At 52.2% G+C, this 70,388-nt stretch overlaps 1 protein-coding gene and 1 long non-coding RNA gene across 3 annotated transcripts; one reads left to right on the plus strand and one right to left on the minus strand.

Annotated features, from left to right (window-relative positions):
• The first annotated feature begins 19,195 nt into the window (after positions 1–19,195).
• Positions 19,196–23,412, plus strand: LOC142818942 (uncharacterized). Its single transcript, XR_012896631.1, has 2 exons — positions 19,196–20,085; positions 22,959–23,412. It is a non-coding gene; the product is annotated as an uncharacterized LOC142818942 (long non-coding RNA).
• Positions 23,413–26,565: 3,153 nt separating this feature from the next.
• On the minus strand, positions 26,566–54,576 carry LOC102449869 (gametocyte-specific factor 1-like). 2 transcript variants are annotated; one of them, XM_014577602.3, is made up of 9 exons: positions 54,444–54,576; positions 48,650–48,690; positions 47,913–48,027; positions 45,224–45,324; positions 43,577–43,703; positions 42,576–42,662; positions 42,049–42,109; positions 36,713–36,807; positions 26,566–31,638 (listed from the first exon to the last, which is right to left on the minus strand). In XM_014577602.3, exons 2-9 carry the CDS (start codon positions 48,659–48,661, stop codon positions 31,625–31,627), a joined length of 612 nt encoding a protein of 203 aa, XP_014433088.1. In that variant the 5' UTR covers positions 48,662–48,690; positions 54,444–54,576; the 3' UTR covers positions 26,566–31,624. The 2 variants fall into 2 exon arrangements, with proteins under 2 accessions (XP_014433088.1, XP_075758193.1); XM_075902078.1 differs by lacking the exon at positions 54,444–54,576 and adding an exon at positions 54,307–54,337.
• Positions 54,577–70,388: the final 15,812 nt, after the last annotated feature.

The following is a 70,388-nucleotide window of genomic DNA, read 5'->3' on the forward strand; positions in this document are numbered from 1 at the left end:
CCTGTCCCCCCAGGAACCCAGCCACTCTTCCCAGCCTGTCCCCCCCAGGAACCCAGCCACTCTTCCCAGCCTGTGCCTCCAGGAACCCAGCCACTCTTCCCAGCCTGTGCCCCCAGGAACCCAGCCACTCTTCCCAGCCTGTCCCCCCCAGGAACCCAGCCACACTTCCCAGCCTGTCCCCCCCGGGAACCCAGCCACTCTTCCCAGCCTGTGCCCCCAGGAACCCAGCCACTCTTCCCAGCTTGTGCCCCCAGGAACCCAGCCACACTTCCCAGCCTGTGCCCCCAGGAACCCAGCCACTCTTCCCAGCCTGTGCCCCCAGGAACCCAGCCACTCTTCCCAGCTTGTGCCCCCAGGAACCCAGCCACACTTCCCAGCCTGTCCCCCCAGGAACCCAGCCACTCTTCCCAGCCTGTGCCCCCAGGAACCCAGCCACTCTTCCCAGCTTGTGCCCCCAGGAACCCAGCCACTCTTCCCAGCCTGTCCCCCCAGGAACCCAGCTACTCTTCCCAGCCTGTCCCCCCAGGAACCCAGCCACTCTTCCCAGCCTGTGCCCCCAGGAACCCAGCTACTCTTCCCAGCCTGTCCCCCCAGGAACCCAGCTACTCTTCCCAGCCTGTCCCCCCAGGAACCCACCCACTCTTCCCAGCTTGTGCCCCCAGGAACCCAGCCACACTTCCCAGCCTGTGCCCCCAGGAACCCAGCCACTCTTCCCAGCCTGTGCCCCCAGGAACCCAGCCACTCTTCCCAGCTTGTGCCCCCAGGAACCCAGCCACACTTCCCAGCCTGTCCCCCCAGGAACCCAGCCACTCTTCCCAGCCTGTGCCCCCAGGAACCCAGCCACTCTTCCCAGCTTGTGCCCCCAGGAACCCAGCCACTCTTCCCAGCCTGTCCCCCCAGGAACCCAGCTACTCTTCCCAGCCTGTCCCCCCAGGAACCCAGCCACTCTTCCCAGCCTGTGCCCCCAGGAACCCAGCTACTCTTCCCAGCCTGTCCCCCCAGGAACCCAGCTACTCTTCCCAGCCTGTCCCCCCAGGAACCCACCCACTCTTCCCAGCTTGTGCCCCCAGGAACCCAGCCACACTTCCCAGCCTGTGCCCCCAGGAACCCAGCCACTCTTCCCAGCCTGTGCCCCCAGGAACCCAGCCACTCTTCCCAGCCTGTGCCTCCAGGAACCCAGCCACTCTTCCCAGCCTGTCCCCCCCAGGAACCCAGCCACACTTCCCAGCCTGTCCCCCCCGGGAACCCAGCCACACTTCCCAGCCTGTGCCCCCAGGAACCCAGCCACTCTTCCCAGCCTGTCCCCCCCAGGAACCCAGCCACACTTCCCAGCCTGTCCCCCCCGGGAACCCAGCCACTCTTCCCAGCCTGTGCCCCCAGGAACCCAGCCACTCTTCCCAGCCTGTGCCTCCAGGAACCCAGCCACACTTCCCAGCCTGTCCCCCCAGGAACCCAGCCACACTTCCCAGCCTGTCCCCCCAGGAACCCAGCCACTCTTCCCAGCCTGTCCCCCCCAGGAACCCAGCCACACTTCCCAGCCTGTCCCCCCCGGGAACCCAGCCACTCTTCCCAGCCTGTGCCCCCAGGAACCCAGCCACACTTCCCAGCCTGTGCCCCCAGGAACCCAGCCACTCTTCCCAGCCTGTGCCCCCAGGAACCCAGCCACTCTTCCCAGCTTGTGCCCCCAGGAACCCAGCCACACTTCCCAGCCTGTCCCCCCAGGAACCCAGCCACTCTTCCCAGCCTGTGCCCCCAGGAACCCAGCCACTCTTCCCAGCTTGTGCCCCCAGGAACCCAGCCACTCTTCCCAGCCTGTCCCCCCAGGAACCCAGCTACTCTTCCCAGCCTGTCCCCCCAGGAACCCAGCCACTCTTCCCAGCCTGTGCCCCCAGGAACCCAGCTACTCTTCCCAGCCTGTCCCCCCAGGAACCCAGCTACTCTTCCCAGCCTGTCCCCCCAGGAACCCACCCACTCTTCCCAGCTTGTGCCCCCAGGAACCCAGCCACACTTCCCAGCCTGTGCCCCCAGGAACCCAGCCACTCTTCCCAGCCTGTGCCCCCAGGAACCCAGCCACTCTTCCCAGCCTGTGCCCCCAGGAACCCAGCCACTCTTCCCAGCTTGTGCCCCCAGGAACCCAGCCACACTTCCCAGCCTGTCCCCCCAGGAACCCAGCCACTCTTCCCAGCCTGTGCCCCCAGGAACCCAGCCACTCTTCCCAGCTTGTGCCCCCAGGAACCCAGCCACTCTTCCCAGCCTGTCCCCCCAGGAACCCAGCTACTCTTCCCAGCCTGTCCCCCCAGGAACCCAGCCACTCTTCCCAGCCTGTGCCCCCAGGAACCCAGCTACTCTTCCCAGCCTGTCCCCCCAGGAACCCAGCTACTCTTCCCAGCCTGTCCCCCCAGGAACCCACCCACTCTTCCCAGCTTGTGCCCCCAGGAACCCAGCCACACTTCCCAGCCTGTGCCCCCAGGAACCCAGCCACTCTTCCCAGCCTGTGCCCCCAGGAACCCAGCCACTCTTCCCAGCCTGTGCCTCCAGGAACCCAGCCACTCTTCCCAGCCTGTCCCCCCCAGGAACCCAGCCACACTTCCCAGCCTGTCCCCCCCGGGAACCCAGCCACACTTCCCAGCCTGTGCCCCCAGGAACCCAGCCACTCTTCCCAGCCTGTCCCCCCCAGGAACCCAGCCACACTTCCCAGCCTGTCCCCCCCGGGAACCCAGCCACTCTTCCCAGCCTGTGCCCCCAGGAACCCAGCCACTCTTCCCAGCTTGTGCCCCCAGGAACCCAGCCACACTTCCCAGCCTGTGCCTCCAGGAACCCAGCCACACTTCCCAGCCTGTCCCCCCAGGAACCCAGCTACTCTTCCCAGCCTGTCCCCCCCCGGGAACCCAGCCACACTTCCCAGCCTGTCCCCCCCGGGAACCCAGCCACTCTTCCCAGCCTGTGCCCCCAGGAACCCAGCCACTCTTCCCAGCCTGTGCCTCCAGGAACCCAGCCACACTTCCCAGCCTGTCCCCCCAGGAACCCAGCCACACTTCCCAGCCTGTCCCCCCAGGAACCCAGCCACTCTTCCCAGCCTGTGCCCCCAGGAACCCAGCCACTCTTCCCAGCCTGTGCCTCCAGGAACCCAGCCACTCTTCCCAGCCTGTGCCCCCAGGAACCCAGCCACTCTTCCCAGCCTGTGCCCCCAGGAACCCAGCCACTCTTCCCAGCCTGTGCCTCCAGGAACCCAGCCACTCTTCCCAGCCTGTCCCCCCCGGGAACCCAGCCACACTTCCCAGCCTGTCCCCCCCGGGAACCCAGCCACTCTTCTCAGCCTGTGCCCCCAGGAACCCAGCCACACTTCCCAGCCTGTCCCCCCCGGGAACCCAGCCACTCTTCCCAGCCTGTCCCCCCAGGAACCCAGCTACTCTTCCCAGCCCCCCCCCCTCCGCCCACAGGATCCCAGCCACTCTTCCCAGCCCCCCTCAGGAATCTGATCACTCTTCTCCGAGCCTCCCAAATCATGCTGTGCCAGGGGGAGGAGCAGTGGCAGGTACCGGACTACACATGGGTCCCATGGCCAGGGACCCAGAGAGGGGACACAGAGCTGGGCCTGTCTTGGGGCCTCAGCAGAGAGAGGTGTGCGTAGGGCTGAAGGGAGTGAACGGGGGCAGGGCTGTGGGGGAAGAGGCAGAGAGGTGCAGCATGGGGGCAGGCTGAGGGGAGGAGTGGGTTGGGACCTGGGATGAGAATGCAGGAGGAAGGGTCAGGGCTGGGCAGGGGCTCCAGGCTCAGAGCTCTACCGTGGTCTTGGCTGGGGCCAAGTTCTCAGACACCCTCTCCCCTTGCAGCCCCGACCAAGCTCTCAGCTGCCCTGTCCTGGCTGGGCCCACCGTGGGGCTGAGAGCAGTGAGTGGGGCTGAGGGGTCAGCAGGAGGAGGTGTGGCCAGGGCCTTGACCTGTTGCCCATGTGCCCTCCCTACCCTGCCTTGCACTAGGGACCTGTCCACCACTTCACACGTTCACCCTCAGTGCCCCATCCACCCCCAGCCAAGCCTCCCTCTCCTCATCTACCCCGGGAATGGACGGGTCATGGGGAAGGGACAGGCCCTTGGGGCAGGCTGTGGGGAAGGGAGGGATGCTCAGACCTGGGCCGTGGGGAAGGGACAGGCCCTCAGGACGGGCCGTGGGGAAGGGAAAGGCCCTCGGGGCAGGCTGTGGGGAAGGGACAGGCCCTTGGGGCAGGCTGTGGGGAAGGGAGGGATGCTCAGACCTGGGCCATGGGGAAGGGACAGGCCCTCAGGACGGGCTGTGGGGAAGGGACAGGCCCTCGGGGCAGGCTGTGGGGAAGGAAGAGGCGCTCACACTCAGGAGGAGCTGGAGGAGGAGCTGGGTTCTGCAGCATTGGCCGTAGCCTGTAAGAGATGCTGCTCTCACCTGCGCCAACTCTGCTCATTGTGTGGTTTCCTGTTGCTCTCCCAGCACAGGAAGGCAGCACCCAGACAGTGACTGTTGAGGCCCAGCTGTTGCCAGGGTAGTTGCCGGCTGTTTGCTGCCATTGCATCCTCTGTTTCCTGGACAATGCGGGAGCTTTCACTGCAGCCTAGAGGAGACTTCTAGCATGAGATATCCCCCTTGTCAGTCACCCTGTCTTGGCACAAGCGCCCCTGTGGAAGACTTTACCCCAGTCTTCCTTCCTGGCGTCCTGGGAGGGATCATCTGATAACTTATCCCTTGCTGGTCACCATTGTAGTGGTACACTATGGGTGGCAACCTATGTTCCCTCTATTATTTCCTTTCAAGTGCGGAATACATTTTATTGTGTGCACTGACACGTGAATGTGCACCATCAGTAGAAACACAGGCTGCCAGCTCCTGCCAGCTGTGGGTGCTCTGCTAATCAGCAGGGTGGTATTTGAATCTCTCCTGGGCAGCTGCTCAAGCGTACAGCTTAGAGAGAACACTGGCAACATTGTTGTGATGTTGTGACACTCAATGCCTTGCGGGACCGTCCCTTAGCCCCATCTTCCTAATGTACATATCGTGATATAGCATCTCAAGTGGGCGGTGTGCGGTATCAGGGGAAAGTTGTGAGCCGTCACTGTTCTAGACAAGTTTGTCTCTCATGAACACATAGGAAGTGGTGAGAACACGTTGTCGGGTTTCACCAAAATATGCTGTGGAGCCAAGGCTCAGCTGGGTGCTCCATCGCCATCATGGGCATGGACCAGCAGAGGAACTGCATTTCAGTGACTCACTCACAGGAGTCACACTGGGATATTGCTTCCTCAGGGACCCAGCAATTCCTCCCCACCTTCCCGGACATACCTGGGCTTGGGGTCTAGCTGTGTATGAGGCTCCTCATGCGGTTGGGCTGAGTGATGATAGCACCTGAAGGGCTGTTCTGTTTGTCTCTAGCAAAGTATTTCTCTCCAGGCCGGAGAGAAAAGGGGGCAGAGCGTGATGGTTTCTCATTGAAATGTGGCCATTGTTATATATTTGCAGCGCATGTGTACAAAAGGCAGTTGAGTGAGGGATCTATGGAAGGTTATGATTTGCTGGCTATGAATATGCTCTTCAAATGCACATATTTTTGTGTGTGAAGTTATGAGCTTTAGCTCTGTGCTTGTATGTCAAGGTATCGTACTTCAATGTGCTTGAGTCTGAGAGCATTGGTGAAGCAGCTGGCCAGCATATTAGGGAAGGAACTATTCAAGTTGAAAGGCTCATTAAGAAACAGCTGAGAAAGGTCCATGGGAGATACTCATCTACGCTGAATGGACTTTCCTGTGAACGTTTGAACTGAAATATGGGTAATGGCTTCTGGTGTGACTAGGCAAAACTATGCCTGGACTTGGGACCTGCCCGTGTGACTCCAAACTCCCTCTTGTTGCCGTACTTGTACTTTTCCACAGTATGAACAATGGGATTCCCTCCACATGCAAAAGACACTGGAAACATCTCCATATCCCTCTTTCCCGCTTCGACTTCTCCTCTCCTCAAGGCTCTGGGCGGGAGTTCTAACATAGGGACAGAGGTCCTGCCAATGATTTGGAAGAAACCAGCGACGTGACTTAAGCCAGCAGTTTACTTCATCCCCGCTTGAAGCCGGAACCAAGACCTTTGCAATTATTGTAGGTATTTGATTCCTTTGACCAATTCCAACTCTCCCCTTCTTTCTTTTGATGAATAAACCTTTTGATTTTAGATAGTAAAGGATCAGCAACAGCGTGATTTTGGGTGAGAGCTAAGTTACATACTGACCTGGGTGTTTGGCTGGTCCTTTGGGATGGGAAGAGCTTTTTATTTGATGAGTCTGGTTTTAATAACCCGCTAGTCCCTCAATGTGGTGTTTCTGGTGGTGATGCAGAGCAACTGGAGTATCTGAGGGAAAGGATTTTCTGGCTTCTTGTTCGCCAGTGTGGCGAGACAGTTCTCTTTTTGGCTGGTTTGGCTGGTGGGCCAGTCTTGGGCGGAGACTGCCCTTTTCCTCGGCGCCCTGTCCTGACTTGGATACCCTCCTTAGTGTCCCACAGATGCACACTGCTTGCACAGAGGTACCCCCTGCTCCAGGCTGTGCTCCGGAGATCCTGTCCCAAAAGGAATAGTGCTCCGCCCAATGTGCTTTTAAGCAGGAAACAGTCATCTAGCTAGAGGGGCAGACAAAGAAACCTCAGACAGGTGAGGGAAAACAGCAGGAACCATCTTCTCCTGTGGACTCTCTGGCTGATCATGCTCTCACAGACAACATGCGCTTCAACAGACACACACACACTCACACACGCTTTCTCAAAGGAATTCCAGCAGACTTCAGCTGTCATTCCTCTTGGGACGCTACACAGCTTTGGGGGAGAAGCACTCTATTGCGCTTCTAACCTGCCCACCCCCCCAAACCTGACCGCTTCCCCAAACCTGCCCACTTCCCCCCACCTGCCCACTTCTCCTCAACCTGCCCACTTCCCCCCACCTGCCCACTTCCTCTATTGCCCCATCTTCTCACCCTCCCCTGACCTGTCACTCTGGCTCCATGTGGCCGAGTGCTGTGGTGTCCCAAGTGTGGGCACTCAGGGCACTCCAAGACAGGACTGCTTTGCAGTCCCTCATTGAGGTAGACAAGCAAGTGGGGAACCCTGAGAACTGTCTGTCCGGGGTGGGGGTCGGGTCCCTTTAAGCACGAAGCTCAGCTAGCCTCAGGCAGCAGCCCCACACACTAAGTCCTAACCTGATGCCCTGCCGGCACTGCTTCCGGCCAGCCTTAACTTTGGTTCAGGGTCCACTCAGTGTGGATGCACTATTTCAAAATAGCAAAATGCTATTTCGAAATAGTTTTTGTGTGTAGATGCGTTATTTCGAATTAGCTTAATTCGAATGAACTATTTTGAATTAAGTTAATTCAAAATAGCACTGTAGTGTAGACATACCCTTAGACTTTAGCTCAGAAGGGAGCATCATGACTATCTAATCTGTCCTCCTGCCCACTGCAGGCCACAGAGCCGCCCTCCCACTCCTGGGAAAGACCGCCAGCCTCCGGCTGAGTCACTGACGTCCTCAGATCAGGGTGTAACGTCTTCTAGTCACAGAGAGTCCACCTGCCCACCCCCAGCACCCCAGAAAGAATTGAGGAGGCTCACCCCCCTCCCCTCCGCCATTGTCAACCCCTCCTGCTACGGATAACCCCGCCTGCCTCCAGTGGCCCACCTGCCCCAACGGGGGTTGCCAATTTTGGCTGGATGCATTCCTGGAGGTCTCCTCATATGACATTATCATTAACTGATGATTAATCTGTAATTCCCAGAGACTGGGGGCTGTTTATGGCAGTCTGGTGTGTGCAGGGGGCTCCAGGGCAGCCCTGTTTATCCCTGGGCCTTGGCACTGCAACGAGGTTGGATGGAAACCCAGCCAGCTCGCTTCACGCCAGGGCCAGGACAATGTCAGAGGGAGCAAAAGGGCCCAAGTGAAAGCAGAGCCCCTGCCTGAGCCCTTGGGGCGGGGGTGTCGTTCCCAGCTCTCCCCCAGATACCGCAGGGCAGGAACAAGCCTGTTGCGGGAACAGAGCCACCTGTGGAGTGGAATAAAAGCCCCATTCCCTGCCGGGAACTTGTGGACGTCACAGAGGACCCAGAGTTCTCATCCTAGCTCTGCAGCTCCAGTGATTATTTAGCTCCAGCCTCCTTTTCTGCAGCCCTGAGCGCCCCCAGCTGCCCGGAGGCAGATCACAGCCCGTGTCAGTGGCCGTGGTGCCGCGACCGGGACAAACAGCCGGATGGGAGCGGCGGGGTGCCCGGGGCCCCCAGGTCTGTGATGGAGATTGTGGGGTGACGGGGGTGCACTCAGCACAACAGCTCCTCTCGATTTCTGCCCTGCCACCCCCGTGTGCCTGGACACTCCTCTCCCGCGCCAGCAAACCCCCGCGGGGGCTCTGAATCGCGACACAATGAACCGGCCACCGGCTGGCCTGGCTGGCAAGAGTCCCAAAGGGGGCGCAGGGAAAGGAGCTTGCTAGCCGTGGCAGGGGGCAGGGCCCTCTGGTTTGCACGCCGGGAAAGGAACAGAGCAGAGCTCCAGCCTGGCTACATCCCCAGCTCTTGCCTTGGCCTTGTAAAAAGCTAACAGATGTAGCACGAGGTTTTAAAGCGAATGCGCCGTGTCCTGGGCCTGGAGCGGAGGCTGGGAAGCCTTCCCAATAAAAACCAGCGCCAGGTTCCCTGTAATCAGTTCCAGAGTGTGGGGAGCGGCATGCGGGGCGGGGTAGCGCTGGGAGACCTTTAAAAGCACAGACAGCTCGATGCCAGCCTGCCCTCGCTACGTGAAGCTGCACCGCCAGAAAGGGCCCAGTCCTGCAGTGGGACAGCAGAGGGTTGGTATCGCTACCCTCCTGTTCTACAGAGAGGGAAACTGAGGCACGGGGCTGGGCAGCAGCATCAGGGCCTAGCTGGAGCCCATTGGATCCTCGCTCGCTGCAGCGGCGTTAGGGCTCCCGGTATAAGCACAGGCAGGCCTGCTCAGGCAGAGCATCCACCTCTAGAGGGCAGCACGCCTGACACCACTGCCCAGCCCCGTGCCTCAGTTTCCCTCTCTGTAGAACAGGAGGGTAACAATACCAAGCCCCCAGGTCCTAGCCCCAGCCCCACGCCAGGGTTCAGCTCCCCTCCCCTGCCCTGTGGTCTGGCTGCCTCTGGGACCCTTCACAAGCTGGCAGGAGAGCGCCGAGCTTGGAGCCTGGCCAGGCTGGAACTGGCCCAAAGGAAACACCTCCATGTTCTTTCCATGTGCCACCCAGGCCCCTGGCGCCAGCAGGAAGGGCTGGGATAGTCACACGCCCGCTAGGTCTCCCAGTCACCAGCACGTTGCCCAGAGCCTGGCTCGGAGGGAAGAACAGACCCAGTCCAGCCCTGACCTCCCTGCCTGCGGGTCTGGGAGCAAGCCTGGAACTGCCAGCCCCATCCCGGCGAGCTGCTTGCTGCTGCTTTTTCCAGGAACCCTCCACCCTCCCCAGCCCTAGAGTCAGACACTCACCCAGGCCCGCTGTGCCCATGGTAGGTGCTCCCACTCCATCCTGCCGGACAGCAGCTGAGCGGTGGCAGCAACCGTGCCCAGAAACCAGACCTGCCCAGGGGGGTTAAAAGGGGGCCTTGCGGGCTTGTCTGGCCAAGGAGGGCATGAGCCCTGCCCAGCTAGGACTGGGCATGGTCCCCAGGCTGCTGCATGAAAGCACTGGCTGGTAGGTGCCACGAGCTGTGTAGTTCTCAGCCATTCCTGGCACAGGGCACTGCTCTGGCAAGCTCCCAGGCCAGGGGGAGGGGAATAGGCTCAGGGAAGGGGAGCAACCGCCCAAAGTCATGAGGTGGGTCAGAGCCAGGCATGGAGCCCAGATGTCCCGATTCCCCGGCTTCTGCCCGCTAGGCCGCGGTAGCAGCACTGCCCAGATGATGCTTAGCACTGGGCTCTGCCCGGGAGGGGGGTCTTCACCCCCATTTCACCCAGGGGGAAACTGAGGCACAGAGCAGGTGAGGGGCTGACTCAGTGGATGCTTCAGCTGGTGTTTGGCTCCCAGACCTGAGCTGAGACAAACATCCACTCGCTGAGCAGGCTGGCAAAGGGGACATGGCAGGATAGCTACAGCTAGGGCTGCCAGGTGTCCGGTTTAGAACTGGACAGTCCGGTATTTGAGGGTTCTGTCCGGGAAACAAATTGAGAAAACACTGGACCTATAAACTGTCCGGTATTTTCAAATTAGGAAAGTTTTTTCCTATTATGAGTATCAGCACGTAGCTGCGAACTGCCTGGCTGGTGGACACGCTCATGCTGATACCAGCAACTACGCAAGGGGGGGGCGGAGCCAGGGCTGGGGCGGGATGGAACCCCGGGGCCGGACTCGCTCGTGCTCTGCCGGGACCGTGCGTGGGACAGGCAGCGCCCCAGGATCTGTGTGCGCCCTGGTCAGTCCCGCTCCCCGCCAGTCGATTCTCTCCCTCCTCCCCCGGCCAGCCCCGCTCTCCCCGACCCCCTCCCGGCCAGCCCTGCTTCCTACCAGCCGGTCCCCCGCCTCATCTCCCCCGGACAGCCCTGCTGTCCCCGACCTCCCTCCCCGCCCAGCCCTGCTTCCTACCAGCCGGTCCCCCGCCTCATCTCCCCCAGACAGCCCTGCTGTCCCCGACCTCCCTCCCCGCCCAGCCCTGCTTCCCACCTGCCGGTTCTCCCCCCCCCCCCCGATCTCCCTGGCCAGCTCCACGCCCCCGGACCTCTCCCCCACCACGGCCAGCCCTGCTTCTCGCCGGTCGGTTTCCCCCATCTCCCCTGGCAAGCCTCGCTGCCCCTGACCGCCCCCCCCCCCCGCGGCCAGCCCTGCTTCCCACCAGCCAGTGTCCCCCCTCTTCCTGGCCAGACCCCCCCCTCCCGGCTGGCCCCCCCATCTGAGATCAAGTGTGTCCAGTATTTTTTTGAAGCCATCTGGTAACCTCAGCTCCAGCCCCGAGTATGAACAGGGCTGCAGCCCCAGCCCCTTTCACCTCCCCGCCCCCCCACCAAAAGGCCCTTCCCAGCACCAGCATTTCCTGGAGGGCCCAGCCTGGAGAGGCCCCAGAGACTCCTGGAAACAGCTGGACAAGTCGTCCCAGGTTTGTCTTCTCCAGCTCAGTCTCCTCTTGCATCAGCCCCACCCCTGCCCTGGGCCTGTGCCCCCCGCCCACGGAGTGACACACCCAGCACTTCACCTGTTCCATCCCTAGCCTGGCCTGGACAGCTGGGGAGGGGGCAAATGGGGGGGAGGGGTATGGCTGGGGGAGGGGTGGGAGAAGGAGGGGGAGGGGATAAGGTGGGGATGGGACTGTGGCTGTGGGGGGGGAGGGGTAGGAAGTGAAAATGAATCATGTTAAAAGGAAGCAGTGACTGAGCTTTAATTAGCAGAAAAGTTCCCTGTGAGCAGGGGCCTCTCCCGCTGCTGCCCACAGAGTTCAGTTCCCAGGCACAGTGAAGGGGTGGGATTGAGGCGGGGGGGGGGGGGGGAGAGGCTTGTGGGTCAGTGGGGGGACAGAGGCATGTCCATCAGTGGCAGAGGCATTTGGGTCAATGGGGGGTAGATGCAATTGGGTTAGTGGGGGGCAGAGGCATGTGGGTTAGTGGGGGGCAGAGGCATGTGGGTCAATGGCTCCATGTCACTTAGTGAATCGTACCCTGCAAGCCCCATGAGCTGTATCTCTTTCAAGCCCCCCCAGGTGATCAGGCCACGAACAAGCTGCCAAAGGTGGCCGGGGATGCCGGGCGTCAGGAGCTATGTGTGTGGGGGTGCCCCTAGGCTGCTCTGGCTACACTGCTGTGCCCTCTGGCTCTGCTGGGCGGGGGTTGCTGTGCTGGCAGCCCTGTGCTGCTGGAACCCGGCTGCGACCAAGTCACCTCAGCGCCTTTGGGGCCCCCTCAGGCAGAGGCTGAGCCAGTGGGCTGGGAGAGAACCAGGAGTCCTGACGCCCAGCCCTGGCTCTACCCACTAGAACTAGATTCTAGCCCAGAATAACGGTGAGCCCAGGTCAGGCCTTCCGGCAGACACCCCGACCTCATGTAGGGCGAGGGGGAGTATTGTCACTCCCATTTTACAGCAGGGGAAACTGAGGCTGGTGAGTGTGCTTAGAGCCAGCTGAATGCACCGGACCTTAGCTCAGCCTTTCCATGGGTTAGCGCTGGCCTCAGGCCCCTGGACTCTGTCTGTTCAGTGCTGGAGGATGGGGAGTGTGAGGCAAGGGTATTAGGACAGACTTGGAGTGTGGGGTTGACCCGTTGGAGCCAACATGGGCAGCCCAGACATGGGGCACGTGGCAGCCTGGACGTGGGGCACGTGGAAGCCCTGACCTGGGTCACACGGCCTAGGGGAGTGAGGCACTGACAGGCCGGAAGCTGGTGGCTGTGGTTCTGTTTCCTCAAAGTCACTTCCACCCACTGCAGGCTCAGGGGTGTGATTCACCCTGTATCAGCCACCCAATGGCCGGCGGGCCAGGCTGGAGACCCTGAGACCACATCACCTCCCAGGAGAGACCTCCTCCTTGCCCCCCACATGGGCACTGAGCCCTGCACCAACCGTCCCCTTCTGTGGGAGAGAGAGGGTGAGGGAACAGCTACCCGGGGCTCAGGTTCGCTTGGGGAACTCCCACGTTCATCTCCTTAGTGAGGCATTGTCTGGCCCAAACATCACTCCAGAGCCTCCTCCCCCACCGCCCCGTTACCTGCCCCTCCATGGGCTGCCCCCTTCCCCTGGGATACCCGCCCCTCCACACCATTCCTGAGCCCCCACCCAAACACACAGGCGCTGCCCTGACCCTTTGACTCCCCAGAGCCATGCACACAGTACCCCTGCCATCCCGCTGCCCCCCGACATGCAGCCAGCTCTGGGGCATGGCGAGCCACACAGTAGCTCCAGGCAGATCATGAGGCTTCCCCCTCTGGGGGCTAACACGGGCCGTAGTCACTGGCTGCTGGTGGAGATGTCAGCCCCAGGCTGGCCTGGGCCATGTGTTGGGGTCTTTTGGGGGGTACAGAACCCCACCCTGGCGAGCTTGTTCCCCGCCCTGTCCACAGAGCCAGAACTGCCCTGGCCTGGCATGGTGCTGTGCTGCCCCCTGCTGGCGGCACAGGGGCCTTGCCCCTGCAGGGAGCCCGGCCCTACTGATCCCTGACTCGAAGCTTTGCTGGGGTGTCCACGGTCATCAAGGCCAAGCGGGAGAGAGGCCTAATGGAGCGGTGATGGCACGGGCCAGAAGCCTGCCCTCGCTGATCTCTGCTGAGGCCCAGGGGAGCCGTGCCTCAGGCCAGGTTCCCAGGGGTATGTAGGTGCCTAACTGAGTTAGAGCGTCCCTGCTAAATGAAGCTGGTATGAGCACTTAGTGCCCACTCTGAGGACCCTTTGTTTCGTTTTTTATGCCATTAGGACGGGGAACGTAGTGGGCCGTCCCACCAACGGCTTTGCTTTGACTTGTTGTAGGAATCACACGTGTAAATGGAATTAAGTTCTGTAGTGTCCCCGTGGAGCTGGCTTTTGAAATTGATTGGCAATAATGCCCTGATTTTGAGAGCCATGAATGAGTGCTGAGAAGTGCGCTGTGCCCACAAAATCCCATGACAACACCTTCATGTTTTGTGAGTCTCTAAGGGGCTGCAGGATTATTGGTTGTTTTTTAAGTTTTTCCTGAGACTCACTCTGCTCCCACTCTGAGACTTTTGATTCCAGTGATTCAGTGGGACTTTGGTGCTGAAAGCCGGCCCTTAGTCTGCCATGCCTCAGTTTCCCTCCTGCACTGGGGACAGTGGCTCTGCAGAGAGGTATGAGGGTAAAGGCACTGAGGCCCGTGAGGAGCCCAGGCACTGCTGGGTGAAACCCACCTTACCTCGAGCAGGCGGGCAGGGGAAGACGCAGGGTTTGGGTGTGTCCCACAGGAGAGCACAGAGTCAGCTCTTCCTTCCTCCCCAGAGCCCACAAGCCGACTGTTGCCGCTGTGGCTTTTATCCTGTTCAACGCTGCGCTCTGCTCTCACCGTGCCGTGACACAGGCGCGTGACCAGCTGCCGCACAGCTGTGCTAGGTGTGCCACAGAGGGGGCCTGCCCTCCACAGCCAGCCAGGCACCTGTCCACTGCAGCTTGGGGCAGCTCTCCCTGTCTGTGCCGAGGAAGCAGCGCCACCGGGCCCCGGGCTACTGAAACTGCCAGCCCAGAGAGGCCCGTGTGCCCCTGTCCTAGGAGGGGCAGGGCTGGATGGGTACCACAGTGCCCTGTGCTAGCAGGGAGCCCCTGGGTCATAGTGACGAGGCACTACGTCGACACTATCCCATCCCTGCTCCCCCCATGTGCTGCCTGCTTATGCTGAACAATCCCGGCTCGGCGGGCCAGACTCAGCCCAGAAGGGGTCGGCGTCACGCCCACCTTGTCTCTATGGGTATCGGGAATGGCTGCAGCGCTGGGGCAGGAGAGCTCACTTCCCACTCCCCTCTGGAGACAGCAGCGTCCCCGGGGGCAGGTACTCTCAGACCCATGTTAGTGACTCCTCTGGCCTGCCCTGCCCTCCTCCAGAGCCCAGCTGCTGCGAGTGGTGCCCCAGGGCTGCCCACCTTACAGTGGCTCGGACCTGAGGGCTGGGAGAGACCATGGGAACGTCCTCTCCCTTCCCATGGCCTGCAGCCCGCAGAGAACACCACAGAGCCCAGGACACGGGCTGCTCCCAGAATCACTGCTACGCTGCAGCCCATCCCCTGCACTGCCCTGCTGTCCCCTACTCACTGCCCACTGCCACCCCTAGTACTGACAGACCCATCCCCTGCACTGCCCTGCTCTCCCCTACTCCCTGCCCACTGCCACCCCTAGTACTGACAGACCCATCCCCTGCACTGCCTGCTCTCCCCTACTCACTGCCCACTGCCACCCCTAGTACTGACAGACCCATCCCCTGCACTGCCCTGCTCTCCCCTACTCCCTGCCCACTGCCACCCCTAGTACTGACAGACCCATCCCCTGCACTGCCCTGCTCTCCCCTACTCACTGCCCACTGCCACCCCTAGTACTGACAGACCCATCCCCTGCACTGCCTGCTCTCCCCTACTCACTGCCCACTGCCACCCCTAGTACTGACAGACCCATCCCCTGCACTGCCCTGCTCTCCCCTACTCCCTGCCCACTGCCACCCCTAGTACTGACAGACCCATCCCCTGCACTGCCTGCTCTCCCCTACTCCCTGTCCACTGCCACCCCTAGTACTGACAGACCCATCCCCTGCACTGCCCTGCTCTCCCCTACTCCCTGCCCACTGCCACCCCTAGTACTGACAGACCCATCCCCTGCACTGCCTGCTCTCCCCTACTCCCTGCCCACTGCCACCCCTAGTACTGACAGACCCATCCCCTGCACTGCCTGCTCTCCCCTACTCCCTGCCCACTGCCACCCCTAGTACTGACAGACCCATTCCCTGCACTGCTCTGCTCTCCCCTACTCCCTGCCCACTGCCACCCCTAGTACTGACAGACCCATCCCCTGCACTGCCTGCTCTCCCCTACTCACTGCCCACTGCCACCCCTAGTACTGACAGACCCATCCCCTGCACTGCCCTGCTCTCCCCTACTCACTGCCCACTGCCACCCCTAGTACTGACAGACCCATCCCCTGCACTGCCCTGCTCTCCCCTACTCCCTACCCACTGCCACCCCTAGTACTGACAGACCCATCCCCTGCACTGCCTGCTCTCCCATACTCACTGCCCACTGCCACCCCTAGTACTGACAGACCCATCCCCTGCACTGCCCTGCTCTCCCATACTCACTGCCCACTGCCACACCTAGTACTGACAGACCCATCCCCTGCACTGCCCTGCTCTCCCATACTCACTGCCCACTGCCACACCTAGTACTGACAGACCCATCCCCTGCACTGCCTGCTCTCCCCTACTCCCTGCCCACTGCCACCCCTAGTACTGACAGACCCATCCCCTGCACTGCCTGCTCTCCCCTACTCCCTGCCACCCCTAGTACTGACAGACCCATCCCCTGCACTGCCCTGCTCTCCCCTACTCCCTACCCACTGCCACCCCTAGTACTGACAGACCCATCCCCTGCACTGCCTGCTCTCCCCTACTCCCTGCCCACTGCCACCCCTAGTACTGACAGACCCATCCCCTGCACTGCCTGCTCTCCCCTACTCCCTGCCCACTGCCACCCCTAGTACTGACAGACCCTTCCCCTGCACTGCCTGCTCTCCCCTATTCACTGCCCACTGCCATCCCTAGTACTGACAGACCCATCCCCAGCACTGCCCTGCTCTCCCCTACTCACTGCCCACTGCCACACCTAGTACTGACAGACCCATCCCCTGCACTGCCTGCTCTCCCCTACTCCCTGCCCACTGCCACCCCTAGTACTGACAGACCCATCCCCTGCACTGCCTGCTCTCCCCTACTCCCTGCCCACTGCCACCCCTAGTACTGACAGACCCTTCCCCTGCACTGCCTGCTCTCCCCTACTCCCTGCCCACTGCCACCCCTAGTACTGACAGACCCTTCCCCTGCACTGCCTGCTCTCCCCTACTCCCTGCCCACTGCCACCCCTAGTACTGACAGACCCATCCCCTGCCCTGCCTGCTCTCCCCTACTCCCTGCCCACTGCCACCCCTAGTACTGACAGACCCTTCCCCTGCACTGCCTGCTCTCCCCTACTCACTGCCCACTGCCATCCCTAGTACTGACAGACCCATCCCCAGCACTGCCCTGCTCTCCCCTACTCCCTGCCCACTGCCACCCCTAGTACTGACAGACCCTTCCCCTGCACTGCCTGCTCTCCCCTACCCACTGCCACCCCCAGCAGTGCCAGCTAAGGCAGGATGGGGAGCAGTGTTGGGTGAATGTGATGGGGGCAGGGCTGTTGGCCAGTTTTTCCAGCCAGCCTGGGCGCCGTCGCTTGCAGGCAGTCAGAGGCCCGGGGCCCAGGGAGAGGTGGATGTCCAGCCTGGGCGCCGTCGCTTGCAGGCAGTCAGAGGCCCGGGGCCCAGGGAGAGGTGGATGTCCAGCCTGGCCTGGTGCCTGGCAATGCCGATTCAGGTGGGGGTGCTGGGGAATGGAAGCCCCCTGAGCCAGGCAGACTTTGCCTTGGGCACCCATCCTAGGGGGTGAGTGGGGAGCGCTCAGTGTACTCTGCAGACCCATGTCAGTGCCATGGGAAGCCGTGTTCACCTCCCCTGGCAACAGGGTGGGGACTAGGACCCAGGAGTCCTGGATCTCAGTCCCTCCTGCCCCTGCTCTAATGCCCCAGCCCCAGAGCGGACAGTAGGACCCCGGAGTCTGGCTCTAATCACTAGAGCAGCGGGTCTCAGAGAGCGGGGCAGGATCCCAAAGTGGGTCGAGAGGCGAGCCTGTTTGAACAGGGTCGCCAAGGCTGCCTTTGATTTGCTGGGGCCCGACAGCTTCAAGCCCTGGCAGGGGGGCTCCGGCTGTGGCCCCTCCCCCCAGGGTGCTGGGCTCGTGTGGGCTCAGGCATCGCCCCTCCCCCCCGGGGCTGTCAGAAGGGGATGGGGGTGCAGAGAGTTTGTTTGAGAGGCCCCCACTAGACTAGCCACCCTCCCAGCCCTGCAGCAGCCAGGACTTTGCAGAGGTTCCCTAGTCCGGCCCTCCAGCGCCATCTGCTGCCCCAAGGGGCCACTTGTTTTACAGAAATAAACAACTGGTCCTATAGCACTTGATAGGCTAACAGGACAGGCAGACGGTATCACGAGCTTTCGTGGGCACGGCCCACTTCTTCAGATGACCAGAGGTATGAGTTGGGGATGTGCAGACCCAAAATAAATAGGGAGGGAGAAGGGGTTCAGAGACAGGGAGCAGAGGGGATAGAAAATCAGGAGGGTAGAGGGAATCAGTATCTTACAGTAAGTATTTTACAGAGGCCGGTCCCTGGGTTAAGCATTTATTCGCAAATGGAACATGTTTTGGTGAAACACAAGAACGAACAAAATCCAAGCCAGTGATCATGTCAAAACAGAGGGACGCTGCAAAGCAAACGGAGTTCAAATTCTGGATGCAAAATCTTTGAGTCTCAGGAAAGGGGGAATTTCTCCCATAGTCCTGCTGTGCGCTAGATAGTCGCTGCTCCTGGTTTGAAGCCAGACAGACCCGCAGTGGGGGGAGGACAGAAATGTGGGGTAAATGCAGCATCTGTGGCTGTGCTTGGGCCACCGGACAGAAGGCTGTATTAGGCTGGCAGATCGGCCACAACACCGATACTCACAGTAACACAAAGAGAAGGGAACACAAGGTTCTTACGTGTCCCTGCTGTGTTGCCCACTGGCTGTACCCACTGATGAGCTGGGGTTGGGTGCCAAGGCCAGGAGGGTTTTCACGGCTCACAAATGAAAAACAAGTGTAAGCAGGATCTGAAGGAACGTGTCCATTACCGCTAAGAGGGAAGAGACCCTGCCTGTGTCTATGTAAATATAGCTTGCTCCTGCTTTGCTTAGATTTGTTAGCTATTCAGCAAGCAGAGTGGTATTTTGCTCATTGTAATCAACTTAATTTGTGGCCCAACACCAGCTCGGTCTGTATCATATACAGGGACAGCTGAAATACGGCCACCAATGTTTGTAATGTTGTGGGAATACAGAAAAGTAAGTGTGTGCTACATTATTCCCAATGAAAGGGCTCACAGTTTGGCACAGAGAAACTTGCTAAGCAGGGGTTCCACTTCCAGAGCTCTGTGGGGGAAGATTGTTTGGTCAGCAGGCTATAATATGGCCTTCCCTGCCTGGACTGGTTTGACCTGACCCCCCTTCCCAAAGAACAGAGCTAAATAGGCCATTAGGTGCCTCTTATGTTAACAGTGCTGGGGTGGTGTTTCTTCTACCCTGCGTGCTCAGAACTGAATCCACTGGAAGCTGAATTCCCTTGAGACCAATGGGCAGAAGTCCCAGCCAAGGAGTGGGAGGCAGTGGACGGTGACTGGGATGGAGGCGGAGAGATGCGAGGAGCAGCGGAGGCAGGACGAGCCACTAGCAGGGTGGAGAGGCATGATGAGTGGCCAGCAGGGCGGTAGCAGACAGCAGTGAGCAGGCAGCTAGCGAGTGACCAGCCGAGGGGATAAGATGCCTCTTTACCTCCCTCTGCCCAGAATGGGAAGTGGACTCTGTGGATGCTCCTCTAAGCTCTGGTCTGCCCTGACCGAGGGCAGCCACGGGGGGGGGGGGGGGGGGGGGGGGGTGCAGAGAAGGGTAGAGCATGTGAAGGGAACATTTACATTGCTGGACATAAGAACCCAAGAGGAAAAGGATACTGCCCATCTGACTTGGGGTGGGACTGTTAGCCCAGGTTCTGTTTGTGGTAAACCTTCAAAAACAGCCAATAGACCTGCAGCACCTTAAAGCAAAATATGTAGATGGGATCATGAGCTCTCATGGGCACAAAAGTGGGTTTTGCCTATGAAAGCTCATGACACCATCTACATGTTTTGTTAGTCTTTAAGGTGCCACTAGACAATTCGGTTTTTGTTGTTGTTTTTCCAGTTACAGACTAACTCAGTTCCCCCTCTGAAACTTCTGCTTGTGGTGTTTCTCCAAATTAATAAGTTACTTCTCTTTCTGTTAATAAGTTTCTTTTTCACATTGATTCTGTGCTTGCGAGTGGGGAAGCAGTGACCCACAGAGGCACCCAGGGCTGGTGTGTGAATTTCCCAGGTTACTAGGTGGGGGCTTGGGCCAGTTCTGTGTTGGATGGATAGAGGGGAACCCCTAGATCAGTGGTTCTCAAAGTGTGCTCTGTGGACCCCTAGTCTGCAGGCTTGAGGCTTTCCCTCCTGCCGCAGAGCAGCGAGCTTGCACTGACACTCCAGTCCCACACCCACCCATGAGGTTGGAGCACCAGCTCTGGCTTTCTGCTGCGGGTGGGGAAGGAGGGGGAATGAGTTTCGCAGGCCAGATCCAGCTTGTGGAGGGAGGAAGCGGCTCCACATGCTGCAGCTCTCCCTCCCCCCAACTGGGAAAATGGCAGCACAGGAAATAGCTTGCCTGGAAGCTTTCCCTGCAGCTCCCATTGACTGGAATCACCACCAGTGGAAGCAGCAGAGGGCAATGCCTAGGGGCAGTGGGAGGCACGGAGCCAGGTAAGCACCCCCCATCTTCATCCCTCCTTTCAACCTGCTCCTGCACCCAACCGCCCACCCAGACCTGGCACCCTCCCCCACCCATTTTGTCATCATGGGTGGTTGGCTGGTGGTCTGTGTAAAAGTTGTGTTGAGTGGGGTGGGGCTGCTGGCCGAAAAGTCTGAGAACCACTGATCTAGATATTGAACCCGGCCCTGGCTGCTGCTGGCGCTACCCGGCAGAAGGGTTACACACAGTTCCTTGGACAAGAGCAAGGGAGAGCCGGGACACGGTGAGGAGTCCAGGGGAGAGGCGGGACAGCCTGGGATTTTTTTTTTTTTGCTGTCTCTTTAAGAACCCCACAGAGGGAGCAGCTGGGGGGCAGTTTCTCTGCTCACTATTTTCACAGCCAGTAAGGCCTAATACTTGCCCTGTTGGTTTTGGTCCGTTGCTTTCTGGCCCCCTAGCTTGTTTATTAAGTTCGACCTCAGCACAGCCCTTGGGTTGTACCAGCAGGCTGTGCTTTGCTTGCACTGACTTGGCCTTGTTCGCTCAAACAGGCACCAAGCTCAATTAGCGTCAGAGCAGCAGCAGAGAGAGACAGGACAGGGGCTTGAAACCTTCCCCTCCTCCCACCAGGCAGGTCTTTTCCCCCTGAGCATTGTGGGAAGGGCAGGTAGCTCATGACTCTCTGGCTAAGACCCCTGGCTTGAGGCACATGTCTGTGGAGCTGGCGACGAGGCTGGGCAGAGCCCAGTAGCTCAGCAGGGAATCAGAGCTGGGGCCTAGGAATCCAACAGGAATAGAGTCTGAAGATGGCCGTGGAGGAAGCCAAGCTGTGTCGCGTGGCAGAGGGGCTGGCTGATCTGGCCTATGGGCTAGTGCCAGGCTGAGCACCCTCTAGAGCAGGAATCACTCCCTTACCCCACCCAACATAGGGCAGGGGCTGCATTGAAATTCACAGGCATAACGGCCAGGGAAGGAACTAGTACGTGGAGCCAGATGCTGGGAGTCCAGCTCCTGCTGCAGCACTGAACTGCAGCCGCTAGATTTCCCAGAGTTCCCTTCGGCTTGCTCAGGGAAGAGCAGGGGAGCTCCCTGCCCAGCTGCCCTTTCCTGCACGCTGAGGAGAGCGGGAGCTGCTGGACCCTGAGCCCTGCAGAACTTGGATCTGCGCTGGGCTTGTTTAGTCCCAAGCGGCTCAGTGAACTCCGAGCAACTGAACATGGTTTAGAATGGAAACTGCCCCCTCCCTGCATGCTCCTGAGCCCCACTGTGCCGCCCTCACCCCCATGCTCCCTGAGCCCCACTGTGCCGCCCTCACCCCCATGCTCCCTGAGCCCCACTGTGCCGCCCTCACCCCCATGCTCCCTGAGCCCCACCCCATCCTTTCCTGTCTGTTCCCACTCCCCTTTCCCCCGTGCCACATCCCACCCTTCCTAACCCCTACCCCACCTCAACCCTGCTGCACCATCCTGTCCATCCTTCCCTCCCCTCACGCCCTGTGCTCATACCCTTCACTGCTCCCTTCCCCACCCTACTGGGCGTGGATGGATAGGCCATCACTGACCCTTTTGCAGGCCAGAGGGGATCCTTTTCTAACCCTCTGCTGTAGGGATCCTTGGCGGGCAGGGCTCTGGCCAGTGTGACCCAGGAAATCAGAATGGGTCACAATGGGCACCGCTCACTAGTGAGCCAGGACAGGCGCTGTGTGCCCAGTTGGGGTTCTGCCAACGGTGCCTTACAGCCTCCCCCCAAATCCGTTCCCCTCTGCTGGTGCCTCTGACTAGCTGCCTATCACTGTGCAGTGGGGCGGGGAGCACCCCGAGGCTGTCTGGATGGGCCAAACATCTTAACAGAACCCTGTGTTGCAGGCTGCTCCCATCAGGGACCACTCAGCCTCAGGGTAGTGACCCCAGGTGACAGCAACAGCAGTAGATGGGGCTGCTGGGAACTGGACATGGTGCCTCATCCAGCTCTCCCCGCTGGACTCCCATGCCCACCGATGGTGCCGCATGGCTTGGGGGCAAGCTCCAAGGCAAACCAACCCCTTCTGCCTAAGCACCTATGGTTGCTGGTACTTGGAGCTGGCTGAAGGGGAGCTGGTGTTCTGGCTGCGTGGGGGCTGCAGGGAGAGATCCTCGCCCCACTGTTGGTGCTACAGCAGCTAGGTTTCATTGCCAAGTGCTGCCTCAGCTGGTGGGGTAGGGGCATGCGTCCCTTGAGGAGTGCCCATGCTCAGACTCCGCTCTAGGCTCAGTCTCACAGCTCCAGACAGTTTGAACAACCCTGGGCTGTTTTCCTGACATCTCCGTTAGCCCCAGAACCAATGGGACTTCCCAGCTGTCCCTCCTCCCCTGTCCCTGTACTCCACCCCCACAGAGCGAGGAGGGTGGGACTTCGGAGAAGGGGCTGGGAAGGAGGAGAGGCAAAGGTATTTGGGTCTGAAGTAGAACCTGGATTGAATTCAATTCAAAAAGTGATCTTGGGCTTAAAAGGGTTGGAGATCCCTGCTCTAAGGCTCCTCCTCCCATGCCCCAACCACCATGACTCCAACCAGCCACCCAGCCTTGGGAATCCCACCTGGGCTCAGCCAAATGGGCAACATCCACGCCAGGGCTCACCTCTGTCCCTCTCCATACCCCTGGCTGATTGTCTCTGTGGTAATGGGGTAAGCCCCTAGCTTGCCTTCTGGCCACCAGCTGCAGCAGGAACCGGCCTGCTCTAGTGCTCACTGATTAAGGATAAAAGCCAAATTAACAGTTGGGTTGATATTTTGCAATTAAAAAGTGTACCTGCCAGCCTCCTGCCCCCGCACCTGCCGGCCGAGCAGCTGTGGGGATTATTCACTCCGTAGCCGAGTGGGGAGTAGTTAACGCTTTTATCCTTTCAGGCTGAAACACAAACACAGGCTGAGAAAAGCTTGTCTGCAAAGAACCCAATTTAAACAAGTCTGGAAGCAAAGCCCAGAAGGGGATTGCACAGCCAAAGCCTCAATTGCAGCCTTCCAGCCACAAAGCGCATTGGAAAGCCTGGAAAGAAAGAAAAGCAACTCGCGCCACAGGGTGCCTGCTGCGTGTGAGGCGCGAACGCAAGCGCTGTCTGCCCTTCAAAGCTCTCAAGCCTGACATTCTGGAATAAGGTTTCCATCAGGTGGTCTGTATTTCACAGCCAACGTGAAATAGACAACACACAATTTGCTGAAGCTATTGACAGAAATGTGCTGCTCCTTAAGATGCCATGAAGGGTCAACAGCGTCAGACGCTTCTCCAGCCTGGTGGGAAGGATGTTCGGCTTCAAGGCTGCTCAAAGTGCTCTGTGCATAAATAAAGGGGCTTTCAAACTCTGTCTGACAAGCACAGCTGCAGTCCTTGGAACCCTTTGTGCTTTAAAAAATTTAGTCACAGGCAGCAAAGATAAACAATGTATCGTATGAGTTATGAGAACCCCACCAATGCAGGGATCTGGGAAGGGTTATTTGAGTTTATTCTCCTCCCTCCCCCAAAATCAGACACTTTTACCTGGATGAATTCTGGCAGGGGCTTGATGTATTTCTTTCCCTTTACAGTCCCCAAAACACAATTCTGGGACTATTTTAAACTGGCAGCTAGCCAATACAATCAAAACAAAGATAGCAACCCTAACACTTTCTGCACCGAGGCACTCATGCTTCTTTAAAGCCCTTCCCAAACTGGCACTGTCCTAGGGCCCATTCAAACCACAAGCTCTCACTTCAGCTCAAGCAGCACAGCACTAAGCACCAACAGATCAACCCATCCCAACATCTATGTTCTTGGCTTCTAAAAGCTAAACTCTGGTCCGTGGCCAGCTGACCTGAAAGCCTAGGTCTGGCAGACATGTATTTAACACTCTGTGCATGTAAAATCCCATTCAATGGGACCACCAGTGCCTACAAAGCAGCATATTTAGATAAACCTTTGGACAACTAGGTTTGAGTACCTTCTTTGCTGGCTCCGGGCCAAAGATCACTGCTGCCATAATTGCCATGGCTCCAGGATAGAGCTCTCACAGTTTCCCGTGTCTGATAAGAACAGCCAGACTGGGTCAGCCAAAGGTCCATCTAGCCTGCTATCCTGTCTTCCAACAGTGGCCAATGCCTGGTGCCCCAGAGGAAATCAACAGAACAGGTAATCAACGGATCCATTCTGTTGCCCATTCCCAATTTCTGATAAACAGAAGCTAGGGACGCCATCCTTGACCACACTGGCTAACACACCATTCCCCTGAATTTACCTAGCTCTTTTTTAAACCCTAATGATATCATCCTGTTTTAAATTGTGTCCCAGGCTTCAAAATTATGAGCATTTTTTTTTCTTTCATTCATTCAAGATTTTAAAAATAGCTGCCAAAAGAAAAGTGTGAAGAATTACAGACAAGTGTTCACAGAACAGCTCTCTGGAGCATCACAGTCTCTGTTTATACTGAACTGATAACAGGTTTACATTTTCAACAGCTGGGAAGTGACTTTGGGTGGAGAGATCCTTTGATTGACATTGAGGCCAGGCCTACACCAGCTGAAAAGTTGGTAGCAGGCAACTCCAGCTATGTAGAATATGTGGCTTGGCAGCATCCTCACAGCAGGAGGCCAAAGGAGCTAACACTTCCATCAACTTCCCTTACTCCTCACAACTGAGGAGTACAGCGCAAGCCGGTGCTTCCCTAAGTGTTCAATTTACGGGTCTATACTAGACCTGCTAAATCGAACACCAAAACATCGATCTCTGGCACAGCAAGTGATGACATGCCCTGAGATTAGACTCACAAGTGTCTCATTCACTTATGAAAAGGGATTTAAGCCTGGGCTGTCGAGGGAACACCATGACAGCGCTTGATACCATGTTTTACAGACTTCCAAGGCTGAAGATTAGGTTAGCTAGAGTGATTGGTATTTTGTTTACATGCAAGGTCAGAGTATATTATAAACACTAACATTAAGCTGTACACATGGAGGAAGACACTGACAGATACAGTAGCTACTACACTTCAGACTCAAAATTAGATTAATTAAAATTTAGTATTTGGCACAAGATAAAGCTGGGCTTGGTTTTGTGGAATCTTGCTGTTTTACCAGATAATGGAACTGACATTTAAATCTTAACTGCATTTCCTAATGCTGTATTGCTTTGGAAACCGAGAAATGATTGATGGGCATGACTGGAACTCAGGTTAATGTACATGTTTAAGAATTGTGTCAGCAGTTGTGTAACCTGCCAGCAGGGACACACTTATTCCAGTAGGTTGCCTTAGTTTCAAACCCTTCCCAAGTGATATAAACCAAACCAACAGTGTCTCAGAGGGGTAGCTGTGTTAGTCTGCATCTGCAAAAACAAGGAGTCCAGTGGCACCTTAAGCTATGTCTATACTGCAACGAAATAGTATCCTAAAATAGCTATCCCACGTCTTCACAGCTAGCCCATTATTTCAGGCTCGTTATGCCAATGTCCCTGTAAACCTCATTCCACAAGGAGTAAGGGACGTTTCAGAATAGTGCTTTATTTTATAATTTGGCACTGTGTAGACAACGCCAAATGACAAAATAAGCTATTTCAAAGTAGCATTGAAATAAGATAATAAAATTGTGTATCTTATTTTGAGTTATGGTGCAGGGTGGACGCACCCTTAAAGGGTATCATTTATTGGGACATAAGCTTTCGTGGATTAAAATTCACTTAATGTCTGAGGCCAGGTCTACACTGGCAGAGAAAATCGATGCAAGGTATGCAACTTTAGCTACGTGCACAGATTTTCTGGGGTGGCCCCATAGCAGAAGGTTCATGGAAGAAATGCTCCCGTCAACTTCTCTTACTCCTCAAGCAGAGTACTGGCGCTGATGGGAGCACCCTCAGCACTTTACTAGACCCACTAAATCAAACCCTAGATGATCAATTGCCAGAGCATGAATCCTCCAGCAAGTGGAAACATGGCCTAAGGTGCTACAGGACTCCTTGCTGTTTTTTGCAAACCAGCCAAGGCCCTTTGGATACTGGACTCTGTGGACACAAGCATTCGACCCATGTAACTAGAGTAGCTGTAATTCAGACCTTTACCTACATAAAAAAAAAAAGTCTTTCCCCACACAAAGCCAAAGGCTCCTATGTCATTTGAACATTGGAAATGTTACCCACAGCCCAAAATCAATTTGTGTTGCTCTGATTGCTGCTAGTGGGGGCTTATTTTCCTGTTGCTAGACTGGAGCAATTACCTCCTTAAATCAGATGTATTCTCCGGTGCACAGCCTTGTTAAAAGGCATACACAGCTCAGTCACCAATCTCACTACAATCTAGAAATCACCAGTCAGCACTGGAGGTAATGTAATCTACCATTTGAGATGATGGAATTCTTGAGAGCAGACAGTACTGCTTAAAGGATTAGCAGAGATGCTATATAAAGGTTATGTTTTCTCTTCATTTTTGTGCTGAAAGACAAAGAAAATAAAATGGCCTGTTAAAATGGTATAAAATGAAAAGGCAGTCTCAGAAACCCAAAAAGCAGATTTTATTTCAATACAAACAAAAGTAAAGTCATGGCCATCTTGTATGAACAGAAATATCAAAAACACAAAACCTCAAGTTCAGGTTATTTTCACCTCTGAGAAACTAACTCTCTTTTCTCTATAAGACTCACTGGTTCAGCTTTATGCAGTGTAACATTACACAAGTGCAAAGCAAATACAAATTCACAAAAGCACCTGAAGTGTAACCAAAGCAGTTCCCTCCAGCACACTGGTCAATGAGTATTTGGCAAGGTTTTCCAATAGCTTCCATTCTTCTTGATGAATCCTGGGCAATCTTGAAAATCTGGTACATGTTTTGGGACCTGGATTTTCAGAACTACACCTAAGTAGCGGCAGGAATTGTCCAATGGCTATTAGTTAGTTACACTGTTTCTAACAGCCCACAATAGAAAGTTGTAATTAGCCCATCCTTAACACTTCCAAAATTAAACTTGAGAAAATAAAACTTTAGATGAAACGCACTTTAATGTAAACCAGAGTAACTGTTGCCAACAGGCTTCTCTAACTTAACTCTGGAGGAGCATCAAGCTGTTGGGTGGTTAGGTGACGCTTTCCTCTAAGGAAGACCACCACTGATTTATCCAGCATACATTCTGCCCCAGCTCACTGCTATCCTGTGCCTTCACTCCCACCACCGCAAAGCTGTTGCGACATGCTGCCCTGCTGCCAGAAGTGTTCAGACACCAATGACCTGGGCCCCATGGCTCTCTGCAGGAGTCACTTTCCAATCACCAGGTCTGGCTCTGATTTTGGAAACAAGCTGTATTTTCACACAAGACAGATGGTGCTGGGTGGTCTCTGACAGCACAGCACCGGTTTCCAGTTCAGGATACTGGTGCCTTTGGGGTGTCCATTTCAGCAAGAACACAGTGTTTTAGAACTGCGTATTCTGGACCAGACTCTCAGCCAGTGTAGAGAGGCATGGCTCCACTGAAGCCAATTCACCCTAGAAGAGGACCTTGCCCATTGTACACAGTCCCTGGATGTACCACTAGATAAGGCTGCATCTAGGTGTCAACATGAACCACTGTTTTCAAGGTATTAAGATTCAGTCACAGTTTTGGTCCAGGCTGAAACTAGGTCACAGGCAAACACCTTTCCAGCTGCCAGTCTGAGGGCGACAAATACTTTCTCACTCCACTTGAAGTGGTTCTGTTGTGGTTAGGAAATTTCACAGGCCATTAGTCTACAACCTCAACCAATGCTCCAGGGGCTTCAGAAGACATACAACAAAACAGCTTTCCTAAGCAAAGCAGCTACACATTTTCCATGAATTAACACAAGACTGAGACCTGACAGGGAGTGACATCCACTTTGGGGCTGCAGACCTGCTGTATCAGGGGCCCTGCCAGAGAGAATTATGGCATAGTTTTATTCTGAAGCACACATGGGCCCTGACCCATTCCTGTGACCCCAAAGCCTGGAACAGGTTCAGCACAGTTCACCGATACACCACTGCCAGAGTACTCTGCTTAGATGGAGCCCTCTGAACTGCTGTATTTGATGGGGGCCACAGACCAAATGAACTGACCGCTCACAAACTAAGGACAACAAACATGAAAGTGGGTTGGAAAGAATCGAAGGGTCTGACCCTCTAAATCCAAACACACAAATAAAATGCTACCAAAAAAAAAAAAACCACCCCTGTAGATGTTAGAGCATCACAGAGATCATAACCTCAAGAGACAAGAGCACCTGTCTGCAGCATTCAGGAGCATTTTGCCTAAATCTGGCAGATCAGAAAGGACATCAGAGTAGGTTGTCTCTTCTCCAAGATGTCCCCTTTCAAGTTAAGGTGTTATCTTTCACAGGGGTAAGACAAAAACTCCCCTGCAGTTGCAGTAACTTATCTGCAGCCCACTAGATAAAAGGTTGCTTGCTTCTACTACAGTTAAGGCTGCCCAAGCTGCCAGACCCCTTCTGGGTATGCTTTGAAATGGGTGTGTGTCTCTTATTTATTGCATGGATCAGTTAGATCAAAGCCCAACTCAGGTTCTGATAGTGTTAGCTGTAAGGTCACATGTGCATGTTAGTAAGGCCCTACTAAGATGAAAGGGAGGAGGGTGGGGACAGACTAGATAAGGTCAGAGCTTGTTAGTAGGAATGCTGAAGGTGACAGGCTGGGACAATTAGACAAAAGGGGATTATTTTCAGGATCTCATAGTAGGGGAAAGACATGCTGCCCTAAACCTGACTCCAAATTTCCTCACTTTTTAATACAAGAGGGTGAGATTTTAGAAACGTGCAGTTTTGGCCTAACTGCTCCCAGTGAAGCCAAAGGCTCCCATTTGTGCCACCAGGAGCAGTGAGGGTCACTACACATGGAAGTTTACTAGAATAGCTCAAGCAGTCTAAGACCCTGTGTAGACATTCTGTCCTAGAATTCAGAGAGCCCTTTTCTCATTTAGCTTAATCCATTTTGGACATAAATTAAGCTTTAAACTAAATTAGGAAAGGGCACTCTTATTCAGCAGTAAATGTCCACAGAGGGAGGAAATCCAAAACAACTATTTCAACGACGTTCACACTGTAGGCAAGCCTGACAGCCAAACAAGGCCTTTGGGAGATCTCACACAAGCTAATGCCGTTGTAGTTCCTGCCCTGATGCTGAGGGTCACTCTCGTGCTACAGCTACACGGTCGCCTTCTTCTGGAAAAGCTTATGCAAATGCCACTCCATGCTTCATTTGCATAATTAATTAGCAGCCACTTTTGCGCAAAAAGGAGCTGTGTAGACTGCTCCTTTTTGGGCAAAACTCCCTTATTGTGCAAGAGCCGTTCTTCCTCAAAAGCGCCTCTTGCGTAAAAGCAGCTGCTAATTAATTATGAAAATGAAGCACAGCAATATTCCACGCTATGCTTCATTTGCATAAGCTTTTCCAGAAGAAGGCTACAGTGTAGCCGTAGCCTCAGTGTCTGAATTCTGTGAACCTTCCTGCCTCCACAAATCTGAGGAAAAGCATCTGAATAGCTAGCCTAGGAGTCCCATGACTATCTGTCCTTTGGAGGCAAACATGCAGGCCTAACAGTATACTGAAAAATACATTCTATGGAGGTACTTACATACTGTGCCAATTGAATTCGGAGGTTAACAATATGCTGCCATTACATGCAATTGTTAGGGAGAGTTATTCCACATGCACTGGGATTTGTAGACTAGATTTAATTGCCAAATTCTGTCCTCAAGAAAAATTATATGTTCAGGTTGCAACTGCCCACAAAGTTTTATAATAGAGCTGATGCTCACATTGGGAACGTGCTATTTACCCATTATCACAAGTGTTCAGATATCTCTCTCATTGAGTTTGCAAATGGGACCTCCTAAGCTGCAATGCCAGACATGTAACACTGAAATCACTATTTGAGATTTCTGAAGAGTGTCTCATGGATGCAACAATAGGTGCATGAAGAGCTCACTAACCAGGGCATGTTTGTATTTCTTGTCAGAATGGCAGACGGGGATTCTGTTACACTTCCCTTTTGACCAAAAACATTTCACTGCCTCAAAGGACTAGTCCTATATTGGTTTCCATGGTGACAACCTAGTGTCAAGCACAGAATTATTCTTCCAGTGCAAGATCAAACAGTCATTCTTGTCAAAGAGCAAGGAGGGGCCTTTGCTCTTCATTCTTGTGTGTGGTGGAGGGGAAACAGGACACGGCCCAGATCCCATGTCTGGCTGATATGCTGATGCTGGAGCCAGCTGATGATTCAAATATTTCCTAGTCTAATTAACGGAGCCTAAGGACTACTTGAAACTATGCTGATTACAGCAGTTCTCCAGGGGCTGCTGGGCCAAGGATGGCTGAAGTGTACCATGTTCCAATAAGAGTCACTCCAGCACCCAAGAAGGGAGCAGGTGATGTGAAATTCATTGAGTTCACTTGAGGTCAGGGAAATCTCTAGCTCCCCTGTCCCCTATGCACTGCTGGACACAGATTGGACAGAGCGAGGTACAAGGATCTAGCCAGATAACATTAAAGTGTGAGACTATCTAGCTCATCTGACACCGGGAGCTGGACTGGTGGATGTTCCAACATATGTAACGTTCCTGACACCCCAGCCCTATCCTTATAAAAATCAACATCCCTCGCCTTCCCTGTGAATCACAAGAACTCCTCCTCAGAACTCAATGCCACAAAGTGGTCTGTGATAAAAGAAAAACTCATGGCAAGCTCCCATTGCACAAGAGTCTGAGTGAGAGCAGAGAGGGGTGCTAGGCCAGAGGCACTCAAGGAGCTGCTTGCACTGGGCACAATGTGGAGAGATGCAGTGTTAGGGCTGCCAAGGTGTTTAAGCAGAATGAAGCCGTTCTATTGATAAGGAGGCTAGCTTGCAGAATCCCCTTTTGGGCCTAAACAAAGCAATGAGAATATTTTGTTTTAAAGGTGTATTGCTTTGATTCCCCTATGCACCATCTACAGTCCAAACAGCAAGTGGATGGGCACAACAGGAGGGCCTAAGAGCTGCTGCTGATCTGACCAAGGGACACATGAGGACTAACACACATTCAAGGGCTCTAGAGAGAAACTTAAGGAGCCAAATATTCAGATGCCTAATTCCCCTGCAAGGAGATTTGTACCACTTTGAAAGCTTACCCTCACATGGACCAGTGGTCTAACCTAGCATAGCAATCCCTGAGAGGAACGTTTCGTCAATAACATACAGCGCTAAACAGCTATAACACATTTTAATCCCTAGATATGCAGGAGTCCAGAAGTGATTTAGGCTGAACACCCTAGAGGTAACTAACTTACAGAGCATGCTCTTCCAGGTGGTTTGAACTCTGCTAGCTCCTTGGCACAGAGTTTGTTTTTGAAGGTCTGATCTCTGGTATCAAGGGGTTAACAGCATTCTAACTACCTTGGTCTGGGCAGTTTCGAGGCAGGCAGGTATGTGAAGGACAGTTCTGAGGAAAGGTTAGGGCTACAAGGGTGTTTAGTCTGAGTCTACTAATGAGCTAGCACCTCACTTTTCTACAGGAAAAAAAGATGTGGACTCAATTGCAGCCTCTTCTCCAGTCTTCAGTTACAAGCTCCTGCAATCAGATTAAAAAGAAAGCAATTTAAGATATCAACAACAGCAGTTCTAACATCATCCCCGAGTGGTAAGCATCAGATAAATTGCTTTGGATTCAATCTAGGTCCATAAGTTATCATCCCCACCCCCAAAGTAAAAAACTGTTAAACCTTTGAGACACGTGTACTGTTCCTCCACACTTGTGCTCAGAACCAGGCAGTTTGCAGTCTCACAAGGAGTCCAAAAGAGAAGTGTTTTGGAGACAAAATTCAAACTTCACTGAAGCTCTAAGCAGATAGTTTTAATGCAGCATTTTTCAAGTACTGTTCTGGCTTGAAAAGCAAGGATATTAGTTCTTTTTACTCTTATCTGCTACTTATGTGCATTTGTTTGTTATCTTTCTGCTTACTTTACTGACCAAACTACTTCTGCAAGCCAGCACAGCTGAGAGTGAGAGCTGGCTTCTGAATGACCAGATTAGTCAAACAGAGTTCCAGCTGCAGAATTTCTAATTCTTGGCAAAGCACAAGCCAGTGTGACTTTCAGATTCTTACTGGGATTCTAAGATCTTTGTCTTATTATTCTCTGTTTGTACAACCCTTAGCACCCCGAGATCCTGCTTGTAACAATAATATAAATAATAATATAATGAATTTGTAGATTTAACATCTGAGGAAAACACATTTCCTTGGGAATTAATCATATCTGTCAGTCTTCCACTTCCACCTTGTGTTTTATGTAAAGCTGCTTTTGACAGAAGAACTGCATGGTGGGAAAAAGCAGTTGATTAGCATAGTGTATTATAACTGTCAGATTTTTCTTAAATCGGGTATTTCAAGCAGGCTGTTAGACATACTTTTGAAATATATTTCTCAGTCAGCCCCTCGAAGTTAGTTACATGAAACGTGACTTGCTAAATTAAAATACAGTGATAAAAATGTGAGAACTACAAAAACTTCACACCAAGCTTTCCATTTAGGTGGAGTGTATTTTGCACTGCAAATAACTGTGCTTATGATACTGTATCCTTCATTCATTCACACTTTTACCTAGCAATGTACAGCAGGTGTCAAGTAAGTGTGTTCCAATGGGATCTCCTGCAAAGGCCTGCTTTTTTTTTAAACTGGAAAATTTCTACTCAAAGGTAAACCCTAATAATGCTACTTTGCGCTTCATCACCTTTCATGTGAAGATACTTTATAGTTCACATGTTTATCTTCTCAGAGACCCTGCAAAGTGGCTATTGCTGCATTCTATAGACAGCGAAACTGAGGCACTGGAGGCTTAAGTATCATGTTAAGATCAAGCAAACAGTCTCTACAGTTATTGGGGCTCAAGCTGGGAACATATGCTCAGATCACAGATGTTCTGTCATTGGCAAAAGTAAAAGACTGTAATTCTCACTGGCATTTAAAGTAATGGCTACTTCAAAGGAATTCTCTTGCAAAATCTTCCTTCCTTTCAAATCACAGGCATCGCCAGAACAGGACAGCTTTACGGCCTGTCCATCATAGCTACAGTTTGACAAGAGAACAGCAGCAAAACGCTCAGTGGGTTACACCTCCTTCTAGTTAGTGCTTGTTAAAGATGTGAGCAAGCAGTTGACTATTCAACTACCCGATAAGCATAAACTTCCTCGAGTACTCAACTACTCGCTTCCCTCCTTGCTGCTTTCTGTATAAGAGGCAGCAAGAGGGGGAAAAACAGGAGCCAGTGCTGGAGGGAGCCAACTTAAAAAGCCGTTTCTCCCAGCACCCCTCCACAATGCCCCCTGCCCATTCCCCTCCCTCCTGCCTCTATTAGGGTATGTCTACACTACCACCCTAGTTCGAACTAGGCTGGTAATGTAGGCAACCGGAGTTGCAAATGAAGCCTGGGATTTGAATTTCCCGGGCTTCATTTGCAAGTTGCCGGGCGCCGCCATTTTTAAATGTCCGCTAGTTCGGACTCTGTGCCCGCGGCTACACGCAGCACGAAGTAGGTAGTTCGGATTAGGCTTCCTATTCCGAACTACCAGTAGACATACCCTTAGAGGGCAGCAGAGGGAGACTGCTGTGAAGCAGCCTCTGTTCACAGTGGGCTGAGGCTCACCTGGGGCAAAGGCTGTTCTAGCAGCAGCCCCTGCCCATGGGCAGCCCTGTCTGTCACGAACAGGGGCTGCTGGACTCAGCACAAGTCGGGACTGCGCAGTCTGGCTTATGCTGGTCCAGAATACTGCACCTCTGCATTTTAAATGTAGTAAGAGCCTGGCTGGCAGCTCTTACTACATTTAAAATGCAGAGCAGCAGCGCAGGTGGCTCCCGGAGTCTGCACAAGCCGGGGGTTGCTCAGTGCCGACTTGAGCTGGCTCCAGGAGCTACCCACACTGTGGCTCTGCAGAGCAGCCCTTATTGACTAATCGTGGAGTCGATACAAACTGAATCAACTAAACAATTAGCCAGATAACTGCAATTTAACATCCTTTGTGCTTGTTGCTAAGGGGTAAAATATTTTCAAGTAAGCATTCTGTAAGTACAAGAAACTCCTTCCTTAAGCCCTGAATGGCATGGCTGATCACCAGGCTGTTTAATTATAGTTACTCTGAACTAGGAATGTTAAAATGTATATTTGTGGAAAATGGTTACATGGGGGAGAGAGCAGCTGGATCCCTGTGTGTACCGGCTCCTGCCTGCCCGCAGCCCTCCTCCCGCAGGCAGCAGGATAGGGCAACAGGCGGCTCCTTGGGAGCCAGTGCATGTGGACAGCTGGCATTTAAGCCATCTCCCCACATGTACCGGAAGCCTGCATTTAACCATGAACACTTTCACATCCCTACTCTGAACTAAGTGCTTTGAGGAGCAGGATTTTTGGACAAAGGGTTTTGGATAAACTGAATTGTATTTTAAAGACAAAATCTTCGGAGGAGTCATACGTGGCAAGAGTTGACAAGAACACAAGAGCTGCCATACTGGGTCAGACTATGTCCCCTCTTGCCCAGTATTCTGTCTCCAATGGCAGTCCCCACGAGAGCTTCGGGAGAGTGAATAGAACACAGCAATTATGGAATAATTCACCCCTGCTTCTGGCAGTCACCTGTTTAGAATCAACAAAAGCACAGGGCTGCATTCCTGACCATCTTGGCCAGGGATCTCAGTCTCGTGGCCCATTTGCAGCCCGAGCAGTTCACATGACCTGCACATAGCTGTTGGCACATGAATCTCTGGGCCCCTGGGGAGGGTTTCCATACCCTTTGCCCAAGTCCAGTCCTTGCACCACCTACACCCACCCTGCCTCTTCCCACCCCTGCTCTGCCTTCTCCCTCTCAATCTTGCCCCTTCCCCCTGGGATTACTAGGAGGCTTAGGAGGGTGACAGCCGAGGTCAGTCTCTGCCCCACCATCCTGCACTCAGTGTGGCAGCAGGCGCTGCAGAGAAGCAGAGTAATGCAGCAGCCTCTGCTCTGTTTCCATTTCCCAGACCATCCCAGTTGTTCCGCTTCACTGCAACAGAGCAAGGGGATGTACGAGAGCCAGGAGACTTTCTGCTAGAGAGGGGTGCCTGCTGGCCCACTAGTGGGATCTGAGGACTAACTCTGGCCCTAAGGTAAATGGCTCTCCAGCTCATAAATACATGACACTGTCAGGAGGAGAGGGAGATGGACTATTCCATGCAGCTGCTGTTCCCATTATGTCCTGAAGGAAGAAAGCAGCGTGCAGGAAATTCTCTACAAGCCAGGGACCCAGCATCAGGCTGTTTCTCCCTCTGTTCCCTAGGCTCTAGGGAGTTGAGGGTACAGGTATCTGGGCTGTGCTGTGCCTCATACTTGTATCCTAAGGATATGGGAGCAATGTCTCAAACTGGAGGGGCAGACATTTCTCCCAAGATGTGCTCATCAGGCACAAGAGACATACCCAGACCGAGGTAACTAACAAAAGCATAACAAAGAAACAGGAACTGGGTTGTCACAGAAGTTTCTTTGACTACTCCTGAGGAAATATTTTTTGTTGCCTGTATTGTTACGACATACTTACTGACAGGTATTTTGAAATAAATTAATTACCAAAAATAATTGAAACTGGTGTGATTATTTTGACAACTGAAATATGCAGAATTTTAAAAAATTGTGTGCAGATTGTTTAATTTTTAGCACTGAATTCCTCTAGGAGTGCACACTGCTATACTGCTATGCAGATGACTTCCTAAGGCCAGGTCTACATGAAAGGGGAAGGTTACATTATGATACGCAACTCTAGCTATGTTAACAACTTAGCTGGAATCACTTTACCTTGATTCTAGTTTCCCCACTATGCCCAATAGCAGGAGGCCAACGGGAGCAAATAATTCTGTCAGCTTCCCTTACTCCATGCTGGAGCAGGAGTACTGGCCACTGATGGGGAAGCCGTTTAAGTTCAATTTAGTGGGTCTTTACTAAACCCACTTAATCAAACTCTGGAAGATTGATCACAGCAGCATCAATCTTCCCCAGAGTGAAAACATGGCCTTCAGTACACACTTATTCCAAATAACAATGGCCTTTTCAGTGTTTAGGTTACATCCCCTTGGAAGTAATGTTGGCAGGTTCCCTTGGATAGATGCACCCTTGAAACTTCAATCAAGTTCTGCAAAACAAAACCAAACGCTGCAGCTGTTACACATGTATAGCTCCCACTGACTCCAGTAGCAGTTATGCCCAAAAAGCTACAACTGCATTGAGTTCCACTGTGCCAAACTCAGACTTGTTTGTAAGCCTCAACTTTTATTTAACAAATCATGGTGAATAATAATCTGGTATTTCAATGTCAGCTGCTATAGTAATGGGGACAATACATGGAGCTCCTTTGCCACAGAGCATTTTACTTTCCTACTGTGAAATAAAACCTGGACCCAGAAAACACTCCATCCATGACAGGAATTGAGTTACTTGTAGGAAGGACTGTGTTACAGAGCTTCCCATCTCCACTTGCTCATCACGGTAGTAATAAAAACATTTCAATTTATGCAGGTGAATGCTGACACATGGAATAAAAATAGAGAAAAAAGTTCACACACTCTACTTTTAGCTAACATGCAGGTTCTAGCTTAAAGCATGGGCAGGCCACGTGCCTTTGTACTTACTGCTTTTCCAGGATAGGATATATGGCAAGGACTTGGGTGCTCTCATGCCTGCTGTTAGGTTACTCTTTTGCTCCATTACTACACTGGATCCAGAGCTGAAGGATCAAATAAAAATTATCCTGCACATGTGTACTTTTTAGCCAAATGCCTTTACCATATAATACCCAATTATTTTTCTAACCTTGAAGCAGACAGAGTATGTAAATTAATATAAACCTTCATGCAATCAGAAGAGTTACTGATCCTCTCAAAGTCTAGAGAAGAGTGTTAAATATGTTGATACCATCTACTTTTCAGCTAAAATCACCAGCTAATCAGTCACCCAAACAAGAAAGAAGCCAAAAGGTATCAAGAAAAAACTATGTTATAAATAGTGCACTGTTCTCAACTGTAAATAGTATCTCAGCACACATCCTATTGTAAATAACAGCATGGATTTGTCAAGAACAAGTTGTGAGAAACAAACCTAATTGCTTTCTTTGGAATGGTAAAATGCTGTGTCGATGGGAGGGAGGGAGAAGGAAAGTGGTAGATGTGGTGTACCTTGAGTTTATTAAGACTTTTGATACTGGCTCACATGACCGCCTAATAAAACAAACTAAGGAAATTACAGAAATGGAGCTGCTGTAAGGTGGGAAAATAACTGAAAAATCATTCCCAGAAAGTAGTTATCAGTGGTTCACAGTCAGCTGGAAGGGCATATCGAATGGGCTCCCACAGGTATCAATTCTGGGTCCAGCTCTATAAAATAACTTAAATGGTTTAGATAATGACAGTTTGCTGCATATGATACCCAATAGGGAGGGGTTGCAAGGCCTTGAAGGATAAGATTAAAATTCAAAATTTGATCTCAAGTAAAAAGGATGTATGACACTACACCCTACAGTAATAGTAATAGAATAATAATATGATGATATGATTAAAACATAATTATAACTTTTGTACAAAATAGATTACATAAGATGACATTAGAATTACTGAATATGATTTTCTTATTTGTCTGCCTGTATAAGTGGGCCTCATCCTCCCTGACTGAATTGACCTCATTATCACTAGCCTTACTCTTGATTGGTACTCTTTTCTTATGCCTGTATATTTATACCTGCCTCTGGAATTTCCATTACATGCATCTGACTAAGTGGGTCTTTGCCCACGAAAGCTTATGCTCCAATAAATCTGTTAGTCTATAAAATGTCACAGGACTCCTCGTCGCTTGTGTAATTTTTGTATCCAAAGTTATGAATATTGACTAGGGCTCTATTTCAAAGGGCTTTTACTCTGGTAAATGACCATGGTCAGCATTTTCAGGGATTTGAGGGATTATGGGCTACAACAATGAAGAAACCAAACAATGCTAATGGCTCATCAACAAAGACCATGGGCTTTGAAATAGCTTGGCCTTCCTGTGGACCTTTCAATCATCTTGCAAGTACTGGCTGCTATGACTACAAGGGCATGTGACCAGATCACATATATCTGGACTTCATTTTAGATACCTGTATTTTTCTACAAACTGGCCTGGGTTAGAAGAGTTTCTGCCATATGAAAAAATGATAGAAGGCAAGGTGTTGTTCATTTTCCCACAACTCAGAGAGAAGCTCCAAAACAAAAAGACTTGGAATCCCAAACTGCAAAGCAAATGCAGCTTTGAGAATCCGCAAGCTTGCTTGCCTCATCAGCCAGGGTAAGAATTCACTAATTCATATTCAATCTTCCAAGTATTTTAGGCTTTGATTGTGGTTTTATTTACTAGGTCAGGGGTCAGCAACCTTTCCAAAGTGGCGTGCCAAGATTTAACCCTCCTGTCCTGGGCCATGCCACTCTGCTGGGAAGGAGAGAGGAGTCCTCTCCACCGCTCACCCTGTGGACCACCTGGATCAATGCAAACCTCTCCGTGGACCACCAGGTGGTAATGGAAACTCACTGTTAATTACATAATTATGCCCAAGCCATTCAGCTAGTGCTGTAGCTGGTAAGAACAGTTTAATTTAAATTATGAGAAAATTAAAATGCTTAATCTGCTTAATGTTAGTTTATCAGACTTCATTTTAAATAATGTAAAATATTCTTCTATGTCAAACACAAAAGATTTCAACGTTTTCTTCATTATGGCAGTGGTAGGGGCAACCTTTTTTGGGTCAGAAACCACTGATCCACAGGAAAAAAAAATCAGTTGGGGACCACACAAGTGAGAAGCAAAAAAAAAAAAAAAAAACTCCTCCGTCAACCCTCACAGATGTAGTCCCCAACTGAGTGAGACACTTCACTCTTTTGGCACTCTAGCCCCACAGGGTGAGGGGAAGAGACAGGGAGGACTGAGCTTCCCATAGGCCAGATTTACTTTTCTGGGGGTCAAGAGATAGTGGATTTTGTAGACCCCCTTAGGCTCTGGGGTGGAAACAAAAGTGAAGGGTTCAATGTGTGGGACAGTGATGCCAGTGAGTGGGATAGGGATGCAGGATAGAATCCTAGAACTGGAAGGGATCTTGAGAGGTCATTGAGTCTAGTCTCCTGCCCTCACAGCAGGACCAAGCACCGTCTAGATCACCTCTGATAGATGCCTATCCAACCTGCTCTTAAATATCTCCACTGATGGATTCCACAACCTCCTAGGCAATTTATTCCAGTGTTTAACCACCCTGACAGTTAGGAAGTTTTTCTTAATGTCCAGCCTAAACTATCCTTGCTGCAATTTAAGCCCATTGCTTCTAGTCCTTTCATCAGAGGCCAATGAAAACATTTTTCTCCCTCCTCCTTGTAACACCCTTTCAGATACTTGAAAACGGCTCTCATGTCCCCTCTTTTCTAAACTAAACATGCCCAATTCTTTCAATCTTCCCTCAAAGGTCATGTTTTCTAGAACTTCAATCATTGTTGTTGCTTTTCTCCGGACCTTCTCCAATTTCTCCACATCTTCCTTGAAATGTGGTGCCCAGAATTGGACACAATACTTCAACTGAGGCCTAATCAGCACATAGTAGAGGGAAAGAAATGCAATTAGGAATTTCAAACTGAGAAAGGGGTTTTCTCGCTCTCTTTTTGTTTTTAGATCAGAGCAGTTTTTCTCCAGGTACCAAGGGAGTCAGGCTCTCCCAGGAATGTGACTCCTTGAAATGTGTAAGTAGGGAAAAGTTTAGATAGTCTGTCAGGTTAATTGTTTTACTTGTTTGGGGGGTTGGAAATCATGTCTGAGCTGGTTGTTTTTCTCTTGTAACTAAGGATTAAGACCCAGGTATTTCCCCGAGTCTATTTTACTCCATGGCTTTTAACACCCAGTCATTTACTATACTTGCAACAGTAGTTTTGTTTTGATAATAAACACATGGGGTATTTTTGTTTTGATTAACCAGTATTGGTTGATTGTTGTGTCCTTAAACCTACATGCCTAAGGGTATGTCTACACTTGCACCCTAGTTCGAACTAGGGATGCAAATGCAGGCATTCAAAATAGTCAATGTAGCCAAGAAGGCTAATAGCATATTAGGGTGCATTAGGAGGAGAATTGCCAGCTGATCTAGAGAAGTGATTTATACTCCTTTATTTGGCACTAGTGAGGCCACATCTGGAATACTGCACCCAATTCTGGGCCTCCCACTACAGAAAGGATGTGAACACATTGGAGAGGGTCCAGTGGAGGGCAACCAAAATAATTAGGGGTTGGAGCACTTGACTTACGAGGAGAGGCTGAGAGATTTGAGCTTATTTAGTCTGCAGAAGAAGAGAAGAGTGAGGGGGGTGTTGATAGCAGCCTTCAACTTCCTGAAGGGAGGTTCCAAAGAGGATGGAGAGAGGCTGTTCTCAGAGGTGACAGATGGTAGAACAAGGAGCAATGGTCTCAAGTTACAGTGGGGGAGGTCTAGGTTGGATATCAGGAAAAACTATTATTTCACTAAGGCTGTGTCCAGACTCAGGGGTTTTTTCGGGAAAAGTAGCCTTTTTCCGAAAAAACTTCCCCTGCGTCCAGACTCAAGCCGCGTTCTTTCGAAATTAAATCGAAAGAACGCGGCTTTTCTTTCGATGGCGGTAAACCTCATTTCACGAGGAAGAACGCCTTCTTTCGAAAGTTCCTCTTTCGAAAGAAGGCGTTCTTCAATGTAAATAGGGCTTCTTCGAAAGAGAGCATCCAGACTCACTGGATGCTTTCTTTCGAAAAAGCAAGCCGCTTTTTCGAAAGTTCAACGTGCAGTCTAGACGCTCTCTTTCGAAAGAGGCTCTTTTGCAGTCTAGACATAGCCTAGGAGGGTGGTGAAGCACTGGAATGGGTTACCTACGGAAGTGGTGGAATCTCCATCCCTAGAGGTTTTTAAGTTTCGGCATGACAAAGCCCTGGAAGGGATGATTTAGTTGGGGTTGGTCCTGCTTTGGGTAAGGGGCTGGATTTGATGACCTCCTGTGGTCTCTTCCAGCTCTGTGATTCTAAGATAGGACACGAAACAATGGACTTAAACTGCAGAAAGGGAGATTTAGGTTAGCCGTTAGGAATGACTTCCTGTCAGTGTAGTTAAGATCTGGAATAAATTGTCTGTGGAGGCTGTAGAATCTCAGAGATTTTAAGAACTTGTTAGACAAACACCTCTCAGAGATGGGAGTGATAATACTTGGTCCTGCCATGAGTGCAGGCGATTGGACTTGGTACCTTTAGAGGTCATCTTTCAGTGATTCTCTGTCACTGTTACAGGCTGTGTAAGGTCATATGCTGATGACCTCTGATTAGATAGAGGAGGCATAGTAAAATGACTTAGTCAGGAGGTGAGAAGAGAGATAATGCCCAGACACACTATGCTTCATTTTCCAAACCTGCATTTTGATTGCTCTTCACAAACAATAAAATGATTATTTCTGACTACAAGTTTTAACTGCCTCAAAAATTTCCCACCTGTTAGAAGTTATTTGCAGCAGGTCATGAAGTTACTTGAAGGAGGTCAGCTGTCAGAAGTTAGGCAATTTAGGCTTTAAGAGCTGGCATCAACCTTCACTTCTATCAAACTCAGCATAACAGTTTAGTGGTTAATACCACCCCAAGAAATATATAACCAGTTGGGGTTGAATTCAGGACCATCACTACTCCTCTAGTTCTACTATAGTACCATTATACGGTAACAAGAGTAGGTTCTTATACGCTTTTATACAGCCTTACCATTAAAAGGAGACAGGAAACACTGACAGAGTCAGAGGAATGTTGATCCATTCCAGTGGGAACTACCCACCCAGTCACACCAAAACCAGGTTTCATATAGTAAATTGCCTCTTGCCCTAATGGGCAATGAGAATTAGAAGTAGTCTGAAAGCACATTTTCTATGGAAAGCAATGTCACAAGGAATACACCTTTTGGTACCTGCTTGTGCTACTACGAAACGTTCCCCAAATGAATGTAGAATTTGATTGCTCCTGTAGATCTGCCAAAGGAAACAGACATCATTGTGGCTCAGTCCTAAGTAACTTTTGCAAGCGTCGTAGCAACAGAAAATGAGAAATATGACAAGGATGTTGCTAGGTTTACAAAACCAAATGAGAATTGAGCTAAGGCTTGGCATAAGTGACAGCAAAGCAGACATTTAATTGAGAAATATGAAGTGTAAAGGTTATAATCAATTTCCATTTTCATCAAAGCACAGATGGTGCAACAGACCACATGGGAAACAACAGATGTTTTGTGGAGAAGAGTAGGCATATGGAAGAGCCCATGAAGCAGGAGAATTTGATTTGGTCAGGGACAGTATAATTGGGTATCCCAAAACATGAAGAAGGGTCTATAGAACCTCTCTCTCTCTCCTAGTCCATGTAAATTCTTGGGGGGAGGGGGGGGGGGAAGAGAAGACAATAGTATGGGCTCACAGCCACTGTGACAATCTACTTTCTTACCTTTATCCCAGTCTTCGTCACATGGGGGCGGCTGCCACGTGCTGACAATGTTCATCTTCTCTCTGTGGCAGTTATTTGACTGACTCACTTAAAACAAAGAAGATTCTTAGTGAGAAAATCTTTTTTTGGATCAAATAAAATCCTTTATAGGGGCATTTATCATTTTTGACCTAACTGTAAAATAGCTCCAGGCTTTGGAGAGGAATAGCATACACTGGAAATTGATCAAGTACTTGCCTAGTCTTAAGAGCAAAACTCTTAGATCTTCACTCTTAAGGCCAGAAATGGACAATATGAAGGTAACAAGGGGCCACAAAATCCATGAGAACTCTTTGGCAAGCCATACCCTAAAAGGCTGTATTGCATCACTCAAATGTTTGCTACAACACAGAACATTTCGCAGGCCACAAACTGATCTGGCAGGGTGGATATGACCTCTAGTTGCCAATCCCAGGGATTTTTCAGTATGGTCGTGCTCTAAGCCCTGTCTACATTAAAATACACATCATTACTAGTTTCAGCACAAGTTTACTTTTGCCAGTGAACAGTTTGTTTTCCAGTGCTGTAATAGTCACACAGACATCACTGGGGTGAGAAGAACTTGAACATGACCCACATAACCAAGTGATTTAAGTGCTGGGGTGACAGACCCACCTCTTTCACGGCCATTATTTTTCCTCTATAAGCCACCCAGATTCCCAAATAGATCTTGTTTCAATACACAGTTTACGGCACAATGTACAGTTTTCTTTTTAATGCTAAAATCTCTAGCAGATAACACATGCAATGCAAGCAAGAATTTGCATGGATACAGAGTGAATGAAATACAAATCTCCAAGGGCTCCAGCTGCTTCTGTATTACACAGCACTATGGTTAAAGGGTTGCTTAAGCAATAATAGAATATTAAGGCATCTTAGACATTAACAGCAAAAGTTAGAATTCTGCTAGCCCAAGAGTTCAAGAAGCGAGTTTAGAGTAAAGGAATCTAATATTTTCTCACCAATGTCTTGCTCAATGCAGCTTTTGTCATCACAGCTTGATATATGATGGCTGATCTCAGCTTTTGGAACCTGATGGCGGGCATTAAAGGGGCACGTAGCTAGTTGCTTTGCAATTTCAGGGTGGTTCTAGAGAAATTGAAAAGTACATGCTATACTCATTGAATGCACCATAACCATTGTGTTTTCTAGTCATTAGTAAAGGGTTTGTACAATTTGCACCCTGAAATTAGTTTTTGAAAAAAATTAAAACAAGGAAAAACAAAATGCAGCTTAGATGCTGAGCACAAATGCAGTGGGGAAACAGCAAAGCATATGCATTTTTTATGACATAGCTTATGTTTGTTTTTAAATTCAGTATAATGTATCTGACTGAAGAGCAGCCTCAGTACAAATGCAGTGGAACTGTTGCAATGTCATCACTGACATGGTTCAATGCACAGATGAAATTGCTCTCAAAACTCTACATGGGGAATAAGTGCTCTGAAACCCTAAATAATTCAGCCACTTTTTTTAAATTAAGAAAGCAACATACTAGAGAACTAGCCCCTGCATGCACTAGAGCTTAAGTCTTTGCAGTTAATTTAACCTTTCTGAAACAAGATGGAATTTACTCAAAGTTCCACCTGAGGCCACATTTATATTAGGAGCACTTTGGGAGTATAGGTAGACTAGTGTGGATGCAGCAGAGTACTACTATTCCCACTGAATTAAAGACCCTTGCTCTTTCCTAAGGATAAAGTTGACAGAGAAAGAACACATACTGCTCAAGCCAGCTCTGCATGGCTTTTGTATTGCTACAACTATGTTGCCTCGGGGTGTGATTCTTAGCCAATAGTTATACTCAGGGCTCAACAAATCACTGAATCTACTCACCCGTGGCAAGTAGATTTCAGCCGGTCGCCCTGTTCACGAGCAGAATGCGCATGAGCAATGTGGGTCTTGCGCATGCACAGTGTGGGGCTGGCGAGTAGGTTTCGCCGCCATTTGTCAAGCCCTGGTCATACTGATACAACATCTTAACATGTGGGTGCAGTTATACTAATATACATTTGGTGATACCAGTAAACTAGAACACAGTAGTACTGGAGAGATTAAAATAAGAGACTAGATTGAGAGGACAAAAGAAAGGAGCAGCTTCTCCTGTTAAATATATTTAATTCTAGCCCAAGGCAGAAGACTGAAGAGAAAGTTTCAGCTAGATATATACTTAATATAAGATGGCTTAGCAGCTGCATTGCAAAATAAAGAATTAACTATAACACCAGATTGCTTTTGCTTTGGCCAGCCAGAAGGCATCCATGTATTCCCTGCATGGCCTGAAGTGTGACAAATATCCTGGTCCAATGAATGAACTGTTGCAAGAACATAAGATCCTATCACTGAGTTTTCTGAAGAACCTGTATCACCTTTCTTCACGGCAAATGCACTGATCTGAAGTGCATTACTAAAGATGAACTGAATGCTTTTACTATGTGGTAAATGGATGACACATACAAATATGAAACAAAGATAGGTGTTTCCAGCTTAAGTGCAAATGAATACATGCCTTCCACCAAAAGGCAACAGCATACTAAACTCATCACACATTAGCATTCACAAAAATATCACTTCTCAAATGCATTAGATACCTTAACATCCCATCCTACCTTCCTGCACTTTATAAGATGATAGGGAAACCGACAAGCCCTGATTTGATGATAGTTATCATATGGACATTGTATTAGCTTTTCTGGATCCAAAGCATCAACTGGCAAAGGAAAAAAGAAAGACAAAAGAAAACAGTCTATAAAACAAGAATTAAGAACATCAACACAATTAACAAGTGTGGAGACACATTAAACACAGAAACTGTCCTCTAATGGGGTTAAGCCTTTAATTTTTAATAGACTACACGAAAGTTAAAAACTGCTTAGTTCGTACTCACTGTGTGTACCCAACCAAATTCACTTTGTATTTTTGGTGAGTGGAATATTCAATTTAAAATTTGGAAATTGTAGTTAGTAGTGCAGAAAGTGGCCAGTACATATTGAGTACAGAACAGTGAGCTGGAAAGAAACACATTACTACAAAAACCCTTGAACTTATCAAATGAGCTAGTTAACTTTTTTTAAAATTTAATCCAGGTAAACGAAAGCAGAATTGCAATATTTTTCCCAACCACCTAACAGGGAAAGTAGGTGTGAGAGAGGTCAGATGATAGTGATATGCTAAGGGCTGGCAGAAGCATAGCATTCTGAAGTAAATCTTTTGCATTTATGTTCATGCCCAAAGGCCATCTCTGTTGAAGTAAGAAAAATCAAACAAGTCTGGGATGCAATTTGCACTATAGTGCACTTGGTCCTGTACAGTGCAGAGATTGGCAGGTGCTTAGGAGCCCAAACACAGGTATTTTTAAAATGTTCCTTCCTGGTCCACATGACAACTCAGAGAGCCACAGGCCACCTTAATTACTTAAAAGTTACACAGAAGAGACAAGGTAGGTGAGGACCAACTTCTGGTGGCAAGAGAGACAATCTTTCATAAGAATACACAGGTATCTAAAAGGGTGTCATAAGGAGGAGGGAGAAAACTTGTTCATCTTGGCCTCTAAGGATAGAACAAGAAGCAATGGGTTTAAACTGCAGCAAGGGAGGTTTAGGTTGGACATGAGGAAAAAGTTCCTGACTGTCAGGGTAGTTAAACACTGGAATAAATTGACCAGGGAGGTTGTGGAATCCCTATCTCTGGAGATATTTAAGAGTAGGTTAGATAAATGTCTATCAGGGATGGTCTAGACAGTATTTGGTCCTGCCATGGGGGCAGGGGACTGGACTCGATGACCTCTCGAGGTCCCTTCCAGTCCTAGTATTCTATGATTCTTCTCCAGGATTCAGTTTGTGTTCATGAAGCAGCTTTCTTATCACAAAGATGTCTCCCCTCACATATCCCATGCTATTTACCCATCTCATACCGTACACAGAGTAGACCCGTGGCACCTTAGACACTAACAAAAAATATATACAGTATCATGAGCTTTCACGGGCTTAAATGCACTCTTCAAATAAGCTTGAGTGGAGGAAAAAAAGGGGGGGGTAACAGTGGACAGAGAGCATGCACCAAACGAACATGGGACAATGGACTGTGGAAGATTTTCTAGAGAACTGGAAGTAAAGGGGATGGGCCAGATTGATTATATACATGTTTCAACCTTTTTGATACCAGGGTCCAGCTTGCTGCCTTCCTAAACAGTACCAGGCAGATCTCAAGTACAGACCATTGAGAAACACTGACATGGGTAATTACAACAAGTGTCTACTACTTCTGACTGTGGGAATTTTGTGCAACAGCACAAAAGATGGAGGAGAAACAACTGGATGTGATGGAGAGGTGGGGGTTGGGGTGGGGGCTGCTGGAACCTGGTCAGTTCCTTGGTTTGAGACTTGGGGTAGAGCCCAGAGCTCTGGGCTGTCCCAAGCCAGACTTTGCTATAACTTCCTGCCCTGCTTTCTATACTAACATCTGGTCTATGCTGTATTCCAGATGACTAAACCCTTCTGGTTTACACTGCTGGCTGAGAGTCACTCCTGACTACAGAAGTTGAAGGTTCACAGCCTTCTCTTATCAACTAATCGTGTAGCTGATGGAAATTCCATTGACTACTTGACTAGCTAATTAACTGTAACTTAACATCCCTATTAGAGACTAACAAAAGAGAGAGAAAATCATGGGCAAAACCCACTTCTTCAGATGAGATGATCAGATGGTCAAATTGCGCCAGGCTCAGGACCTAACCCCGCTGCAGCTCTGCAGCAGTTTAAATGTACTAAGAGCTGGATTGCCTGCGTACCTAACTCCCTCTACATTTAAATTGAAGAGCCACAGCGGGGGTACCTCTCAGGCCTGGTGCAAGCCAGGAATGAGCACCTTCTCTTATCGACTAGTTGTGTAGTTAATAAAAATTCTGTCAACTACACGATAAGCCAATTACCTGCCTCTTAACATCCTTAATGTCTACCAGAACACTTGAATCCTACAGAGGAAAGTTACTTCCCTAGAAGCCACTCCATCTGTAAAGAGTCCAGAGGGATAGCCATGTTAAGTCTGTAACGTTAAAAGCAACTTTAAAAAGAAGACTTAGAGACTAACAAAAATATATGTACAGTATCATGAGCTTTCATGGGCAAAACCCACTTCTTCAGATGAGAGGATCAGATGGACAAAGCCAAATATTTTCAATGATAGCTTTCTCACTATCTTTGCAATAGCCATGAATAAAATCATAGAACTGCAGAATTGGAAGAAACCTTGACATATCAGCCCCCTGCATGAATGTTACAAGCCAGTAAAGAAACTTACCATAGTTGTTTTCTAAATCTATATTACTGGAGCTGAAGGAACGCGGATTCAAGGTTTGTTGGAGAACCCTATGAGCCAGTCTGTGAGCGTCTCTCTCCTCCTTAAAATATCTACCCTATAGATCAAAAACAGGGAGATTCACAGATTTCTAAAGCCAGAAGAGAATTATAATAATCTAGGAGTGGTTTTCAATCTGTAATCCATGGACTGTGGGGGTCAGACTTTGTCTAAGATTTTCAAAGGGGTCCCATACCTACATTCAAAATTTGTTAGGCATCCACAAATGAAAAGAGGTTGAAAACCATTTTTCTAGGCTGAGCTTCTCTAAAATACAAGCCACAGGACTTCACTGAATTAATTCCTGTTTGACCTAAAGCAGATCTTTTAGAAAGATATCCAATTTTTATTTAAAAATGTGATAATCAACGACAACAGTTGGTCATTTTTCCAATGGTTAATTACTCTGTTAAAAATAAGCCTAATTGCCAACTTTGCAGTTTTTTAGCTTCAACTTCCAGGAAATTACATTCTTTTGCTCGAGAAAAGATGTTAAAATGCACAGATTTTCATCTGAAGCATCCTCTTTGCCCAATATAGTTAACAAGGTTAAAAGAACCAGTTTTCAAGAAAACCGAGCCATGTATTTTGGGAGCTCCGGTATCTTTTTTTATATGCCCTTTAGTGTTCCATCCTAAGGCCCCTCAACCTGCCTGACTGGTCAACACTTTTACGCCTACCTTGTGGCTCATGATCTCTTCGAAGAACTTTGTCCCTGATGCTTCGGTTAAAAAAGAAAAAAAAAAAAGCAGTTAGTCTCTCCTGTATTCACTGAAATTCATACAATGTGAATGCAACAGTCATTTAAAAATTCCTTCCCCACAAGATAAATTGTAAATCTAAATAAGAGGTATTTTAAAAGACTGCACAGTCTAGACAAATCCCAGATTGTTGCCCACCAGAAAATATGGCTGTTGCTTTTACAAAGAACCAAAATTATATGCCCTATAAAACTGGAGCTCATGAATCTAGTGTCAGTTACATATCCCTCACTCAAATGTGAGCTACAGATCTGACTAGCGCCAGTAACTTTAAGGTGCCTCTGACAAACTGGAATGGTGTGACTTAGGACACTTTAGAGACTTCTAGTATGTCCTAAACCACATGACCCAGTCCACATGACACTAAGGGTGCATGAGCATGGGTGGTGAGTGAACCTAAGGGCTGAGGGAAGCAAGTCCCCAACAGTGTTTCCTGGAAGCTGAGGCTTGGGTAGACACCCAGAAGAGATTCAGATTTTTCCAGCTGATTAGCAGAACGCCACAGCCAGCAGCATGTGTTTCTACTGGCGGTGCACATCCACTCGTGCCTTGGTGCACATAATATTCATTCTGCACACGGATGGAAATAAATGAACACTGGTCTCCCACCCTCTCCTTCTGTCCAAGACCCCACCATTGCCACCCAGGGCCCCATGGGAGCCAAGCCTCTCCTCTCCCTATAGGAGTAAGCCCTCCCCCCAGCAGGTGCTGCACAGCCCCAGACTCCCTCCCTACTTGAGCACTGGGACAGAGGGCAGTCAGCACACAGACCCAGTCTTCTTGGCTCCAAACCACAGGGAGGGAGGATGGGTGCCTCCTTGACAGCTGCAGCCTTCCCTGGAGCACAGCAGGGTGGGAAGTCCCTCCCTCCAGCCCCAGAGAGTGGGCAACACACAGCAAGTGGCTCTCCTTGGCCCCAGAGCACAGATAGCACCCAGTCCAAGCCTCTTCGGCCCTGGGAGGTCTGGTAGTGTGTCCCCAGCCTCTGCGGGGCTGAAGTCTGGGAAGCCCCAGAAGACTGGAAGAGCCATGCTGAATGAGGGTGGGACTGGGGGCAGAGTGTGGGTGGGGCCAATTGGGTAGCTTGGGAGGGCATTTGCCTTCCCTTGCCTCTTATACCAGCTGCCCATGGGCATAGAGCAGTCTAAGAATACTTGGAGAGAACAGACATATCTATCCTCCTTTGGATTGACAACTTTCTAATGGCATAAAACCAAACACCTTTGTCCTGCCCTTTTCCCCAAGGCCTGGCACATCCCCACCCCACTCCATCCTCTTTCCACCTCCCTCAGACTGGAGCAGGGACATCAACAGGAGGTTGGTTTCAGGGAGTTCAGAAGGCAGAAGGGCGTGCAGCCAGAGGTGAGGAATTTGAGATGCAGGAGGGAACTCAGAGCAGGGGCAAAGGGTTAACATGCCGGGGACGAGGCACAGGTAGCAGCTCAGGGCTGGGGTTTGGGGGCTGAAAGCTCCAGCTGGGTGCAGGCTCAGTGATGAGGAGGCTTGGGTGGGGTGCAGAAGGCAGCCAAGGACTCTGAACTGTGGGGCAGGGTGCCAACCCATTTCAGATTTCGTGGGGGAGGGGCAACCTGTGTATGCCCTGATTGGGGGAGGGGGTAATAAGAGCTTGAGGGAGCCAGATGAGGACAGCAGCTTCAGCAGTCTTATTGAGCATGCTCAGTACAAGCAAACTGGAGAGAGGGAAGAACCAATTCCATTCGCCCTCCACCACCCCCATACATATCACCTCTTTCTAGGGCTACGTCCACACCGTGAGTTTTTGTGCAAAAACTCATGAAGCATCCACACTACAAGTGTGTTTTTGCGCAAGAAAAAGTACTATAGATTGTCAGAAGACAGGGCTTTTTGTGCAAGAGTTATTCCTCTATGAGGAATAAGCCTTTTTGCACAAGAGCTCTTGCACAATAAGGCATGTGTGGACCAACAAGAGAACTACGTCTACACTCGCAGCTTCTTGCACAAGTACAGCCGATCTTGCACAAGAATCCGCAGAGCGTCCACACTGCCCACCCACTCTTGCACAAGGAAATTTACAGTATGGTGTGGTAAGCGAGAGCTTCTTGCACAAGCGCTACACTTTATCAGGTGTAAGCCCTCTTGCACAGGAGCGCTTGCGGAAGAGGGCAGTGCGGACACTTGGCAGGGATTTCTTGTGCAAGAAACCCCTATGGTTAAAATGGCCATCAGAGCTTTCTTGTGCAGGAGAGCGTCCACACTGCCATGGATGCTCTTGAGCAAAAGCACAGATCACACATGGCAGTGTGGACGTTTTCTTGCACAAGAACCCTTGCGCAAAATGTTCTTACGCAAGAAGTCTGGGTGCGGGGGGGGGGGGCTGGAGCGGAGGGATGCGGGGGGGGGCTGTGTGGCGGGAAGGAGTCTGGGTGCGGGGGGGCTGGAGCGGAGGGATGCGGGGGGGGCTGGAGCGGAGGGAAGGAGTCTGGGTGCGGGGAGGCTGGAGCGGAGGGATGCGGGGGGGGCTGGAGCGGAGGGAAGGAGTCTGGGTGCGGGGAGGCTGGAGCGAAGGGATGGGGGGGGCTGGGTGGCGGGAAGGAGTCTGGGTGCGGGGGGGCTGGAGAGGAGGGATGCGGGGGGGGCTGGGTGGCGGGAAGGAGTCTGGGTGCGGGGGGGCTGGAGCGGAGGGATGCGGGGGGGGCTGGGTGGCGGGAAGGAGTCTGGGTGCGGGGGGGCTGGAGCGGATGGATGCGGGGGGGGCTGGGTGGCGGGAAGGAGTCTGGGTGCGGGGGGGCTGGAGCGGAGGGATGCGGGGGGAGGCTGGGTGGCGGGAAGGAGTTTGGGTGCGGGGAGGCTGGAGCGGAGGGATGCGGGGGGGGCTGGGTGGCGGGAAGGAGTCTGGGTGCGGGGGGGCTGGAGCGGAGGGATGCGGGGGGGGGCTGGGTGGCGGGAAGGAGTTTGGGTGCGGGGGGAGGCTGGAGCAGAGGGAAGGAGTCTGGGTGCGGGGGGGGGCTGGAGCGGAAGGATGCGGGGGGGCTGGGTGGCGGGAAGGAGTCTGGGTGCGGGGGGGCTGGAGCGGAGGGCTGCGGGGGGGGCTGGGTGGCGGGAAGGAGTCTGGGTGCGGGGGGGCTGGAGCGGAGGGATGCGGGGGGGGGCTGGGGGGCGGGAAGGAGTCTGGGTGCGGGGGGGCTGGAGCGGAGGGATGCGGGGGGGCTGGGTGGCGCGAAGGAGTCTGGGTGCGGGGGGGCTGGAGCGGAGGGATGCGGGGGGGCTGGGTGGCGGGAAGGAGTCTGGGTGCGGGGGGGCTGGAGCGGAGGGATGCGGGGGGGGCTGGGTGGCGGGAAGGAGTCTGGGTGCGGGGGGGCTGGGTGGCGGGAAGGAGTCTGGGTGCGGGGGGGCTGGAGCGGAGGGATGCGGGGGGGGCTGAGTGGCGGGAAGGAGTCTGGGTGCGGGGGGGCTGGAGCGGAGGGATGCGGGGGGGGGCTGGGTGGCGGGAAGGAGTTTGGGTGCGGGGAGGCTGGAGCGGAGGGATGCGGGGGGGGGGCTGGGTGGCGGGAAGGAGTCTGGGTGCGGGGGGGCTGGAGCGGAGGGATGCGGGGGGGGGGGCTGGGTGGCGGGAAGGAGTTTGGGTGCGGGGGGGCTGGAGCAGAGGGAAGGAGTCTGGGTGCGGGGAGGCTGGAGCGGAGGGATGCGGGGGGGGCTGGGTGGCGGGAAGGAGTCCGGGTGCGGGGGGGGCTGGAGCGGAGGGATGCGGGGGGGGGCTGGGGGGCGGGAAGGAGTCTGGGTGCGGGGGGGCTGGAGCGGAGGGATGCGGGGGGGGCTGGGTGGCGGGAAGGAGTCTGGGTGCGGGGGGGGCTGGAGCGGAGGGATGCGGGGGGGGCTGGGTGGCGGGAAGGAGTCTGGGTGCGGGGGGGCTGGAGCGGAGGGCTGCGGGGGGGGCTGGGTGGCGGGAAGGAGTCTGGGTGCGGGGGGGCTGGAGCGGAGGGATGCGGGGGGGGCTGGGGGGCGGGAAGGAGTCTGGGTGCGGGGGGCTGGAGCGGAGGGATGCGGGGGGGGCTGGGGGGCGGGAAGGAGTCTGGGTGCGGAGGGGCTGGAGCGGAGGGATGCGGGGGGGGCTGGGGGGCGGGAAGGAGTCTGGGTGCGGGGGGGCTGGAGCGGAGGGATGCGGGGGGGGCTGGGGGGCGGGAAGGAGTCTGGGTGCGGGGGGGCTGGAGCGGAGGGATGCGGGGGGGCTGGGTGGCGGGAAGGAGTCTGGGTGCGGGGGGGCTGGAGCGGAGGGATGCGGGGGGGGCTGGGGGGCGGGAAGGAGTCTGGGTGCGGGGGGGCTGGAGCGGAGGGATGCGGGGGGGCTGGGTGGCGGGAAGGAGTCTGGGTGCGGGGGGGCTGGAGCGGAGGGCTGCGGGGGGGCTGGAGCGGAGGGAAGGAGTTTGGGTGCGGGGGGGGCTGGAGCAGAGGGAAGGAGTCTGGGTGCGGGGAGGCTGGAGCGGAGGGATGCGGGGGGGGCTGGGTGGCGGGAAGGAGTCTGGGTGCGGGGGGGGCTGGAGCGGAGGGATGCGGGGGGGGCTGGGGGGCGGGAAGGAGTCTGGGTGCGGGGGGGCTGGAGCGGAGGGATGCGGGGGGGGGCTGGGGGGCGGGAAGGAGTCTGGGTGCGGGGGGGGCTGGAGCGGAGGGATGCGGGGGGGCTGGGGGGCGGGAAGGAGTCTGGGTGCGGGGGGGCTGGAGCGGAGGGATGCGGGGGGGGCTGGAAGGAGTCTGGGTGCGGGGGGGCTGGAGCGGAGGGATGTGGGGGGGCTGGGGGGCGGGAAGGAGTCTGGGTGCGGGGGGGCTGGAGCAGAGGGATGCGGGGGGGCTGGGTGGCGGGAAGGAGTCTGGGTGCGGGGGGGCTGGAGCGGAGGGATGCGGGGGGGGCTGGGGGGCGGTTAGGAGTCTGGGTGCGGGGGGGCTGGAGCAGAGGGATGCGGGGGGGGCTGGGGGGCGGGAAGGAGTCTGGGTGCGGGGGGGGGCTGGAGCGGAGGGATGCGGGGGGGGCTGAGGGGCGGGAAGGAGTCTGGGTGCGGGGGGGCTGGAGCGGAGGGATGCGGGGGGGGGCTGGGGGACGGGAAGGAGTCTGGGTGCGGGGGGGCTGGAGCGGAGGGATGCGGGGGGGCTGGGGGGCGGTTAGGAGTCTGGGTGCGGGGGGGCTGGAGCAGAGGGATGCGGGGGGGGCTGGGGGGCAGGAAGGAGTCTGGGTGCGGGGGGGCTGGAGCAGAGGGATGCGGGGGGGCTGGGTGGCGGGAAGGAGTCTGGGTGCGGGGGGGCTGGAGCGGAGGGATGCGGGGGGGGCTGGGGGGCGGGAAGGAGTCTGGGTGCGGGGGGGGCTGGAGCAGAGGGATGCGGGGGGGCTGGGTGGCGGGAAGGAGTCTGGGTGCGGGGGGGCTGGAGCGGAGGGATGCGGGGGGGGCTGGGGGGCGGTTAGGAGTCTGGGTGCGGGGGGGCTGGAGCAGAGGGATGCGGGGGGGGCTGGGTGGCGGGAAGGAGTCTGGGTGCGGGGGGGCTGGAGCTGAGGGATGCGGGGGGGGGGGGGCGAGTGGCGCTGAGGTGGGACAGCGGGCGGGGCGCACCCCGTGTGGGGGGCGGGGGCACCGCGCCTCAGCCCGCCCGCCCGTGAAGCGCCGCGCGGCAGCCCGGGAAGGGCCTCGAGCCCGGGGCGCCCCCGCCGAGCGGGGCCCTGAGGAGGAAGCGCGGCTCCCGCCGTTACCCAGCAGGCCGTGCGCCGATCCAGCGCGTGCCCCTTGGCGCGAAGGCAGCTCCCTGTCCTCGAGCAGGCGCGGCGAAGCTCCGCCCCCGGGTGTGATCACAACGAGGCTCTTCTCCTCCCCGGAGCACCGCAACGAGGCTTCCCGAGTCACGCCTCCCAGGGCGGGGCCGCGAGGGCGGGGCCTGCCCTGCTCCCTCTGCACAGAGATTCGCGCGCGCCGGGCTTGTGCGCGCAGGGCATGCTGGGAGTAGAGGGGGCGGAGGGGGCAACTGGTGGGAGTACCCTAAGGCTGCAGGGTGGATGCTGACAGCAGTGCCGCAGTGCATGCTGGGACAGCAGCTGAGGGCAGGGGCAGTGCATGCTGGGAACATGGCTCAGGGAGGGAGTCATGGATGCTGGGGCAGCAGTTGAAGGGGAGGAGCAGTGCATGCTGGGAACAGGGCTGAGCATGGAGCAGTGCATGCTGGGAACATGGCTAAGTGTGGAGCAGTGCATGCTGGGAACATGGCTAAGCGTGGAGCAGTGCATGCTGGGACGGTTGAGAGTGCAGCCAAGCAGGGAGGGGTGTATGTTCACAAGCTATGGGGTGCCCTGCTTGGACTATGCTGCCTGGCCGGCTGGGCACTCCAGTACCAGCACATGCTTTTGCTCTGAAACACAACTGGCTAAAAATGGCCCCTCTTTAGCTGACCATGTCTGTAGTGAAATCAGCGCTGTGATCACAGTGACAAAAATGAGGTTTTCTACATTTTGCTCCTCTTAACTCCGCGGAGCCTCTCCAGCTACAGGATGGAGAGTTTGGGTCTATTCTGTGCCATCACTTATTTATTGGTTTTAGCATAGTGTCCAGGAGCCCTAGTCATGGATAAGGAGCTGTTGCGCGAGATGCTATATATTGACCAAATAAATGCAGCATTAACAGAATCAGTATATGGCCTTTATATCAGGGGTTGGCAAAAGGGCCTCCAAGAGGGTGGATCCTGCCTGCAGAGGCCCTGCGGTTCCCCTGCTCCTAGGCCAATCAGGGCCTGGGGAGGGGAGTGCACGAAGTTTCCTTTGCCCTGGTCCTGCACTGTGAGGAGGATGTAGCACTTAGAAGTGCCACACTCTCCTGGCAGGGTGGGAGGAGACTGCGTGCTCCCCCACCCCCAGTTTCTGATTGGCCTGGGGGTGGGGGAGTGTGAGAAGTCTCCTCCCAGCCAGGGGCATGGGCATCTAAAGGGAAGAGGTGCTCTCCCACCCCCACAGCAGTCATGATCTGGAGGTGGGGTGGGGAACCCAGAAGCATCCTGGCCCTGCCGCTTCCGGAGCAGCCTGGGGCCACTTCAGAATTTTTTGAAGTGCCCCATGACAAAAAAAATATTGCCCACCCCTGCTCTATATAAATCTCTTCTACAGCCACATTGTGAATACTGTGTGCAGATGTGCTCCATCGCAAAAGAGATATAGCAATTGGGAAAGGTGCAGAAAAGGGCAACAAAATGATTATTGGTGTGAAACTGCTCTCATATCAGAAGAGACTAATAAGGCTTGGACTTTTCAGCATGAAAAAGAGATGAATGAGGGGATATGACAAACTGCTATAAATCCATGACTGGTATGGAGAAAGTAAATACGGAAGTGTTAATCCTTTGCACAATACAAGAACTAGGGGTCACCGAATGAAATTATTGGCAGCAGGTTTAAAACAAACAAAAGGAAGTATTTCTTCATATAACAGTCAGCCAGACGAATGCTTTACCAGAGATTTTGTGAAGGCCAAAACTATAACAGGGTTTAAAAAACTAGATGGGCTCATTAATGGTTATTAATGAGGATGGGCAGGGATGCAAAACCATGCTCTGACATTGAGTCATCCCATCCATAGGATGGGTAGGGGGACCCATAGTGGCCACTTATACTACGGATGGTCTCAGGGCATCTGGGAGATTACCTGTGGGAGGGGCCTGGTGCCAGGCAGCACCAGGCGTTGCCACCCCCACTCTCATCATGATGATAAGAGTCAGAATGACTGACCAACTTTGCTCTGCTGACTTCTCCCAGCCCACTGTGCTCAGCTTCACTGCACCCCGGCTCTTCCTGCCACTGCAGAGAAGCAGAGCACAGCGGGGGAGGGGGGGCATGGAGCAGAGCAGGCTGCCAGGCCCCCTGGGTCCCACTGCTGCAGTAAGTGTGGGGGGCTGACAGCTGTTGCTGCCCCATGTCAGGCCTCCTCTCCCAGATATCCCCCCAGCTTGCATTGCTCAGAGGATTGGGGAAGAGGTGGGTCACGGGGGAAGGAACAGGATGGCTGTGTCTAGACTGGCCAGTTTTTCTGGAAAATCAGCCGCTTTTCCAGAAAAACTTGCCAGCTGTCTACACTGGCCGCTTAAATTTCTGCAAAAGCACTGACTTCCTACTGTAAGAAATCAGTGCTTCTTGTGGAAATACTATTCTGCTCCCGTTCAGGCAAAAGTCCCTTTTGCGCAAAGCATTTGCGCAAAAGGGCCAGTGTAGACAGCTCAGATTTGTTTTGCACAAAAAAGCCCCAATCGCCATTTTCATGATCGGGGCTTTTTTGTGGAAAAGCGCGTCTAGATTGGCACGGAGGCTTTTCTGCAAAAAGTGCTTTTGCGGAAAAGCGTCCGTGCCAGTCTAGACGCTCTGTTCCGAAAATGCTTTTAACGGAAAACTTTTCTGTTAAAAGCATTTCCGGAAAATCATGCCAATCTAGACGCAGCCGATGGGAGCCAGGGTGGAGCCTCTGGCAGGGGTGTGTGTTTGCCTTGGGCCCCACTCCTGGGTCACTGGCAAGTGGGATTCCCCAAGTCCTGCGCTCCTCTAAGGACAGCCCTTACCTCTATTTGCGAAAAGCTGGGAATGGGTGACAAGGGATGTAGCACTTGTTCATTCTCTCTGAAGTATGTGGTGTTGGCCCTGAGGGAAGACCAAATGCTGGGCTAGATGGACCATTGATCTGACCCAGCATGGCCGTTCTTATGTTCTGATTGCTCATAAACTTAATCAGTAACTACTGTGCCAGCTAAGTGCATGTGTCATTTAAATTGACCCTCAGAGCAGTTATTACAGGCAATGCATGAGGACAGAAGCTCAGCTTGACTCTTTGATCCTGGCATTGGTTTGCAGGGTGAGTAGGAGAAAATGTCTACTTGCTTGCAGCATGAGCTCATTTACTATGGCATCTCAGAGCGATGATGGGCATGCCCCCCCCCCCCCAATGGCATTTAGACCGTCTCCATTTTCAGAGTGAAAAGCATTTAATTCCTGCAGCGTGGGCCATATGATGTAAATTAGTTCCTTTCTGCTGGCTCTGCTCATGTCTTCTGTAGCTTTGTTTAAAGCTTCCATGGAAAATGTGAAGTTCCCCAACTACTGTCTGCAGGCTTATTACTACCCTTTCTATGCAGGCTGTGCATGGAGCATCTTCCCCACGTCTCCCTGAGACGCATCTAAATACCGACATTCCATTTTCAGTCTGTAAGCTGCAGTAATCGCAATGAAATTGTTCATACTGATCTTCCCTGACCCATAAATGTTATTTGTTCGGATCCCAACCAGATTGAAATTTCTATAGAAGGAGATATAGGGCCTCCTAAACAAACACACCGATGTCAGGCTTCATTACCTTCAGTAATGGCTGTCTCCAAGCAGTGGAGCCGTGCCTGACAAATCTGCTCCACTGGGCACTCAGTAAACAAGCCCAATGAGTGTTCAACAGCCCAGAAAAGAGTGACACGAGCTCTGTCTTTCAGTAGAGGTTAAAGTATTGGGCTTGATTCTGATCACACTTATACGGGCATGAATCAAGTATAGCACCTCAGAAGTTAGCTGAATTAGATGCACTCTCTCATTTTCATTGAGCTCCCCGCTTAATTTTTTAATTAAATTATTTTCTAGGTAGCTGTCGTGAGATACGAAAAGCCAAGGCCTGGTGCGTGTGAAGCATTGACTCGGCTAGGGTCATGTCTTGGGACATTACAGCTGTAATCACAGCACCCACATTGCAAAGGGGTTGCTGAGCACCCCACATCTTGCCCAACTGAAGCCAGGGAGGGTCCAGCATTTTGAATGTTATTAGAATTTGACCAGGGCATGGCCAATCTCTTCCCATTTGGGTGCCTTGAAAGAACCTGCTCATCCCTATTTAGGTACCTGAATAACACTGATTTTTCAGAATTGCTGAAATCAGCAGGAGCCCAATGTCTCTGAATATTCAAGGCGCCCAGATCCGGAGCTAGATACCTGATATTAGATGCCCCCTTTGAAAGCTTTGGCCATAGTTTTTCCCCACAATGCTGGAGTCTAGCTGGTGGCTCTGTGGTGTTCAGCCCTCTTTCTTACATGTCCGCTGTGTGGCTCTGGGTTTGGAACACCAAATTGCATGTGTAGGACCGGCTGTTGGGGCACCATTCCCTCTTGGCATGAAACAAGCTGGTGATCACAATGGCGGAAGTGGCCACCAACCCTCTTCAACTGTTAGCAAAGGGCAACCCCCCTGAAAATGTGGTTCTGTGTTGCTGCGTGATGTGTGATTTATCTCTTAGCACCCTGGCTGTGCACTGAGGTCCCTGCCTCAAAGAGGTCACATTCTGTGGAAAAGACCAAGGGTGTATGTGAGTGAGATCACATAGTCAGGTGTGTGGCTTTGCGCTGGGGCCCCTGCTCTGCCAAACGGGAGCAGCTGGAGGAAGGATTTGAAGGAAAGCAGAGTGGGCTTTCATGATGAGTTCAGGAAGGACATTCTGTGCATAAGGACCGCGCAGAAGACGATGCTAAATTCATCCATTGTTCCATGTAAGACAATCTGAGTACTGTGCTGAGTTGTCTAGCACAGTGATTGTCACCTTTCTAGGCCTTTGTCTCCTTGCAGGAGTCTGATTTATCTTGCATACCCCACATTTCACCTCCCTTGAAAAATGACTTTCTTATAAAATTAGACAAATATGAAAGTGTCACAGCACACTAGGATAGGTTGCACCTCTAAAATCCAAGATTCTCTGGTCTGGCAACATCTGTGGTCTAGCATGACCATGGATGTTCCAGGATCAGAGAGTCCTGGCATGCTGCAGGAGGATGGGGGCTGGGAGATGACGCATGGCTGAGCTGGGCTGCGAGGGGGAAACCAGGAGCCAGCACATGGCTCATCTGGGCTGGGGAGGAGCCAGGAACTGGCATGTGGCTCATCTGGGCTGCAGGGGGAGCCAGGAAGCCCATTGTGTGTGGGGGAGTCAGTAAGGGGAGACCAACAGCAGGGGGCCTGAAATGACCTTTCCTGGTCCAGAAAAATGCCTCATCCAGGACCAGTCAGGTCCCGAGGGTGCCGGACCAGGGACGTCCAACCTGTACCGGCAAATTGCTGACTTGTATAAACAAGTCCTTGTATGAATTGTTAGTTTGTACTGACTGTGCTGGTGCTTTTTGTACAGCCTGTTGTATAACTACGCACATAGCTAGATGAGTTATGTGCCCTCTGGAAGACCTCTGGGTACCCCCAAGGATACATGTACCCCTGGTTGAGAACCACTGGCCTTGCACAGTGGGATGAGGGACTAGTCATCATTGAAAAGAAGGCTATAAGTATCTACACAAGGAGGGGATTTCCTATTGCAGAATGCTCTTCCATGTAGCTGACAGGCAGAACAAGAGCTGAAATTAGACAGATTCAGACTAGAAATAAGGTCAGTTTTGTAGTACTGAGACTTATTAACCATTGGAACAACTCACTTGGGCTCATGGTGGAGTCTTCATCCCCTGTAGCGTTTAAATGATGACTAAGTATCTTTCTGGAAGATCCAGCTGTAGCATAGCCAGTAGTGATGGGTTTCATGCAGGAATCTCTGGGTGAGGTTCTCTCTGACCTGTGCTAGGTGGTCAGAACAAATGGTCATAGTGATCCATCAGACCTTAAAATCAATGACTGGGACTCCTCTGTGCTACCACAGTATAAATAATAAGCCTTTCTACTACTTGTATTTGCTGATTCTAGACAGCTGCCAGTAAACCGTATCCATAAGGTGCCTCATGTACTCAGGATCCAGATGAATTAGTCCACCCAGTGGTTATTAACACCTACCAAGATGATTGTGACGTAGATCTGCCAACTTCCCAGCTTGGAAGCTCTGTGGTAAAGGCTATCTTTTTGTCCTCGGTTTGTATAGCACCTAGCACTATGGGGTCTTGGCCCAAGACTAGAACTCCTAGGAACCACAGCAGTACAATTAATATTAGTATTTAGTGTACTGCAATAGTGCCTAGGAGCGTTAGTCATGAACCCCGCTGTGCTAAGCATTGTACAAAATAGAAAAACAGTTCCTGCTCTAAAACGCTTCCAATTTAAGTACAAGACAACAGATGGATGCTGATAGTGGAGGACAAGGAAACAAATATTGGTAGAATTTTAAAAAATTGCTACTTTAAAACAGCTAATCATGCATTTGTTTTGCAATTGCCAGCCTAACACAAGTGAAATTGGTTATCCTGGTTGGTTTCTGACCTTGATTTGACCTTCCAAAGGCTTTGTATCTCAAGAATTAGACAAATGCTATGAACAAAGAAGTGGCCTTGACATAAAGAGATTTGCTCTCTGCTGTGATGATTTTGACTCTGATACACATTGCAATTCAATAAAACCTAAAGCTAGAGAAAAGAAATCTGACAGTTTTGTGTCACAATAAAATTACAGGGGCCTGCCGCTCTGTGCATGGTAATCTTCCTCTTTTTGCATCACTGGATTTAAATATATTCAATCTCACTCCATGACGCTTGCTGCTCCAGTAATTTAAAAATGTGAATGATAAAGAAGTGCTAAGGACTTTCAAGAAGAATGATGTTTAAATGTGGAACTAGGATTCTGCTCAAATCGAATTAATCATCAAGAAATTTTTTTCTACCACATGGTGGGGGTGTTAGTTCAGTGATTAGAGCACGGTGCCAGGCAGTTCAGCATAGGACTATCTCATGAGATCTTTGGGGTAAAAACACTCTGGGCTCGTCTACATTGGCCCCTTTTCCGGAAGGGGCATGGTAATTTTTGAGATCGTAATAGGGAAATCCGCGGGGGATTTAAATATCCCCCGCGGCATTTAAATAAAAATGTCCGCCGCTTTTTTCCGGCTTTTAGAAAAGCCGGAAAAGAGCGTCTACACTGGCCAGATCCTCCGGAAAAAAGCCCTTTTCCGGAGGATCTCTTATTCCTACTTCAAAGTAAGAGATCCTCCGGAAAAGGGCTTTTTTTCCGGAGGATCTGGCCAGTGTAGACGCTCTTTTCCGGCTTTTCTAAAAGCCGGAAAAAAGCGGCGGACATTTTTATTTAAATGCCGCGGGGGATATTTAAATCCCCCGCGGATTTCCCTATTACGATCTCAAAAATTACCATGCCCCTTCCGGAAAAGGGGCCAGTGTAGACGTAGCCTCTATGTCTACCCTTCTGGAGAATGGGACACTAATGCTTCTGTACCGCTTGGAGAGAACCAGTCCAATCACGTCACTGGAATCTGAAGAATTTTTAAATCGTTGGAGGAAAGGTATGAAACAAAGGCAAAGGGAGCACCAAAGGGGACTAGAGTTGCCAGATATTTTCACAAAAAATACCAAACATGGCAGGAAAAAAATTTGTTGAGGAAGAAAAAAAAAAAGAGATAAAAAAAAAAAAAAAAAACGGGGGGAGGGGGAGGACACCAAAGTTTTTGAGGAAAAAAAAATTCCCTGTTCCCCTCTGCCAAATGTGGCAGGGGAATAATGTCCCCACCCGCCTTCTATCCAAGAGAAACAGAAAATACGGGACATTTTACATGTCCGGTATTTTCTGAGTTTTTTCTGGACAGATGCCACAAATACCGGACTGTCTGGGTGAAAACCAGACACCTGGAAACCCTAAGGGGGACCCAATAAGTCTTTGGATATGTAAAAGCAACAAGTTGTTCTTTGGCACCTTACAGACTAACAAAACAGGACTTCTCATCGTTTTTAAAGTTACAGACTAATACAGCGACCCCTCTGAGATACGTAAAAGGGTATTAAAGAGGATGATGATCAATGGTTCTCCATGTCTACTAAAGGCAAGATAAAATATAATGGACTTAAGCTATGCAACTCCAGTGATGTGAATAACATCGCTGGAGTCGATGTACCTTTAAATGGAATTACTTCCCTTACTTTTCTCATTTGGGATAGCATAACAAAGTCAACGGGAGAATGATCTGTGATTGATATGGCAGGTTTTCACTAGACCCACTAAACTGACTGGTGGATGGCTTTCCACCAGTAGTAGTGTAGTGTAGAGGTGGCCTTAGTCTACAATGTGGGAAACCCTGAGGCTGGAAAAACTGACCCTGGGACAGGTTACCTAGGAAAATGTCATTGGAGGGTTTTAAAGAACAGGCTAGAAGACAATCACCTGTCAGGGATGGCTTAGGTGTATTTAATCCTGTCTCAGTGTTGGGGAAGGGCTAGATGACCTCTTGAGGTTCCTTCCAGCTGTGGCAACTGGTGAGAGGGGACATTGGGGGAGCACTGGCCATGAGACCACTGCCCCCCAGCGTGGGGAATGGCAGTGAGAACTCCCCTCCACCAGGCCCTGCTTCTCTCCACCCCTGCTCCATCACCTCCCTGCCCTTGCTCTACCCCCACCTCATCCCCCAGCTCCCCTCCCCCTGAGCAATTCAGCCCAAGGGACTAGTGCCCCTCCACTCACTGACAGCAGTGGGGGAAGTGAAGCAATATGGCCTCAGCTTGCTCTGCTCCCCCAGCTGCATCACTCTGTTTCCCGGTGGTGAGTGCAGGGTGGATCCCGCTCCTGCCCCGGAATGACAGGCCGGGAGAGCAGAGCGAAGCGAGCGGGGGCTGCATTGCTCTCCTTCCCCCATCTCTGCTGGTTTTGGGGGGCAGGAGCTAGATCTAGACATCCTGAGACTCTGTCCCCACTGGCTGCTGGCTGGCCCTATGCTTCTCCTGCCCGTGGCATTTGGGCCCATGTGTCACCCCTGCCTCCAGCCCTATGTTTCTGTGATTAGATTTGTGAAGCTGTTTGGAGCAGCTCACCCGAGTGAAGTAATAACTCTCTCCTACCAAGAGAAGTTGGTCCTATAATAGATATTACCTCCCCCACCTCGTCCCTCGTCTGATTTCACAGCAGATCGAAGGCCAGTTGATTTAGTTTTAAAATCTCCTGTTGGACGGCGCTGTTAACGTTACATTTTCCCATGAAAACCACCGTTTTTGGGTGTGAACATTTTTCTATTAAAAATGTCACACCATACCCACTTCTTTCCTTCAATGCCATGGCCTTGCCACTAGGGGGCGAGCCCTGCTGAAAACTGGAGCTCAGGTTGTATATTGGGGGATTTTTGGAGCAGGGTCCAAGGCAGGAGCGGGAAGTTAAATGGGCTCATGGTGCTCATGCTCCGCAATATTCAGGGCATGGGGTTCCTGCTTCACGAAGTTCAGGACAGCGGAGTGATTACCCTGCTGCTCCATGCTGTGCAGCTGTGCTCTTAGCGGGAGCCAGGCCTGGCCGACGGGTGTTTGATGCCCTAGACAAACTATGACTTTGACACGCATGCACGTGCGTGTGCACGCACACACAAGAAGTGCAGAATGAAATGTTACCTTTACTGGCATTACCTGTCACATTGGCATGGTAGACATACATATGGCCTCCTCCCTCCTCACTGTTCATGGGGGTGGGGAGGTTTGGGCAGACTCTGCCTCGTGGCCACCTCCCTTCCCACGGCTCTGGGGCCACGGAGGCTTGGGCCGGTTCCTCCCTCCTGACTGTTCCTGGGGTTAGGGAGACTTAGGCCGTGCAGCCTCTTTTCTCCCTGCTGCTCCAGGGATACTGGTACGTGTATAGGGTTGCCAGATGGTTTAACAAAAAATACCAAACACCCCCCCTCACACACACACACACACACACACACACACACACACACACACACACACACACACACACACACACACACACACACACACACACACACACAAAAAACACCACCAGGAAAAAATTCTGTTGAGGAAAAAAAAAAAAAGGAAAAAGGACCCCGACAATTGTTAAGAAACAAAAACAGGGTGGTCCCTTTAAGAAACGCTTTGCTTTTCAGGCTTTTTGGCTGTAACAGGCTGCTGGCAGCTGCCTGCCATCATGGCTCCCTGCGCGGGGCTGGACAGCTCCCCTGCAGAACCCGGTAAGCAGCCAGGATTTTTGCCTCCTGGCTGGGAAAAAAATCAGACAATCCCGGATATTTTAGGTGTTCGGATTTTTCTGAAAATTTTTACCGGACAGGAGGTGAAAATACTGGAGTGTCAGGTTCAATACCAGACACTTGGTAACCCTACCTGCTGCCACCAATTATTGTGAGAATGCCCTGGGAAGTTACTACTCTTTATGGGGTGGTTTCTCTAGTTCAGTCAATAGATCTTTTGACAATAGGGTTACCAGGTGTCTTCAAAAAAATACCAGACACAATTGATCTCAGATGGGATGGGGGAGGGGGGTGAGACACAGGCTAGGAGGGGAGTGGGGCTGGCTGGGAGGATTGGGGAGGGGGAGAACTGGGGCTGGTGGGAAGCGGGGCTGGTAGGGGGGAGGGGTCGGGGGCAGCGAGGCTGGCTGGGGGAGATGAGAAAAAACTGCCCCCCCAGTAAAAAAGTTTGGCCAGGCCGCTCTTGCTATAGTGGGCTGCAGTACTCTTTGGGAGAAACTGGCCGCACCCTTCCTGCATACCATTGCCTTTAGAAAAAAGGAAGGTGTGAAAAGGGGAAAATAGCCTCAGACTCTCCCACCCATCACCGTTGGCATGAGAACTGCAGGGCTTACCTGGTCCCATGAAACCTGCTCAGTTTCGGCCCAACCCCTACAACACAGACCCCCTCACTTGGTGACCATTGGGCCGTATATGGTAACATGCAAGTGCGGGAAAGCGATGTGCAGACTTGGGGATAAATACCCATCGCACAGTTCGCTCGAGGAGGTCTTTGCAACACACGTACCACCATGTCTGTGCCTTTCCATATACTTCAAAGTGCTGCCGGCCTGATCAACTGACCAGCCACCTCCCATGTCTCTCAGGCGTAACCAAGGCCTTCGCAACCGAACCAATGTCTTTGAAATCTTCTCTGCGCTGTGTAAGTTGGTATGTATGATTTGATTTTCTTTGTTGTATAAGCTTAGTGTTGTAGTTGTTTTTGGTAGTACATAGAGTTTGTAGTTATTGTTATTAATTAGCGTAGCTGGATATTTTTAGAATAGAGACTATTCCCCTTGACATTCCCATCCTTATATTTCTGACATGTTTAACTAGAAATCGTAGAATATTGTAAATTCATTATTAACACGGTCTAATACAAATCTTATAAATATCTTTTATTTGCTAAAATGGTCCACCTGGTTCTGTCCTTCCCCCCTTGGGTATGCATCATCGGACCTATGATTCTCGCGACAGGGTGGTTTCTCTAGTTCAGTCAATAGCTCTTTTTACAATAGGGTTACCAGGTGGCTTCAAAAAAAACCCGGACACAATTGATCTCAGATGGGATGGGGGGGAATGAGACACTGGCCAGGAGGGGAGTGGGGCTGGCCGGGAGGATGGGGGGGGGGAGACCTAGCTGGTGGGAAGCGGGGCTGGCATGGGGGAGGAGTCAGGGGCAACGAGGCTGGCTGGGTGAGATAGGTGGGGGACCGGCTGGCAGGAAGCAGGTCTGGCCGGGAGGGGCCGGGGGGAGCAGAACTGGCCAGGGGAAATGGGGGGGGGGGGAAGAGAACCAGCTGACAGGAAGCAGGGATGGTCAGAGGAGCGGGGCTGGCCAGGGGAGATTGGGTGGGAGGGGGGACCGGCTGACAGGAAATGGGGCTGGCCAGGAGAAGTTCAGGGGGGGTGGGGCTGGCGGGGGGGGGGGGGGGGAGGAGGAGCTGGGGGAGAGAATCTGCTGGCGGGGAGTGGGATCTGTGCGCGCCCGGGTCAGTCCCAGGGTGCTACCCATCCCGTGCACGGTTCCTGTGAAGCACGAGCGAGTCCGGCCCCGGGGATTCCCTCCCGCACCAGCCCCACCCATGTAGTTGTGTACTGTCTGGCTGGTAGACATGCTCACGCAGCGTGATAATAATAAAACTTACCTAATTAGAAAATGTCCCGTATTTCCTTAATTTTTTCCCCCAGACAGAACCCTCAAATACTGGACTGTGTGGTTCAAATCCGGACACCTGGCAACCCTAGGCATGTATGCTCTTCCCCTCCCTCTGGTGGGGGCAGGGACATGCATGCTCTGCTTCCTGCTCCTCCTCTTCCCCTCCCGTAGTGGGGGCAGGAATTCAGTGGAGGGAGCAGGGGTATAGGTGAGGTTGGAGGCCAGCTTCCCCTTAGAAACTTCTCAAATCTTCTGCTTTTCTAATAGAATACAGATCTACTTCACATTAAAAATGAACAATGTAAAACTACAAATATATATTTATTTTTTTCCTGCTTTTCATTAATCCTAACAGAACTATACTGTATAGGGTAAGCTGCCCAGTAGCTGAGACTGGACGTGTAGCATGCTATGAAAATCTTCGTTCCTTGATACTGAGTGAAGGCTGTTTTTGAATTGCAACCCTTTTTGTGCTGGTCCATTGATTTGTGTAAACATTGCTTTTTGTGCATTTGCTTTTGCACTTTGGGCAATACAGCTGTCTGAGAAAGTTGGGAAGCTACAGCGATGGTGACCAGTCCAACCCGTCTCTGTCAGCATGGAAGGAAAAGGGTATTTCTTTATCAGTTTTTAATAAGAATGATTGAAAGTGTAATAAAGCAGAGAAAGAGAAAAATTATGAATTTTCAACTCTACAAGACTATCACGCACACAGCTCTTTACCTCTTGAAACCTTTCCTAGAGTTACTGCACATGTGATGACAACAGTAACAAACCTGGTAATTTATTTTATCATTCCAACATTCACTTAAAGCTATTTAAAAATTAAACAGGCCAGAATTTCTACTATTATTAAACATTATTGTAATTAAAATGGAAAGCAATGCATATATTAAGTGGTATTTGTTATTAGCAGGCAGGTGTTTGAAAATCAGGGCTTTACTATTACTTTAGTAATAATAGTCTAAAATCTTATTCTTGCAAGTACAGGCAGTCCCCGAGTTACGCGGATCCGACTTATGTCGGATCCGCACTTACGAACGGGGCCCTCTCCCTGGTCTCCAGCAGACCAGAGAGAGGAAGCAAAGCGGCGGAACACGCAGGAAGCGGGCAGCCCAGACGCATCTGGGCTGTCCGCTGCCCACGTGCTCCGGGGCTTTGCTCCCCGTCCCCCTGGTCTGCAGACCAGGGGGACGGGGAGCAAAGCAGAGCAAAGCCCCAGCAGACAGCCCAGACGCATCTGGGCTGCCCGCGTGTTCTGCCGCTTTGCTCCCCATCCCCCGGTCTGCAGACCAGGGGGACGGGGAGCAAAGCAGAGCAAAGCCGCCGAGCCCGAGGGCAGCAGGACAGCCACGGCGCGTCTGGGCTGTCCCGCTGCCCCCGTGCTCCGCGGCTTTGCTCCGGGCGCCTGTGGTACAGCAGCTGGGGCGCTGCCGGTTGGTCCCGTAGCGCCGCTCTGGGCACTACGGGACCAACCCGGCAGCACCCCAGCTGCTCTGCTCCAGGCGTCCTGATTCAGCCACTGCTGGTCAGATTCAGCAGCGGCTGAATCAGGACGTCTGGGGCAGAGCAGTTTGGGTGCTTCTGGGTTGGTCCAGTGGCGGCGCTATTGGACCAACCCAGCTGCTCTGCCCCAGGCGTCCCCAAGTCAGCTGCTGCTGAAACTGACCAGTGGCTGCCCGGGGCTTCCTGGAATCAGCTGCTGATCAGTTTCAGCAGCAGCTGACTTGGGGATGCCTGGGGTTCTTAAGTTGAATCTGTATGTAAGTCAGAACTGGCGTCCAGATTCAGCCACTGTTGAAACTGATCAGTTTCAGCAGCGGCTGAATCTGGACGCCAGTTCCGACTTACATACAGATTCAACTTAAGAACAAACCTATAGTCCCTATCTTGTACGTAACCCGGGGACTGCCTGTACTTGTGATTCTCCTTTTACAATCTTATTAAAACCTCTTACCAAATTTTTCAAGTCCAACACAATACAAATTCTTCATGAGCACGGCCTCTTCGGGACCACAGCTCAGAACATGGCAGAATACCCATTGCAGGTAGCTGACTGGCTTTCACTAAGTGGCAAACACCACTGACTTGTATGACTGGCCAGCACAGGGCTACAGAGAATGACTGAGCCACCGGACCTGAATCCCAGGCAGCAAACCCAACTGGCACTTTTAAAGCCAGGCTGTGACACTTTTTAAACAGTATCTGCATACGCAGCTGTGCTCTGTGATGTGAATTCCACTAGATATTTGGAGGGAGTTTGTCTTTGTTTGTTCAAGGCCTACTTCCTAAGCCCACCAACTTTCATAGGCAACTTCCTCTTATAATGGGTAGCATGGCAGGGTGGGGATGGAGCAACCCCTGCTGCCAGCGCATGAGGCCCCTTGCTGCTGCTGAGCTCGGATCCCATAATCCCCTGGATCCCTCCCATCCATAGGACAGTTGGGGTAGCTATGACAGGAGTGTGGGGCAGCCACCCCAACTGTCCTATGGTGGGGCAGCTCTGTCCAGTGCCCGCCTGCATTCCCTCCTTATCTCACCACTTGCTCCCTTTGCCTTGTTCGCTCCGGTGGTGCGTTCTACTCCTTCCCCACCCTGTGCCCCTCTAGGCAAAGCTCAGCCTGGCTACTGTTTGCCTCCTGCCATGCTCCACATGTGGGGGGGTCTCCTGCTAAGGGGGCAGATCTCTCCTGCACAGGGAAGAGAGACAGATCAGCCCTGGCCGGGCAGCACAGAGCAGTGAGGTCTTGTTCTCCCAGCTCGACTTGCTGAGAGCTAGGAGAGTATTGCGGCTTCCTCCAGGGCGACTCTTGTCCACACTATCCCTGCCCTGTAGCGGATTACTTGCCTTCCCCTGGGTTGCCAGGTGCGGTGTCCTAGGGAACCTTGCAATTGGCCAGGCCCCCAAGGGCTCCTACTCTTCCTCACAGGTACATCCTGTGGCTCCAAGGCCTCAGTCTGAGCACCTGGGCTCCGCCAAGGCGTCCAGGCGAGAGCCTCCTGCTCTGACTTTGCGCTTGAGGATGGCTGCACCTCAGCCTGTTTGTTCATTTGTTTATGCACCACCCAAGTTCATTCTTTCCCTAGCTCATTTTGAGAGGGGTTGATTTCCACACTGCTGATGCTACTTGATTCCTGCCATGTTTTTATAGCAGGGCCTCGGGGGCTGTAGACGCATACAGCTCTCCCCCGCCTCCACCCCAGCAGCACTACACAAGGAGGCCCTGCTGCTCAGCAAACTCAGCACACAGATGCTATGAAACACATAACCCTCATGCACCCAGGGACAGCACCCTGTGACTTTGCGCCAGGGTCCACATGCAGTGCAGCACATCGGTGACTGGCGGAAATGAACTGGACCTGCTGCAGCATAGCCGAGGAAACTCATTCGCTCTGTAATAGCCCAAGTGCCACTCTATGGGACTGTGCACCACACCCAGCAGGTGGGGGTTACACAGGCAGCCCCCTACATAGAGCCACTGTGGGGGGAGGGAGAAGGAACAAGGAACAGTTTACCTGTAAGTGGCCTCAGCATAGTTCAAACCTCCCCCCAAAGGGAGATCAGGCAGGTTACAACTAGGGATGCAAAATCCTGGTTAAATTGGTGAACCAGTTGAACATGAAGTTTAACCAGTTAAGGGAGGGGGTTTTCCAGCCCAGCTAGGCTGAAGCACCACCCCCAAGTGGCCAGGCTGGAAAGCAGTGGCTGCTCCAGCCCAGTGGGAGTAGCACCTATCTGCTCCCCCCCCCCAATGGACCCTCAGTCTTCAATGGGCACCAAGGGCCTGAAGTAATTCCCTGCCCACAGCTGCTCCACCGCCACCA

Source organism: Pelodiscus sinensis, chromosome 19, assembly GCF_049634645.1.
Source record: "Pelodiscus sinensis isolate JC-2024 chromosome 19, ASM4963464v1, whole genome shotgun sequence".
NCBI lineage: Eukaryota > Metazoa > Chordata > Testudines > Trionychidae > Pelodiscus > Pelodiscus sinensis.

Bases quoted from the DNA above. Each gene is read 5' to 3' on its own strand.
- LOC102449869 (XM_014577602.3), bottom strand. The intron at 42,663-43,576 runs GTGAGAAAATAT...CTTTGTTTTAAG, and splicing joins CTGCATTGAGCAAGACATTG to TGAGTCAGTCAAATAACTGC. The intron at 42,110-42,575 runs GTAAGAAAGTAG...TTCCTTTGGCAG, and splicing joins TGACGAAGACTGGGATAAAG to ATCTACAGGAGCAATCAAAT.